At 42.8% G+C, this 72,089-nt stretch overlaps 2 protein-coding genes across 13 annotated transcripts; both read right to left on the reverse strand.

Annotated features, from left to right (window-relative positions):
- Positions 1-11,611: 11,611 nt before the first annotated feature.
- Positions 11,612-49,333, reverse strand: LOC113019343 (transducin-like enhancer protein 3-B). Of its 12 annotated transcripts, none has more exons than XM_026162997.1 (22): positions 49,191-49,333; positions 47,373-47,596; positions 46,747-46,847; positions 46,504-46,567; positions 44,492-44,536; positions 28,935-28,997; positions 28,103-28,207; positions 25,448-25,486; positions 23,085-23,289; positions 22,560-22,618; positions 20,073-20,195; positions 19,566-19,616; positions 19,002-19,157; positions 17,972-18,110; positions 17,327-17,499; positions 16,658-16,734; positions 16,316-16,565; positions 15,194-15,441; positions 14,916-15,063; positions 14,583-14,733; positions 12,567-12,643; positions 11,612-12,075 (listed from the first exon to the last, which is right to left on the reverse strand). In XM_026162997.1, the coding sequence occupies exons 2-22, from the start codon at positions 47,394-47,396 to the stop codon at positions 11,968-11,970; spliced, it is 2,406 nt and encodes an 801-aa protein (XP_026018782.1). In that variant the 5' UTR covers positions 47,397-47,596; positions 49,191-49,333; the 3' UTR covers positions 11,612-11,967. The 12 variants fall into 12 exon arrangements, with proteins under 12 accessions (XP_026018782.1, XP_026018808.1, XP_026018799.1 ...); XM_026163023.1 differs by lacking the exon at positions 49,191-49,333 and adding an exon at positions 48,116-48,147 and having other exon boundaries at positions 23,085-23,286; positions 28,133-28,207; XM_026163014.1 differs by lacking the exon at positions 49,191-49,333 and adding an exon at positions 48,116-48,147 and having other exon boundaries at positions 28,133-28,207.
- LOC113019338 (uncharacterized) lies at positions 34,347-38,954 on the reverse strand. The gene is made up of 2 exons (XM_026162973.1): positions 35,319-38,954; positions 34,347-34,381 (listed from the first exon to the last, which is right to left on the reverse strand). Exons 1-2 carry the CDS (start codon positions 38,936-38,938, stop codon positions 34,372-34,374), a joined length of 3,630 nt encoding a protein of 1,209 aa, XP_026018758.1. The 5' UTR covers positions 38,939-38,954; the 3' UTR covers positions 34,347-34,371.
- Positions 49,334-72,089: the final 22,756 nt, after the last annotated feature.

Below are 72,089 nucleotides of genomic sequence, written 5' to 3' on the forward strand. Positions count from 1 at the left end.
CAATAATGACAGAAAAGTTCCTGTTTTTCAGCATCCACCCCTCGATGTAAAATGAGTAGGGCATCCCTGATTTAGACATATGCAGTCAGTTTCCAGTAATCAATGTGTCATCTTGTAGTTTGCCAAATGCGTACAGTCATGCGTGTGTGTTTGACAGAACTGTGAAGGCCTGTGAAAAACATGATTGTAGCTTGTAGAGCCACCTTCAGCAGCAGTAACTTGCACTAATTCTTTCCTGCATGATTTTATCAGTGTCTCACATCAGCGTCACACTTTTCTTTACAACATTGTTTTAGTCCATTGAGGTTTGTGGGCATCTGTTTATGCATAGTTCTCTTCAGGTCGCTCCACAGCATTTCAAACAGTCTGAGATCTACACTTTAACTGGGTCACTGGAACATCTCGATTCTTATCTTTTTCCACTTGTCATAGAAAAGTTGTTTTGCTCAGGATCATTGTCCTGTTACATAACCTAGTTTCGGGCCTACAGGACTACTACGGGCCTGATTAGCAGCACCAGGCTGCTACTTACCCCCTTAATTTCTATGGAAGTTGTTCAAAGGACTGCAGAGAGTCATGTGAAAACTTTTTTTTCCACATGACTGTACATTTAGACATATACGTAGTGACTATGAAAGACTACAATGTTGATCTTGTGGCATACAGAGGAGTTTTGTTGAGCTGAGCTCTGGCTGGGACTGTGAACTCTGCAAGCGAATTAAGTTGTCTCAGCTAATCCAGTTTATTAAATGTAATATATTAGCTACATTAAAATTTGGTGTTTTCTTTAAATACGTATGGTTGACAGAAATAAGAGTTATATACACACACAGGTAAAGCTGTTGCTTGTGTAAACTAGAGCTGAAACGATAATTAGCCGACTGGCAGAAAATTAATTGGGTGCTGTTTTAATAAATGGCTGATTTCAGTCATTTTTTTCCAGTAAGCATGCCAAATATTTACAGCTTGCACCCCATTAATGTTGATATTTTCCAGTCCAGTCAATCAACAGAGAGAAAATTGGCAGATATAATGTTTAGTTGCTGCTGTGGACATAAAGAAACATGTTTATGTGACGGATGTTGTGTTTCAGGCTCCCGATTGGTGTGAGCTCCTGTTTTGGTCTCCTCCTGCTGCTGTAATAACTACTGAATTAATATTCACCGGTGCGCATCATGAACCGGTGCTGTAGGTAAAGAGCAGCCTGTGCTTTCAGTGCTGAGGCTGAACAACACAAAAGTGAAACAAAGCTGCAATTTTGCAGGTTGTTTGCAAATGGATTTCTCTGCAGCCCTTTCACAAAACACCGAGTAATTTGATCAAGTGTTAATATGAAAAATATTGCTTGTGATAATGTGAACCTGACAGTTATTTGTAGTAAAGTGTTCTTGTTGTATTTTTTTTTTAATACGGTAATGAGGAGTCTCCCTCTGAGTTTCTCTTAAGTGGCACTTTTGTCCTGTGATCCTAATTATCTCTGAGGACCTCCTTATTAGGAGGAAAGAAGTTTATAATCATGTTCAATTAGTGCTCCTTCACATTTTATCTGAGCCCTTCCACTGTGCTAATGACTTATTTGTACCAATTATTTGCTTTGCTGAGCTTGTTAACCCCCGCATTCACCTTGGCAGTTAAAGCGATTGCTATGAGGAGTGCTTTAGCGTTTCCCTTTTACAGGCCTTATGAAATGAAAAACTGAGTCCTCCGTGGGTCTGTGAGCTGCTTTTTTCTTACCGTAGGTCACAAAATGCACGACAAACCACAAAGTACTTCAGACCTCATAACTTAACGATCTGTCACAGTTGCGTGTCAGCTGAGACGCTGGTTTGAGCTCCGATCTGGTTGAACCCAGGTTGTTTTCCCATCCTGGAAAAAATTCCCTGAAATAGTATGGATAAAAAGTTTAATGGACATTTTAATGCAGTGTAGTGAAGTTTTCAACATGTTAAATCAGTTTATTACAGCAGACGAGTGATGGTCGTCTCATATCTGAAGTATAGCCTGGTTTATATGTTATTGTTGTTGATTTTAAAGGCACGTGCCTTCGTTTTTAAGCATAATATTCAGCATATAAAAAGGGTGAGAGGATTCACGGTGGATTTCTTATTTTTTGCACTGTTGGTCAGATGTAAACTGAGAGGTTTTGAAAAAGCAGTGAGTCTATAGCCTCAGCTGAAAGATATTGAGCTATCGAGTCATTATTTCTTGCTTTTGGGTGTCAGTCATACATTATGAAATGCATCTCTCCATCTCTCTCACACCCGTGCAAGCACACATTATTTTTTTTCTCGTTCTTCACTCATATTAATAGAGATTGGTGTGCAAGAACTAATCAACACCCCCCAAAACAACGGTCTGAGCTGCCGTTATTAAGAAAAATGGTGTCCGGCAGACAGGGACAGATGACAGAAACCCAAAGTTAATGACTAATTAATTATCAGTTCAGTTCAGTTCAGTTCATTTTTATTTCAAACATTTCAAACATGTGCCTTCACAATCATTACAAAATATCATTCCATTATTTGTTTGAAAAGGAGTAGGCTGAATTATCACACAAAATGTGATTAACTATCAGTATGTCAAACTTGAACAGAAGACAGCATTCACTTCAAGATGGTTCCACAAAGTGGGTACACTTAGTAGACTCATTAAAGTCAGCATTGTATACAAAGGGTTAAGTGGTCTCAGCAGAACATGTAACAGAAACCACGTAAAACTAAGAACTAAACTCAGTGTGCTCAAGTTTAATAAGCAGGGATGGATGGATGGATTTATTTATTATATGTACTCTGTGCATGTCTGAAAATCAGAGAAGAAAGAAGAAAGGTTTTCTCAAAGTTATGGAAACCCATTGGCCAAATAAATTAACCAGCATCCTCTCTGGTTCAGAAGTCAAACAAATAAACAAAGAACAGAACATGCCCTTCATCTTTGTTTTTTCACCTCCTCGTAATAAGAGGGTGGAGTGTGGAGGGTTACTCATGTTTGAGTTAAAAGTCAAGTTTTGCTTTGTGTGCTTTATGAAGCCTTCTGTTGAACCTCCTGTTGAATCATTGTTGAAGAAATATTGTTTCTGAAATAATTACCAAAAGTGACTAAATGTGCCGCATGTTAATTTGTGGATGCTGGTGCGTCTCACTTTTTCCACTGAAGGGGAAAGAAAGATGAAGTGCCGCTTCAATGAACATGACAAAAATAGACCAGAATCTGTTAAATGAAATTGAAAAAGCAGCCTTGGATTCATCATGAATGACACATTCATACCAGATAGGTTGAGGCCCGGGTTAACAACAGCCGCCACCCTGTTGACCAGTGGAAAGTGTGTTAAATGGACTAGTTCTTTTCTGTTCTAATTGAGCACTCAAAGTGCTTCAACGTGTATCCAGGGATCAAACCACTAACCTTCCAATTAGTAGATGACCTGCTCTACCTCCTGAGCTACAGGCATATATAACTGCTATCCCCAGGCAGTTTCATATCCGAGTGCTAACAGGCCTGACCCTGCTTAGCTTCCAAAATCAGACAATAGTGGGTGTGCTCGGGTTGGTGAGGTTGATCATAAGCCAAGTTTACAGTACCTGGTATTCACAGGCGGCCTCCCATGCAAGTATTAAACCAGGCCCAACCCTGTTATGCTTCCGAGATCAGACCCCAATCAGCTGCTATTGGGCGAAGACAGAGGAGGAGGAGAGGGGAAAGGCACGTTTAAAGGCAATAAGACAGAAGTACATGTATGAGTGTGGAGGTGACTGCAGGGGCTGACTGGTAACAGGAGACCAGAGAGAAGATTCATGGAAGTATTGAAGAAGCAGAAGGTTGGCGTGACAAGGAAACAGAAAACTGAGCACGAGCATCATTGCAAAGATCTGTTGAATTTCATTACGTTGTGACATGTTTTTGGGGGGCAGGGGGGTTGCCTGCCCGTGTATAAAGTCTGGCTGCTGTTAGCTTGCTGCAGGACGGCCTCTTCAACTGTTTTGTTTTCTATTTGCCTGAAAAGCTTTCAAAGCCTCCTCCAGTCCCTCCTGGGCAAAGAAAATTTTGGAAAATCCAGTTTGAGTACTGCTCTCGCTAGTCTCTGTGATCAAAGATCAAGGGAAAGGCTTCTATAACAGTAAAAGCATTGAATTATACATAACAATATGAAAACTCAATGCACGCACACACACAAAGCCCTCCTCTAATTTGAGGCGCTGATCCTGAGTGGGCTCTTGTGTCCTGCAGAGACTGATGAAAGCTTCTCATCTTAAGGACAGGTCAGAAGATGGAGCGAGGGCTGAATGCTTTCAAAGGGACTCAAATGACCTCTGAGAGCTGAAGCACCAGCGCTCTCTGCCTCTACACAACCTCCCTTTAATCTCACTCTGCTCTCTGCCAGCACTTGGTTATCCCAGTGAGTGAAAGAGAAAAGAGAGAGCCTCTTGTTTTTATCTGTTGTCTCATACACCGAGTTTTTCTTCAGGCTACTTGGTTCAGCCCAATCGATGTGCTCATAGGAGCTGCCATCACAGGAGAGAAGACGTGAAGATAGAGAAAAGAGAGCCGTGCAGGCATGTAACTGCTGAAGAGATAGGATGGGGGGAAAGGAGGTGGTGGAAGTGGTAGATGAAAACATAAAAGGCTGTCTCAGTGAGGAAGGAGAGATGGAAAGGAGAGAAAAGGGCTCATCATTTTGCTCTCCATTTCATCTCACGGTGCTATAAAAGAGAAATGAAATCAGAAGCCTGTCAGGTAAAGAGGAGTAAAACCTTTGCCTCCCGCTGAAATGGACCGAGGAGAGAAATGGGGAGGAGAGAGGCAGAGCAACCTGCATCAGTTCTCCTTCACAGGAAAAGCTCTCGACTGTCAAGAGAACAAAACACCTTGCATCAGGCAGAGCCTTTCAGAGTGGTTAGAAGCCTTTACTGGCGCACAGTCAGCTTTTAGCACAGATTGAAGGGAAGTCTTTTTTATGAATTGAGAGAAAAAGTCTTTAATGGATTTTTTTTTTAGGTAAGATATCGAAATTTATGCCGACAACAAAATGTAAAGAAAAACAGAAATATGAAATGACATCCAGGCTCATTTCTCATACATCTCTGAAATAAAACAGCTAATGAAATCACACTAGGATGGATGTCGAGGTTAAAAAAATATCTAAGTGAAGGTTGACTGGACCTGTGTGTGGATACATTATGTGGATACTAGACCCCGATCATGAGAATTTATTTCTGTTTGATTCAGTGTGCCTCTCTTTACATTTGGTGCCGAACAGGCCGCTAATCGAAGATCGTGGGCAGGAAGGAGGGTTAGTGAGCATCCTTTTGCAAACTCATTCTCATCAAAAATCAAATCAGTAACAACAAATCTGAAACTTTAGATCAAGGCTCGGGAGTTAATTTTCTTAAGGGGTCACATGGCAAACTGGGACTGTTGTGGAGCGCCATGCCAATAAGTTTATGCGGCCCTCCTCAACAGTCCTAGTTTGCCATGTGACCCCTTGGGAAAATAAATTGCCCATCCATACTTTGGACATGGTGGATCTTATACTCTCACAGCTTGTTGCACTGCTTTTCTGTGTCAGTATAAGAGCAAGAAATCCTTTAATAATAATAATAATAGTGCCACACAGCAAGAAGGTCCTGAGTTCAATTCCATCATCAGGCCGGGGTCTTTCTGTGTGGAGTTTGCATGTCCTATGACAGCTGGGATAGGCTCCAGCGCCCCCGCGACCCTGAAAAGGATAAGCGGAAGCGAATGGATGGATAATAATAATTGCATTTATATAGCGCTTTTCGGGGCCCTCAAAGCGCTTTACAATACCACTATTCATTCACTCTCACATTCACACACTGGTGGAGGGAGCTACAGTTGTAGCCACAGCTGCCCTGGGGCAGACTGACAGAAGCGAGGCTGCCATATCGCGCCATCGGCCCCTCTGGCCATCACCAGTAGGCGGTAGGTAAAGTATCTTGCCCAAGGACACAACGCCCGAGACTGTCCGAGCCGGGGCTCGAACCAGCAACCTTCCGGTTACAGGACGAACTGCCAACTCTTTGAGCCACGATCGCCCATATTTAGAATTAAACATAGACAGTAATCACATCGTCTTAATTAAAGCTGTTCCTTTACTTTTTAATTGCGTAGTAGTGTGGTTAATTTCTCAATTGCAACAATCTGATTTTAGTTGTCAGTCAATTTCAGTTCTCTGTGGTGTACCCCAAGGCTGCATTCTAGGCCCCATTCTCTTCCCTCTAGTCATTCAATGCTGATGATATGTGGCTGTACATATGCTTAAAATATGTGATGTGCACACATTTAAATCAGCTCTGTAAATACTCATCTTGACCTTTAAGTTGTCTATCACAATTTTTTTTGTTTGTTTTGTCTTTTGTTTGTTTCATTTTTAGGGGAAATTTCACTTGCCTTAAATTATCTGCTTTTTGGGCATTTATGCTTATGTGTAGGAGTCAGAGCTCTTTCTAGAAATGAAAATTAATTTCCAAAAAGAACTTTGAATCGTGACTCGTCTGACCACAGAACAGTCTTCCATTTTGCCACACTCCGTTTTAAATGATCCCTGGCCCAGTGAAAACGCCTGAGCTTGTGGATCTTGCTTAGAAATGGCTTCTTCTTTGCACTGTTAAGTTTCAGCTGGCAACAGCGGATGGCACGGTGGATTGTGTTCACTGACAATGGTTTCTGGAAGTATTCCTGAGCCCATTCTGTGATTTCCTTTACAGTAGCATTCCTGTTTGTGGTGCAGTGTCGTTTAAGGGCCCGGAGATCACGGTCATCCAGTATGGGTTTACGCCCTTGACCCTTACGCACAGAGATTGTCCCAGATTCTCTGAATCTTTGGATGATGTTATGCACAGTTGATGATGATAACTGCAAAGTCTTTGCAATTTTTCGCTGGGTAACACCTTTCTGATATTGCTCCACTATCTTTCTGCGCAACATTGTGGGAATTGTTGATCCTCTACCCATCATGGCTTCTGAGAGACACTGCCACTCTGAGAAGCTCTTTTTATACCCAATCTTGTTGCCAATTAACCTAATTAGTGTTAATTGGTCTTCCAGCTCTTCATTATGCTCAAATTTACTTTTTCCAGCCTCTTATTGCTACTTGTCCCAACTTTTTTGGGATTTGTTGACACCGTGTAATTTTGAATCGACATATTTTTCCCTTGAAATGATACATTTTCTCGGATGAAACTTTTGATCTGTCATCTACGTTCTATTCTGAATAAAATATTGACATTTGCCATCTCCACATCATTGCATTCAGTTTTTATTCACAATTTGTTTGGTGTCCCAACTTTTTTGCAATCCGGTTTGTAAATGATGTTGCCAGTTACAGTCATGACAGTCCACAATCCTCACCAACTACCTCCCAGCATGTGTGTGTTACACCCAGCAATTAATGTAACATTTACAGATTGCACAAAATACTGCCAAAGACAGTCACTTTTCATATTATGCAGAAGGTTACGCGAGGTTAGCTTCAGGTCCTTGAGCTGGTAATTGATGTGGAAGTATCTGTACAAAATATGTCCATGGATGCATGAGCTCAGCCATATGCACAGCGCCTTCAGCCCACACGCGCAGCTAAAATCACCCCATATTGCATCCCTAAGCACCCCGTCTCCCCCTTCTCTCACATGCACAGTCAGAAATCACAGCCTTACAGCCAGCACCCCCACAAAAGTGAAAATGAATGTACTCGCCACCTGTGGTGGGAGCAGAACAAGAGAGTGGGAGAGGAAGAAAGAGAGGAGAAAAAGAAAAGACATGGCAAGTGTTCATGGCAGTGAGTCAGTACAACAGGATTCAGACGCTGACATTAATAGTATGTATCATGAATCATCTCCTGTGGCCTGTACTTGACAAAAATGCGTAATGAGAAAAAAAAAGAGAAAAGTTGCAGTTTGACAGTCTATATAGCTGTTGGTGTTTGCGTGATATTTATTTGTGAGACATTTTATCCAGAAATGCTGCCCAACAATCATTTCAGATATCAGTACAAAGCCACAAATTCCCAGAGTAGCTTGTCTTTTTCTTAGGTGTGTGTGTGTGTGGGAGTGTGTGAAATGCGAGTGCGACTGAATGTGTCTCTGCTGGCTGTGTGATTCATGTGAAGCCACCGACTAGTCACTCTCTAGCCGTGCGTGTACGTGCATGTCTGTGCATGTGTGTGGTTTGGTGAGCCACACTGATCCAAAGCTCCATGTCTCATCCCTCCCACCATTACTCCTGTCAGCAGGCCCGAAACCACAAACCATCCTGTCTGGAAACAAAGCCATTAAGTCACAACAACCGTCTCTGTCTCTCCCACGCCCTTTGCTTCAGTTCACAAGTCCTTGCTCCACCGCACTCCACCGTTTCATAGCAAAGTGTGCGCCGACAATCATATTCAAAGGAACAACCGACACTGAACTGTTTCTGTGAGCAAAAATTACACCTGCAGTAATCACTGCACATCTCTATAAACGTATGTACTTCTGATTTTTTCTTTGCACAGCGCGGAAGAAGAACAACCGAGCTGTTTCTATTAGCCGATGATTAATGAGCAACGTCAACTGTTTTTCCTGACAGCAAAGGAAAAATTGAGGTGTTTCTTTATCCTTTGCCTTAAAGTAAAAAATCATAATAATATATAACAAGTGGTATATTTTAAAATCAGGAAAGCATTGCAGAATTTCAGATGGCAACCGAATCTTTAAAAAAAACAAAAACAGATAACTGATGTGATATGAAAGCTGTCCTGTATCTGTCGTCATGGCTGCACAGCTCCATCAGTGTGTTAGAGAAGGTGCTCTGCTGCCTGTCCAGTAAGCGGTGCAGAGGATTATCTGCTTGTTTAGTGACCTCCTCTCCATCACTGCTTCAAAAGTATCCAGTGTGCAGCCAATCACAGCCTTCCCAATCAGTTTATCCCATTTGCTGGGTGTCACCAGCTCCCATGCTGCCCTCCTAGCAGACCGCAGCAAAGCACCCCCCATTATTTTGATGCACGTTGAACGGTTTCAGCATCCTTAGGAAGTATGAAATGCTCTTCTTCTAGTATACAGCCTCGTTGCTGGGCTTCCAGTTCCAGTGCTCCTAGACTTGTGCTTCTCTGCCACATCAACATCCTGACCATGTAGTTGTCCTCTTACATCTAAAGTTGATCGTCATCTAACTGGTCTCATTTACATTCAAACATAGATGATCGTTTCCAGAGCACTCCACAAAATCATCCACTGGTGCAGCGTCCTCCTCCAGCCCCACACCAATACATCCAACCACTGCAGAACCGTGTCAGTATTTCTGTAGGTGGCATGAGCTTGTGCTGTGCTGAACGTTTGTCTCATTTGTTTCAGTGCTGAATATCAAAAAAGCATTTTTGTTTGCACTGACAGAGTATTCAAAGAAGAAACATATAGCATAGGATGTAGTCTTTTCAAGTTTGGATTTTGCAGTAATCAGATTAAATAACATTTTTTGTTATACTTTAGATTATGTTGCTAGCTGCTATATCATTTGCATTCAGTAAGTCAATATGCCCCTTTATTATTATTATTTATACTTCTAACCACCTTAGTCTGAATGTTAAAAAAAAGAGGGCAGTAACAGCAGTTTCAGCTGAATCAAATGAAAACTGGGTTTGAAACATTAACCCTCTCCAGGCAGACGTTGCAGATTTGCAACAGTTAAGAACTAACAACCTGATTAGCCCACATACATATTTTATGAGTTTTTTTTTTATTCAGAAGTACCACTGCAGGACTTGGTTGTGCATTAGCAACAAAAAACTTAATTTGGGCCTGAGAGGGTTAAACATATTTTGTGATTTTTCATCTATTCACGTCAGGTTTGATGCCTAAGAAGTAGATTTTTGAACATGAAAAAGGGAAGCAGTATTCTCATTATCCACTTCCATGATTTGAACTTATGGTTGGACTGTATCATTAGAATTACTATTAGACACGCGTTAACTTTCTAATGCCTGAGCTTAAAGATGCTAGAATATTATAATAATTATAATGATGGCTCAGTAGTCCTTTTCCATTAAGTTAGAAATACAGAGCGGATGCTACATACTGACAGGGAAAAAAGGTCTAGAAAAAAAAAGATCCCAAAAGTAGCCAACGATTATTTTACCAAATCTAAAATTTTAGAAATCTGTTTAAAATGGTTTTTCTTTTCTTAAATGTAAAAATAACATGCTAGTGTTTTCTGGAAGGATCATTTTCGGCTGAACACAACTTTAAAAACTAATAAGACTCCACAAAGTCCCAGTGAGAAAAGTAACCTTCAGCCCACAGACCTCCATGAAAACCACAATCCACGCGAGTTGTTCTTAAACTTGGCCTTTTGTACAGGTAAAGCAAACAAAGCGTACAGTTACCTTTGATCAGAGCTACGCCGTTTCCCTGTTTACACTCAGTTTGCTAAGCTAACAGTCTGTGGGTTGCAACATCATATTTATGTAAGAGTGCTATCAGGAAGCAGAATTCCCCAAAATGTCAAAGCATTCCTATAAAGTTCCATCCCCGCGATGCTGGCTTGCGTGTCGGAGCAGTCCTTCACAATGCACGGGTGCTTGTCGGGAACACCTGATGAACACCGTTGGGTCAAACAATATGAAATGGGCCAGTCTAGAAAAACAGTTTTATTGATTTTATTAACAACTGTACATTTCTTTTCAGTGCCGACAGCATTTGCTACATACTTTGGTGTTACTCAGAGGGGACTGGTGCATTTCACCCCATTCATAATTTCTTGTGGGAAATGCTGACAAGAACCAAGAGCACAGTTTGAATTTTACACCACCTTGATTCACTAACTTGAGTTTTTCTGTTTATATTTAAGTGCCATTACCACCTCCTCGTTCTTCTTTTTATTATTAACAAGCATCTACAGGCATCGAGCACGTCTGTAGAGACGGACCAATCCGCGCAGTCAGTCGGGTCAAATGTCTGCCTGTCTCCCCGTCACGGCCAAACAAACACGTTCCAGGAATATTGATAAGATACAAAGGGCAGAGTAATTCCAATAGCACAGATTGGACTGTTTGAGTTTGGTCTGTAGCCAGGAAATCAATGGAGCAATTCAACATCCACATTACGTCAAGTTAGCAAAAAGCACATTGTCATTCAGTTTGTGCCCGTCGCTGTGCTTCTGCTGCCAACTGAGGTCCAAGGGTTAGGCTGAGCTTAAATGTTTCCCCATCTCCCTTAAACTAACAAGGTAAAACAAACAGGGGAGAGATAGCACAGACAGAGCAGTACACTTAGTACACTTTAAAAAGAATTTCTATATATATGAATGAAATTTACATCCATGTCTTTTCACGAATCATAGTGCACCGTTCGATCCCACAGTAGTCCAAAGCAGCCGAAGCTCCATCTCACACAGAAACCGTGATTTTTGTCCGTAAGAGCACTGTGACAAAAAGGCCATTTAAAAAAAAAAAAAAAAAATCTACAAGTTTGGTGCTCCTCTGATTTCCAAAAAAAGATCAGCCTGCAGAATGTGCTTTAAGAAAAACAAAGCGCAAAACTGTTAAAAAGTTCTCATGTCCCACTCAAATATCAAACAGAGTGGGAAGGGGAGAAAAAAAAAATCACCACAAGTACACCCAGGACATGAAAATATATATATTTTTATAATATATATAAAATGTCTTATTTATTCCAATATGTACACTTTGCACAAGATGTCTGGGGAAGGAGTTTCTCACAATGAAGCGCTGCTTCACCAGGTTACATCCAAATATTCTTGAGGAAAGAAAAAAATCAAAAAAGTGCAACCCAAAAATAAACCCAAAGACAAAAGGACGAAAAAAAGTTCATTTCTTTCCAGTACAAGCATCCTCAGGCCGACAGCGCCTCTGATTTCCACGAGTACACTTTGAGAAATCTGCAGCCCGCAGACGGTTGGTCAGGGAGAAAACTTTAATCTCAGTAGAAGTGCTGAAGCAGAGCGGGAGCCTCTTTCTCTCTAGTAGATGACCTCGTAGACGGTGGCCTTCTTGTCACCGGATCCTGTCACGATGTATTTGTCATCTGCTGAGATGTCGCAGCTCAGGACGGAGGACGACTCCTTCGACTGTGGAAAGAAAAGAAAACAGGATTACCACTGAATATTCCAAGTCATCATTTCTTTAGTGTCGGTTTTCAGGTTCTCAGTCTTGGACTCAATATTTTAACCACAAGGAGAGAAAACTATGTGATTTGTTCAGCACCATGTGGGTACACAGCTGTTTAATTCAGTCAGATTACTCATGAATTAGCTGCCCAACTGTCCTTCAGGAAGAATCGGCTGATGTCACATTAGCTCAAGGACAAAATATAAACCAGAAATCTGAACTGGAAAAGCCTCGGCTTGCATTTTAAAATTAAGAAACAAAACTAATGAGTTGTATACAAGTGCAGTGTGAGATTAAAACAATCTGAATTTAGCCATTTTTCCAGCCAAAATTATTCTAGGACCCATCGGCCTCTCTTTGCACTGCAGCTCCAGTTAAAAAGTTTGGACACACTCGCTCCTTCATGTCCAAACCTTCGACTGGAGCTGTGTGTTCGTAGTTATCCAGTTACCTGGAATATGCTGGCACCATAAGGAGTCCTCCATGCATTCAGCAGGTTGTCCTTCCCTGTGCTCACAAACCATTTACCTGCAAACACAGAACACACCTCTTTAGAGTACAATCCAATGTGTGTGTGCTGAGAGAGACACACAAACATGGTCACTGCTGTCCTTCAGTCCTGCAATAGAGCTGTGCAGAACACAGCCAACACGTGACTGTAATAACATCATCAATGGCCATAAAAACCTGAAGGGAAAAAATTGCCACTACACCAGCAATCATAAAATGCCCATAATGAAGGAGACTCGCACCACTTCCTCTTAGATAATTATTTTAATCACCCTCTGATTAATTACCCAATTGACTATTTGGCTAATGATTTAATTAGTGACAGCGCGAGCTCTGAAGCAGTGAGCTTTATTTGAATGAACTAGTTCTGTGGCGGCAGAGATATGAGACGGTGCTGTGGGGGGTCTTCGGAGACTAAATGAATATGGACATTTCTAGGAGAAGTGCAGCAGTAAAACCTCATTTGTCTCAGCCTCAAACTGGAAACCAGCTGGTCTGCCTAACAGGCACAGTGATCCTCGCTAAAAAGCATTAACAAATTTCCCTAATGATCCTGTTTGTAAAGTAACTTCTCCCATGTTCACGCGTACAGTCCTCACCCCCTGAAATTCAGACTCAGTCATGTGAGCTGCATAAGTGTCACATTTCACTTTTTACAAATAAGCTGCACTCATTAAGAGTTCATAAAAATATTCTGAAAAGCAAACAAACAGCACTTTAATCACATTCAGTCATTTCTGGATTTACACAAATGGTGGTCCTGTTTGTTTTTATAGTACAGAGAGTAGTAACCAGCTGCACAGAGACTGCAAAATCCTGGCCAGGCAGTGTGTAAAGATGTGGTTTCGAGCCCAAGCGGCTGTCAAGACAAGTTAAAGATCCGGAAAAATCCATGTTCACCACATTTAACAGGCGGCCAGGTCAGGGATGTTAGGTCAGGAGTCCAAATTCTCTCACCAGTACCCCCCAAAAAAAACCTATAGAGTAGCAGACTAACCACCAAGCGTCTCTAAATATTTCACATTTTATGCATTTGTTTAACTTTTCAGTTATGTTTTCTTAACATTGCTAATACATGTTAAAGCAAGCATTCCCAAGCTGACTTTTTTTTTTTATATACAATTCTGGTTGTTGGTACCAAAACCCCGTTATCAGCAATGGTTGCTCATTGTGAATGCAGAATCAATCTAGACCACATCTTCTCATCGACAGGTATGTGATACCTGCCACACACACAAGAAGATTACAATAGCTTAACATATTTTTGTACAAAAAACAAGCCAGTTCCTTTTTTTTTTTTATATAAATAAACTGGCTCTGTTTGGGTCCCATGATGGTTCAGTGGTGAAAACTGTCCACTTGAAGAAAGGAAGTTTGCGGTTTGAATCCAACAGTTGCCTTTTCTTTGTGGTGCTTGCGTGCTGTCCAAAGTCCTGCACGCTAGGTCATTTCTAAAGTGGATCTATGATAGCTGAGACAGGCTCCATGCCAACGTGACCCTTAACTGGATAAACCATTAAGAGAAAGGATGGAGAGCGCAGCTCACTGGTATTACTCATCCTCTCTGCTGCTATGACTACACTTGCTGCTCTACAGGTACTTATGTTAGAGTACACGTCCACTATAAGCAAAGACAAGTATAGTCACCGCATGATTAGCTTTTGTTTGTAGCACAATCATAACATTTCGCTATCATCATGTCTGTTTGCTTCATGTCTGTCCCTGCTTGCAGGTTCTGTTACACGTAGGGAAGCATTGTTGTCATCAGCTCGAGTAGCACACAATTTCATGTACATCCCTCATTTGGTCGTGCCGTCCTTCGTGTGGGAGTATAGGATTCATGCCAAAATCTGGCGCCACTCAAACATTAAACACTATAATTGCCAGATAAAAGTGAAATGAAACTTTCTTGCTCACAGGTCTGTAATATATAAACAGCTCTTCCTCTAGTACTTACCACAGTAGGCGAACTTGAGTGAAAGAACGCAGCTTTCGTGCAGGTGCAGCTGGTACTTGTCAGGCTTGGTGTGGTGGAGCACCTCCACATTGCTGCTCTCCATACCCACGGCCAGCCATTCCCCAGTGGGACAGTAGCCCAATGAGAAGATCTGCAACAAGCACAGAGCAGGATCAGCAACAACATCAAAGCAGCCAAGAATCCCCTAACCAGAATCATTAAAACAACCCTTAACTGCTACTTCTAAACTGAATGCCTAAGACATGTCAGAAAGGTTACTCAGTACTATAACTGGATGTACAGAAAAGTTTTTTTCCCCCCACTTTTTGTTACCTGTGAGGTAAAGTCATGCTGCTGGAGCTGTCGCCCTTCCCTCAAATCCCAGGAGCGGACCGTGTTATCGAGTCCTCCGGTCCACAGTTTGGTCCCGTCGTGGGAGATGTCAATACAGCTGGCTCCATCCGTGTGGCCCTGGAACTGCCTGGAACAACAAGATGCCAAAAATTAGACCAGGAACAAAGAAAGTTCTCCATGCAGGTGTCTTATGTTGACGTTTGGCCGTTTTGTTAAATGCAGTGTTTAAAACAAATCCCCTGCTCCAAAGTACTGACCTGACCAGGGTCTGGTTATGGAGGTCCCACACAGCGATGTTTCCATCGGAGCAGCAGGAAAAGCAGACCTTGGCGTCAGGGCTGATAGCCAGTGCGTAGCAAGCTGGGGCAGAGGAAGTGAGCTCAGCCTTTATGCGGGGCGTCTGTGAGGCCAGGTCCCAGATGGTCAGTGTGCTGGCCTCGCCACCCACTATTAGGGTGCGGCCATCAGGCAACAGCTTGCAGGAGCGGATGTAATTGTCTCTGTTCTGGAGCATAAACAAAGACAGGGTATCGCCCCAATCTTAATGACTGGATATAATCTGTGTGTTGTGTTTTTTTTTTTTACATGTGAAATATCTGCATAATTAGTGATTTGAAGAAGACGGTTATATTTCTGCTGAAAAGCAAAGACATCAGCGACGCACATCAGTGTATTAATTTAAGGCTTCCTTTTTTTAAACTCAAAAGCAGATTTTCTTTGACAAGTTTTCACACTGTAGCCAACTCTTGTTTCTGATACAGCGAATATGTGGATGTCAGCGTTAACAAGAGATGCAGAAAGAACGTGTGGGGCTGCAGCTGTTGGCCAGGCTCCGAGAAAGCAAGAAGACAGATCAATAGGACCGTGGGAGCTCTTGGTGGAATTAAAACAGCACCCTGATGACTTTATAAGACCCGATTGCACTCTGGACGAACCTTAAGGGTGTTGGAGGCCAGACGAGTATAACTGCATGAAGCTACAGTATCAAAATGAGAAACGGGAGGCAGTTGGGAGGAAGTAATGAGCTGGGTAATGGCAGACAGGGTTGGCCAATCAGAACATCATTACTCAGCAGGCTTTTTTTCCCCCTCCCCTTACCAAGGATTATTTCAGCACAGCAGTGAGACACTATGCTGAATTATTCACATCTGTGTCTGCTGGGATCAGGAGGAAAGCTACTGGGGGATGTGGGGTCAGGCTACATTTGATGCTTAAGAAAACTCTTAATGAAGTGACCAATCACACAGACTTCATGAAACATGAATGCATTATGTCTGTGCTCTGGTTGGAAGCCTTACAACAGCTAGTCTAATGACACGCATCTAAATCACATTTCACACTTTCTCCTCCTGAGACTTCTAACGAAATAACAAAGTTACCAGGCAGTCGAGTTGGGACACTGGGCTCTTGCTGCCTGGCTGGCTGATGTCCCAGATCTTGACACAACCCTTGCCACCGGTGTAGACGTGACGTGTGGGATTGCTGATGGTGACGGCGCACACCACTTCCCCGTGGCTGAGTGTGTTGATCTGGCGAGCGTGCCGTGGGATGCCTGGCCCTATCAGTGCATCTGGAGGGAAGGGCACGGGCTGCATCTGACCATCTGCACTTACGTGAAAAGAATAGGCTCTGCAGAACAGAGAGGAATGGAAAAGCTCATTAGAAGTTCAAGCAATCCATTAAATGCAAATCTAGTTTAAACACAAAACCTAAATACTCACGGTTTTCCTCCAGAAATGGAAGTGAGGCTGGCTGGCAGCCCAGAGGCTCTCATGTGAGGATGTGGGTCGAAGCCCGCCTGCATGAACAAAACGGCGGAACAGTTAGCAAACAACCTGCAAAGATAAATCAGGCTAAGCTAACATTCGGATTGCAGCCTTGCTTTAGGTGCTTACGCCTCGGGGAACCCTTGTACCATTGTTTCCAGGCAAATCCCTTGAAAGGCACAGACTGAGCTTCACTGCATACAGCGGAGCTTTGCACAAGGCTATAACATCCCACATGCTAATGCTAATGAAGGGCTCAGAGATTTTCAAACATGGAGATGAATTTGAGGCCAAGATTTATGTATTTTTCTCTAGTCTTTAGAATGCTAACTAGCCAACATCAAAGTAAAGGAGCTGGGCCGTCTTTCTACTTTCTCATTATGTACACACAACAAGCTGCAGCCAGCCAAGCAGAAATATTCACAATGAGTTATGGAAATGCAGAAGGAATGCTCAAGTTTCTCAAAGTCATTTTGCAAACACAACCTACTGTAGCGGCGGATAATAAATACAGCTGTTCGCGAGGGCTGCCGTTATCCAACGGGCAAATCATTATTTATTCAGATGTGTGTGATAAATCCTCATTTTCACTAATAAATGCTTTATAGAAGCTGGAATAGTTACAATTGGCGAGCGTCCGTAGGCGGCGGCGGCTGCAGCGCTCATCTGTGGGGAAATGAGACCCGGATACACGCCAGGACTCGTCAGGGATCCGTTCATCTCGTGATGACCCATCATGGCAAAGGGAGTGGCATAAGAACCGGCGATGGACAGGGGGGTACGCAGGGCTGGCGCGGCTGACGGAGAGAAAAAACAAAACAAAAACAAACAAACAAAAAAACCCAGATAAAGATAAATATAAAAACCTCATAGAAGAAAGAATCATTCATTCTGTTAGGCATCAAACAATGATTTGTTACAGTGAGCGCAGGGTTGCATTGAAAATTGCATTACATTACATGGTTAGGGGGTTAGGAATTGGGAGCAGCTTTGGGTGAGGTGTTTTTGTCAAATTTTAAAATGAACTTTAAATGTGAAGGAGATTTTTTTTCCCCTTGGTCCAATAAGACCCCAGTCAAATTCAGTTGAAATTCAAATTATTAGTTGTTATGGTGGTTGGTGCTGGGAACTATACATTTTTCCTAACAACCAGTCGGTGCTGGCTTGCCTGTGGGCCTGTATGACTGGATGTGACATTTGGATGATTTGATTACAACCCCCCCCAAAAAAACAAAAACAAACAAACAACAGTATCTTGCAGATACTCACCCAATGCCTCCATCATGCCGGACGGTTTGCCCATAGTTAGAGGCCGTAGTCCTGGAGTGGTGCTTGTTCCAGGTGTCGGCGCCTCGTTCCTCGGTGTAGGCGTGTTTGACTTCAAGCTTGGCGTAGATGACTTGTCATTCTAAAAAACAGAGATAGTCTTCAACTTTTAACCTCAGTGTGATTTGGATCCTATTACTGAAAGTTGTAAGTTCACATGTGCGTGCACATACACATGGGCACACAAACAGCATCCATACCAGAGTTCAAAATCCCCCACAGAGTCAAAAATACCCTCACTGGCAGGAAAATCCAGAGTGACAATCTGAGTGGACGGCTTGAGGTAATCCAATCTAACACTGACACTTCCATTACAGCCATGGTGTGTGTTTGTGTGTTTGGGGGTACGGATATAAACCTTTGCTTAGAAGTCAAGCTTATTAGGAGTGGCTAGACATTCAAGATGATGTCCCAAACACCTCTTATAATTAATCCAAATCCTTCAATGTTTGGCAAATGGGAGGCTGAAGAAGTGGGGGTTTAGCCTAGTGACATTATAGGTGGAGAGAGATGATGTGGATTAAAAAGCTATCCTAATCCTTAGCTTTACAAAAAACATTTCACTAACATAGCCGTGTCAGTGAACACTTCAGTATTAGAGAAAGTGGGAGTTGGAAGGAGAGAAGATGAGTTGCAGCATAAAAAGACAGAGACAGCAGTTCCCCCGCTGCTGTGTCTCTGGGTTATTTACAGCCTGAGGCCGAGGGAGAAATGACCATTTATTGGGTAAGCCATAAAGGAGATTGAGAGGGCTGAGCCATAGGGTTTGATTTCCTGAGAGTGCATCTACCCTCTGCCCTCGCAAGCCCCGCATAAGAGCTAACTGCTAAGCCTGCGTATTAGTCTTTCACACAGACATCCACTTCACTTGACAAATGCTCTTTAGTGTGTCAGTTCAGCCTCCCCTGCCCTTCCGCTGTAACCTCCTTATTTCAGCTTCTCTCTAGTCTTGCAGCATGTCACTGACACTCACATGGGCGTGGTCCTTAGCTTTAGAGGACGGCGTGCTGCCCGAAGAGGCGACAGAGGCGGGGCTGTTGGGGGCAGCATCTTTCTTCAGGACTCGTGATTTATCCAGCCCGTTTTCAGGAGGGGAGTGAGCGGGGCTAACTCGAGGGGTGGCCGGATCCTACAGAGTTAAATGAGACAGACAGAGAGCGAGACTGAGCAAACAGACTGGAGGAAAGCCACTGGCATGTACATGTAGGTCAAACAAACCGGGGCCTCATGTGCAAACACAGATAAATATACTCATGCACGTTCACATTCTCCTTCTCACACACACATGCACGCACTTCTCATTCACCTGTCACCCCCTTTTTCTTTGTATTCTTTGTCGCACTTTCTGCATGAGTGGCAAAAGAAATACAGCAAGTAAACACACACTCATCGCACACAACCAATATTTTGATAGACTTTTTGGCAATGTGGAAAGGTGTTGAGGCTTCGGCAGACAAAAGAGAGCTGTGTTTAGTTTTGTGTTCAGCCTTCACACTGAAAAATGTGACTGAGCAGCTCAGTTTAATTGCAGTCTTACCTCATTGGAGACATCCACCACCAAGTCATCACTTTTGTCTCCATCACTGTCCTGAAATGACGGAGTAACGGGTTAGCTCACTGGGACGGCAAAAATTACAGCATAAACCAAAGTGGTCCACATTCTTGACAGACCAGATGTGAAGACTGAGAATGAATGAGCTACAGGGTTATTTGCTGCACACAGAGAAAAGTTCAAAATGCTAAATGTAACACTTTGCCACAGTTTCTAATATTTACATCTTCAATGAAGTGTCTTTGGGAGAACTTTGCAACCTGGCATTAATTTTAACTAATATGAAGACAAGTCTGTGGATAGAAACAGTATGCACATAATAAACTTTGCATTTAGCGTTAAGTAAGTTTCATTACTAAGCTAACTGAATAAACTCAGGTATACCCTTCCAGGAAAACCGCAATTAGCAATTGAAAGGTAAATTTTGAAACGAAACAGGCTACAAACATCATCATTTTTTATTATTTGGACGAAAAGTAAACAAACACTCACATATCTGCTCATGCTGTCTTTGTCGTCCACTTTGCGTTTCTTGGACTCGAGACCATAGTCTGATGAGCTGCGGTGCTTCTCGCTTGCTGCCCGCAGGCTGTCTGATGGCGAAACTGAGTTATTCTGCCAACAAGAACATGCAGACAGACCACATCAGTCTCCAGTTCCCTTTTAGTCTCTTTAAAACAATAAATATCCTGAACTATATGTGCTTAGAGAGCTATGAGGACATTACGGTGTGTTGCATTATGTAGAATTGCATTTTAATAAATCTCTGAAACAATCTTTCAGCACTTTAAGCTGCTGTCTTGGCAACCCAATATTGCAAATGAATGGAGTTATCGGTTGAGTGGAGCCTGTGATGTAGAGCAAACTCTTTTCTGCCAGATTGTGCCCTTCAGCAAAGTCACTGTTTTGTAGTTTAAATGCAGCAGGTGACAAACCTTGATGAGAGGCGCATGCTACCGAGCAGTGCGTTTTCACCCAGAGAGGACTCTAGTGCCCTTTCCTTTGTCAGACTAGTAACACTATTGGGTGCAAAGCTAACTGGACAACAGTCCTAGACTGAGGAAACAGCTAGCGCATAAACACAGAGAACACCAATGGGAGAGTGGTACACAAGGTGATGAAAGAGCAGAGGCAAAGAGGAAAAAAAATTGAAGCATGCACACACACAAGAAAGCCAGAAACACGCTACCAACTCAAACTCAACAAGCCACATTCATAACAGTACTGCATAACAGTAAGTACATGCAAATAAAAACAAAACTGACCACAAAAACCAAGTCTAAGGCTGCTGCTCCTGTATGTGTGCTTATCTCTGTAATGTGACAGGTCACAGTGAAAAAACACTGACTGTAGAGTTCATGAAAATGAACTAATGTTTTTAAAAAAGAGGAAGCAAAGAAAGAGGCCACTAAGGGAACCTGGACCAGAGAGCAAAGTGAAAGAGGGTGCTGCCAGCAGAGAAAAGAGCCATGAAAGAGAGAGTGAGAAAATGAAGGGGAAAGGAAGAAAAAAAAAAAAAAAAAAAAACCAGAAAAGAAAATGAAGGCAGACAAGAGAGCAAAACAGGAAAGGAACTTGGCAAGCAATGAGAGCATAGCAGTGTGGCAATGAGTCCTCCCCACTAGTGGGAATGCTCGGACAGGCTGGCACTCTCTCAGAAGCTGCAAACAGGGTTTTTGTAGTCTGGGCGCTGGTGTGGTGGGGTGGCACTGCCAAACAGGCCAAAAGGCAGGGGGAGAAGGAGGGAGGAAGTGTAGGCGAGAACACCCTGAGGATAGCCCACACTGTTAGGTAGCTCAACAAATCCCTGCCTTCATCAGAGACAGAAAGGCCTGGTGAAAGAGGCAGTAGGGAGGTTTCTGACATATTGGCTGACTCAAAAAGAAAGAACAGCATAGAAAGGTAACAGCTTGAAAACCTAGTGAGATTAAAAACCTCCTAAATTGAGGAGAGTGTGAGGAAAAAAAGTGTGCTGGAGGAGTTAACAACATACACTTCCACTACAGTTGCCCAACCATTTACGCTAACCAAGCAGCTTTTGGCCTCCTCCTCAGGTTCAGCTGCTGCTGTGGAAGAGTTTTAATCTGGTTTGGTGCAAAGATAGACCGATAAAAATCTACTGCAGCCTGTCTGTGTATCTGAGTCTGAAGCCTTTCAAGGATTGCTTAGACTCAATAACCCTGCACTTGCCTCCAACTCCAGTATCAGATGACCTGACACAAAAGGACAGGAAGACTGTGTGCGCAAACTGGAAAAGAGAGGGAGAAGACTGTGGCGGGGAGATCAGGTAAGGTGGCGTTGGCAGCCGCTCGTCACCACATGAGAAGAGGGACGAGTTTGGGTTCCCTTCAGACATGAGTGGGTCCATTCAGGATGGTCAGTCAATGGGAACTCAATCTGGCCAAGCAGATCCAACAGAGCGTTGCACTCTGGCTAACTGAGAGCTTTAAGCTAGCCCAATAAACAAGGACCTTAACATGAGAAGGAAGAGACTGTGACGGCGAGAGACTGGAGGGTGAATCAAAAAAGCGCTGGAAAGGAATGAATGACTAAGATAAGAATACAGAGCAGAAAAATAATAGAATTAGCAAAAGAAAAGGAGACAGGTAGATAAGAGGGGATGTAAAGAGCCAGGTAGGGGACACATGCAACCAGTAAATCCTTTAAGGTGGTTAGGGATGAAGAGAAGGAGAGTCAAAGTCGCTTTTAATTGTGCTGAAATTAAAGGAGGTTGCTGACTACTAATCCTTGCTCAGTGATTGGAGTCATTTTCCACCTGGATTAGATGGCACTGGCTTATTTGGCCAGACGTAATTATTTGATTCAGTCAGCTTATACCCCTGTGACTACAGCAGTGTGTGTGTGTGTGTCCGCACATGAGTTTCTATTGAACAAAGGGCTGTCGTCTATGTAAAGACACCTAATCACCAAACACAGTAAGCAAGAGAGCGACACACAGGAGACGGAGAGTCAACGTACCGTGCTCGACTCGCGTTCTTTCAGAGGAATGGCCAGGGGCGAGTGAAAAGATGAGGGGCCAGGAGAGAGAAAAGCAAAACACAAATTAGTATGGGTGTCACCAGGATTACTCATATCAGCAACTCAGCAGTATTGATTTTGATACCACTTGGAAGACATGTTTAATTTTCATATTTAAGATCAACAATTATTAACCTGATACCTCAATTGCTGATATGTTAATGGCTTTTAAAGCCTTAATACTAATGGTAAAGGAATGATTACAACTTATGTTGTCTTGTGTCAGAATAAACTATTTTCATGCTGACACAATCAAGGGATTGACAAGAAAAACATCTAAAATCTAATATAAAATTTTTTTTGTCACACAAGCATTTGGTACAAAAACATTTAAAAACCTATATTGATGTGTTTCACTGATTAATATATTTGGCTGGAGAAAGCAGTGCTTGGCAGCTACAGTTAGCCATCATCCCTAAAATGCCATAGGCAGCGTGTTTGTGTGTGGCAGGCTTTGCTCCTCACCTCGGTGCTCCAGGTCGTGGTGGTTCTTCTCATCCTTCACAGGCAGGTGGGCTTGGCTGCCAAGAGCGCCTAGAGCCAGCAGGCCGGAGCCAGCGCCCGTCACGGGGGGGATGCCGGGCGGCTGCAGGCCTGAAGGGTGAGGGGGCAGTTGGACCGGGGGACCGTGGGCAGCGTGAGAGAGGTGCTGAGCCTGAAGCTGCTGCTGCTGCAAACAAACGCAGAGAGACGAGAGACACGACAGAGGACAAGTGGGTCGGCTGGGAAGTGGATCCATGAATGAGCACACTCTGCTGCATTAGAGCTGGCTTTGACGACATTCAGTTGAAAGCCAAACAGTTTATGCGTAATAGCTGCCTGCAAGTCTCCGCCAACATGTGGATCCAGCTCCACCAGGAAATAGTGTGAAATACCAATCACTACTTCCCAGAAAAACTGACAGGTGTTTGAGTATAAAGATATTCAATTTAAATTCCTATTAAAGAAAGCAAATCAGAACAAGGAGGAGCTGCAGCCACATGATATTTACCATTTGAGGCTTGAGCAACACTTGAATTACAAACTGCCCCAAAAAGGCTGTTTCACCAGCGATGTAAAAGTTAGCAAACCCGTGCAGAGTTTGCACACAGATGACTCATAATGTTCCTCCTCTGAAAGGACCCCGACCTCACGTTTGTTCTACACGTCTGGTTCTCTTTAAAAATCACGCTCTGCACTCATTACCACACTGATACGCTTATCACTGCAAGCTTTACAAATTGCTCATTGTTTTGGTACGTGACCTTTATCTGACAACTGTGTTTGACTCAATAACACGTCACCTGTGGTCGCCAAAAACGATACAACGCTTTTGTTCACTCCCAAACCGCTGTGCTTCAATCATAGCTGGGACAGTTTATATATAAAAAAAAAAAAAAAAAAAAATCAATAGGTCTACACTTGAAAACCTCAAAACCTTTCAACACTCTGGAAAACCAAGCAAGCATGCACTCCTTCAGCAAAATGCTGTTAAGCAGAGACGGCAGAGAACACACACGGCTCCCATGACGCCCTGAATGTGTCTGTGAGAGAAGCAACCAGAGAGGAGAGAGAGTAGATAGACAGGAGTTAAATAGCCACTCAGGCAAGAGGGAAGCAAGTGCTTTAAAACAAGGTTAAATAACACTTAGCACATCCATCAACTGCCTCTCCAAAAAGGGAGAAAAAAAAAAAAAAAAAAAAAAAACATGATTGCTATTCTGCTTGCTAGACAGAACTTCAATAAGCTCATCCATACATTCATTACATAAAATGGAGAAACTAGACAAGGGTATATCTAGTGACTTCCCACATTTAAAGGCTTATTTAGCAGTTGGCCATTATTCAGTCAGCTCATTATGCCGAGCTGGACCTGAAATCGCACAATGGATATAAGCAACTGAGGGGTGGCATTGTTAATCGATATTGTACTGCTTTGCCGAGCAGCCTATTTGTTGTGAAAAAAGGGAAAAAGTGAGAAGGGGGAAAAGAAAAAACGAGAGAGAGAGGAAGGGGCAGCCAGAACAAGAAAAGGAGGGAGAGGCAGAATCAGAAAATAACAAGAGAATGAAAGAGAGTGAGCGAGGGATTGAGGCAGGGACGTCCCTATTGAGTGTGCCTAATGAGGAAAAGCGTGCAGGGATCATTATCAAGAAGCCTCATTAGCGAGCTATGGCTGAGGAGGAGGAGGAGAGACGAGGGAAGGGAGTCGTGAGGTGCAGAGAGCGAGAGAGAAGAGAGAAAAAAAAAAAGAGGGGGAAAAAAAAATTTCAGAAAATAAATTGCCTCCAATTCAATATTCATGGATAAAGAGCTGGCTTCCTTTCACACTTATCTTTTTTCATTATGTGTAAATGCCGCAGCAGCTCAGGCAACTTCCACAGGAAACAGGCAATTAAAGTTAACTAGGCGAAGCTGGCTCCCTGCAGAACAGTACTGTCAGGTGGAACAAGCATCAACAGCACCAGCACAAACCAGCTGGCACCCTGGCTTAATAAGTCTGGCAATGATCGCCACATTACCCACTTATTCTGTGCTTTACAACAGTTTCGAGCTCATCGTATCTTCTTCGGTCGTCACAACAAAGACTCTAAGATTTGGATTACAACCTATGTTTGAAGCAGAATACAGCAGTGGAAGAACGGGGGTAACATTTCTGAGGTTAGTCGTCAAATAAAGAGATAACGTTCTGTCAAATGCACAACACCAGAGTCGGGCAGAGTAGAGGCCAAAAATAACCTGACACGCCCCAAGCTGTCCTTTGTCTCCAAAAGGCATCATTCCCCTTCACAAAAAAACAGACATTTCATTGCAAGCTAATCATTCAAAACCCTCCTCTCAACACTGACCGTGAAGGCTGGGTAGACGCCACGAGGCGGGTGCAGGTGCTGGGTCAGAGGAGAGAGCAGAGATTCAGAGGTAGGGCTGCACCTGATGGCTATTTTTAATACAATCATTTATTTTTCCTCATTAAATCGACAAAAAGCCCCAAGTGATGAATTCAAATCGGATGAAGACATCACCGGCTTTTGTGAGATGTTAAGTCAAAGCATGTGTAAATTTGGACACTGTAGTCACACTATGTAAATGTAGACACTCTTACTCTGTAATAAAAGACATACGCATAGCCAAATAAAACATGCAAAGGAGAGGAGATCGCTGTTACTGGAGTGACAACAGCAAAACTTGACGCTATGAAGGTTTATGTCGTGTTCTGCGGATTAGCATTTACATGATACGTGATAAGGAGCACACCGGCTGTAACTGACTTGTTAACCATTATCCCAACTACAATCTCGCCCTGTGTCAAATTCATGGAAATGAGGGTAGGAACATGGAAATGAGTCTGCACCTCTGACACTTGTCAAATCAGACTCAATCATACGCTGCTTCTGGCCAAAAACTCATGCAAAATAGGGGAGAGACCAGTAGAGACCAGCCTTATGATGCTGTAAAAATTATGCTAATCTAATTATTTTTAGCCCTTTTATTTAGGAACGACTTTTAATAAACTACACTACCAAACCAGCTAGAAAATTGACCGATCAGCTTTCCTACGGCATAACAGATTTGTTTTTATGAGTGAGGCCCACATTGAAAGAAAAACTGTTTTTGGCCTCAGTCACTAACAGCTATTAAGAGGAGGGTGGGGTGGTTCTGTTACGTACTCCATACAGTATGTGTGTATGGATTCTTTACAGTCAGGTTGTCTTTACATGACAACCTGACAGTACAGCAGGTGGTGCCTGCAGGGCAAATCTCTAACTTATGCATGTCTCAAATGCACTTTCTGATCCAACTGAGGTGAACACTCCCTGAGTTTGATGCTCCGAGTGTTTCTGAGGCTCTAATGTTGAGACGCTAGAGCATCACTGCCTCACCCACCCTGTGGGGGCATGGAGATTGATCACCTACCATCTTTTCAACCCTATAATTAAGCCTGTTTTCCTGAGTGTATTATTGTGTGTGTGTGTGTGTGTGTGTTTCAGGCTAGCCCTGCCTATCTTTAATGAAGGCAGGGTCAACTCCTGTTGTGGAAAGGACTTCGTTGGGAAAACCCCCCCAAAAAAAACATAGAAGCGCCAATAGTGGATAATTACCCTCGGCTCCTGGCTCATTAAACTAAACCGAATTTTAAAATCCGCTGCTCAGTCGACAGCCTCCGATCACCATGTAACCTGACTATCAAAACCAAATACGCATGTATGTTTTTAAGAAAAGCAAATGCAAGATCCGGGCAGTGCACAGGCTATATTTCAGAGTGGATTTTTTGGGGAAAGAGTTTCCCTGTACTGTCTGCTAGATTTAAACATCTGGGATTTTTATTTGATTTTTTTAAAGAAATAAGCTCCAACTGTTAAGTTAACCAATGTGATTTATTCGCCTACTGTTCATATTAACAGCTTTACAAATAAACAATTTAGTTCTGCTTACTTTTTTAAAGAATTAAAAGCAAAACATTGTTGCAGCTTGTCCCAATCATTTGCTCCATTAAATATTGGATTGTAACAAATAACGCCTGAAATGAAAACTTTATTTATTGTCATCATAATTCAAACAAACAAACAAACTTGTTGCACTTTTTACCCATAGCAACAACATAAATAGCTAAATTAAGCTTGTTAAATGACATGACTTAATTATAGAAGCTGTGGCAACCATCAGGGAACAATGTAGTAAACAGTAGGGAGGAAAAAAAGATGTTCCTGTTCTCCCTATTCTTCCACAACTGCCGAAATCTTTTATCCACTACACCTTTCAAATGCTTAGTACCTGCTAAGTTCATGCTGCTGTAATCTCTGTTGTAATCACAATGGCTTGTCCTGACCTGACCACTCTTAATTCCTCGAGCTATTGGGTCAGAGGTAGGGGTAAGCCTGTTGGCTGGGTCCTTTTATCTAATTAAAGTGCAGCCAAAGTGAAATCTGAGAAACACCATGATCTGATCTCCCAGTCTGGACTGTGTTACTATATATCAGATGTTCTTTGACTCTGGCTGAGAGGAGGAAAATCAGAGCGGAGCTGCAACCTGGGTGCTGACGGGTCATGGTTAACCAACAATCAGAAATTACAGCAAAAAAAACAAAAACGCCATACTGACAGCACATTGCAAACATTGTCAACTCAAATAAAAACATAATAAACCACTTGAGACCAGGGCAAGTCTGTACAAGTGAAGAGGACATGATGTTACTAGTTTGCATTCAGTCTATAAACTCAAATGCCACAGACGGGTGAAAGAAAATTGCTGCAGATTAATATGCTAAGCTACTTTTATCCCCTTTTCACCCCCATTTCCCCTGTGAATCTATTGCCCTTTTCCCCGGTTATTCTTGACATGCGACACTTCGGCCAAAGCTTAGAAAGGTCAAATACACCCGTGAGCAAAATGTAGCACGCTTCAATAATCTACATATCTCTATCTGAATGCTGGTCCTCCTTCACGTATGCAGTTTTGCCTCTGGTCTCGGGTCAAATGAAGGAAGAAGAGGGGATATACACACAGTCAGAGGCAGATTGGGAAGTCCACGTACCCCGATGATAGCATTCAGCTCAGTCATTGTCACCTGCTTGGCCCGTTCAACAGCCTGAGCCACCTGCTGTTGATGCTGCAGGACACATAAACAAAGATTAGATCACTGATGGAGAAGAATAGTTCCCGCCTGATGGTTCATCTAGACAAGTAGACACTTAAGCTTGGGGGGGGCCTCCATAATGCACGATAGTCATTTAATGGCACTTATCGTCAATAAAACAACACATCAATGTACTACATAGCACTCAACATAATAGGAGAATCTTCTACTAGGTAAAACAAGACATAAAAAAATACTCTGTATTGTATGTGTTATATGTATTATAGAAATGCAGGTCAGAGTGAATCAAAGGAACACTGAAACTGAAATCTATTGTCTGGAGGTTTGCCGCTTGAGGCGTTTGAAGGTTTGCTTTCATTTCATTTCCTTGCGCATTAATTCTCATCTCAGTTTTCCAGGAAAGCCAGTTCCTTCAGAAGAACTGATTTATGTGTTTATGTTTGACTATTTGCTCAATGTTGACAGGATGAGCTCGAAAAGGGGCGATATTTTTAGAAGTGGTCAGTAGTTGTTTGACGTTTGAGTCAAATACATTATTTAGTGGGCTAAAACTGTCAATTTAAAAAAAGAAGGGGGGGGAAAAAAAGGGTTTCCTCATTGTTATGTGCAGTGAATCATCTGTTGTTCCCCAGAGATTATCTGCACAATAGTCATCGTCACAACTACAGTAACAGCAGAATGTGAAACAAATGAGTCTCAGTCTCATCCCTGAAATGCTGCTGGCTGGGTTGACACTCACCTCTTGTGACAAGAATGGCATGATCTGAGCCAGAATTGCATTGAGGCGCTTGGCAATCTCAGTCTGTAGGAGAAGAGACAGAAATGATTAGAATGACATCCTTCCAGCATACTGCATGCCTCAGACAACAGAATAGCCAATAATAGCACTAAATGTTGCAGTGTCCATCCGGACACACCATGTATTTCTTAACTAAACTGGGACCGCCTTAGAACAAATTTGCTTCCCCCTTTCTCCTGCCTCCATTAAGCTCAGGCCTTATTTCATTAAGGCCTGAAATATGCTAATACCATCTGGCTGGAGAAACCCTAATGAGGTCCATACTTCATAATTACGGCCCATACAGAGGGGGGTAGGGCGTGCTGAAGCAGACAGGTTAACTCTGGCCCTATCTATCAGAGGCATCTTTGGTATCGACCACAGAATATTAGCTGGCAGAGTAAGCTGATACTGGAGGGCTCACCATACATGGAGCACTTTACAGTGCTGCATTTGGTCAAATGGATATGCTGTGCTGCCCGCCTACCGCACTTGAAGGTCCCTAGACATTTTGCCCAAGCCCATTTCCTTTTTTTTTTTGAATCTGCACTTTCCATAGAAAGAGATGAGGAAGATGCATAGGAGAGGAACACAAAAGTAGAAAGCAGAATAAAAGAGAAGTGGTGGGGTATGTGTGGGGGTGATGAATGGTGAAGTGAAACCCTCTGATGTGACACTAAGGTAATGTGGTTTGACTGGACCGGGGGAGGTGAACTAATTGATTCTGAGAGATTAGGGGTGGAGGCCCAGCAGGTGTGTGTGGGCTGAAGAGGTCCTTCCCGCCGTTTTATACGATGCTGCACTTCACTCATTTTCTCCCTTAACCTTGTTTGACTGTGAAAGGGGGGGGAGGGAGGAGGTGCCAGTAGCTTTCTGCACAGCCTCTGAGGAGGGGGGAGAAACGAGAAAAGAGGGAGAGAAGAGGAGGAGAGAGACCTTTGCTGGCCTGTCAGGAATTATCTCACAACCCCCGTCTGACCTCAGACGCACTGTGCTTTCTCCCCTCCTTCCTCCTCCAAACGCTTCTTCGCACCCCTTCACGCTAATCTCCACTACTCTCTCTGCCCTCCCTCCTTCCTCTTCCTCTCATCTCCCCCCTCTTCTGTTGCTGGGGCAACACTATCTGGCACGGCTGATCGTTATGTAAATTGGGCTGGGGCTCTGACCAGAACAGCCTGTAAAATCATATTAGGCGCAGCACAGAGGCAGGTCATTAAATTGAATTTTCGGCCTGTCGATCGGATCAGCACGGGAAATTAATGAGGGATAACTGGGAGACTGGAAATGGGGGTGGTGATGGTGGTGGGGTTCTTCGGAGACTCATAAACCATCATCATTAGCGGAGGCTGGATACAATGACACATGGGTAGGGTGAGAGTGTTTCAGTATCACACCACTTCTCTGGAAATGGCTGCAAAGGGAGCAACATGGGGCCTGTAGAAACGGCGTTGTGCTGATACACTCGGCTATTAGAGCAACCACCATACAAACCCTCCCTCACGCAGAAAGGCATCCATTTGTTCGGTGCAAATCACCACTTCAGAGCCACCACTTTTAAGCCAAAAAAATAAATAAATAAAATTCACTGAATTCAGGTGCACCTTTGCTTTTTTTGAGTTGTTTAGTACTGTGCTAAAAAACACAGATTTCTCTCAACAATTCATTCTGAAACATGAGCTGAAGCACCAGGTGCTTGGAGAGCTGAGCTACTTAAATATTCCCAAAACCCATGGCTTCCTCTGAAATACCCCCCACCCCACCCCTCCTCGACTTTAAATATTACTTTGGAGCCAGGAAATAAAACAATGGAGCAGACTTCCTTTGCATCCATTTCTGTTGTACTTTCTGGGCCCAATTTATTGCAGTGTCACACAGGACCGTCGATTTAAGAGATCATGAGGGCAAACACGGCTCGCATGTCAACCTGTGACTGTAAACCCCTCAACCGAATCGCTGATGCTGCCAGCTACATCTCATCCTTCCGTGTCGTATTTAGTCACTCAGCTCTGTTCAGACAGAGTTCATGCGTTAAGGAGAGCAAAACAGGCAGATGGCATATCTGCACGTCTTTTTGACAGCCAGCCATTCTGAAGGGTTAAAATAAAAAAACAACAACAACAACAACAAAAAAAACAAAAAAAAACCTGCACACATTGATAACAAATCCAATGACTTGCAGCGCTCGTAACGACTCCCACTTTACTTTGCAGGCACTATTTTCCACAGTGCTTTTAGTGGCAGAGATGGGCACTGGAAAGAGTTTACTGTCACTTAAAGCCACTGAAAACAGAAGCCTTTGAGCCGGCAGAAGCTTTTCACTGCAGCTCCACAATTACAGGTACTCAGGGTTGTCTAGTAGCACCAGAGTTTGGAGAGGCTCTCACTCTCTCTCTCTCTCTCTCTCTCCATTGCCTGCCCCCCCCCCGGTCAATGGTGCGTTGAAAGCCATTTGGCTGTTTGTCGCTCCAGGCATTAGCCCCCGAGTGGAGAGCTGAGTCTCTGACGAGGATTCAATTGGTGAGGAAAACAAGTGGCATATGATGGTGGGGGGTGGGGGGCGCAGAGATGGCTGTTTGGGAATTATCTTCTCAGCCAGAGCAGAGAAAGAAAGAGGCACTTAGAGGTATCTTGTTCATTACAAATGCATGAAGAATATTTTGCATGTGCATGTCATTCTATTTTGAGCTCACACACACACACACACACACACACTTTTCTGCAGGGGGAGCATATGGAAACAGGTTGTTTTCCAACAGATTACATCTGATTTTGTTAACGCTCAAATCATCAAATACACAACATTTTTTTATGCTTCTTATTTCTGAATTATGTAGTTTACATGTACACACATATTCATGACAGGCCTGTCATCAGCTGGTTTTAGCGAGCGCGCACACACTCATTGTGTAATACTGTTCTTCCAGTCCTTCTAGCCTGGCTATCAAAATAAAGCAGGTCTCTCAGCCTCCGGTAACCTCGTCAAGCTCCCTTGAGACACACACAAACACACACACAGTGTGTGTGTGTTCTCATAGTCAGTTTGTTTTGGCTTTGAGAAAGATCGGCCATCATCACCTTGGCAAACAATTCCAGGAATCCTGTATAAATTATTCATTTGCATAAGCTCTCCCGTCTCCCTCCCTCTGCTCCTCCTTTCACCCTCTTCCTCCAGGAAACGGACTTCACTCTCCTTGACAAAGCACTTTCTCTGTTTCCCTCATTCATTCAACAAGTGAGGAAATGGATATGTGGAGCAAATTCACAAAATGGCTACCCAAGGTGCAACTAAGTTAAGCAGCACAGTAGAAAAATAGAGGAATTTATTCATCAGGCTTTCTAATCATGTGGCACTCACTTTGCCAAAGAGAGAACATTTGAGAGAGAGAAAAAAAAAAAAGAATAAAAAAAATCAAAATGTAGGCAAGCGTACGAGAGATAAACAGGGACCACAACAGAGAACAGAGGGAGCGAAAAAAAAACAGAAAAAAAAAAAAAAAAACACAAAGCATCCCCCACCACAAAGTCAGCAGGGCACGATGCTGAGGCAGCCTAATGAGCTGCGCTAATTAAAATCACTTATTGACAGCAAGCGAGGGTGATTACCTCCACCCTGCACTCTTTGCCATCATAAGAGACACTGTCAAAACAAATTACCCCCTGGCAGACGCACAGATCCCTTTCATAGCAACTATTCAGCTCGGCGGCAGCAGTAGGGGAAACTGTATCTGCGGGAACTTGAATTGCAGTGTTTGTGTGTAAAGACACAACTGGTGCTACCATGTAAGGGATGGGGAGTAGATATTTATGTGCGCCCCGTGTTTATACCTATTCCCCCTCTCTTTTCAATCGCGCTCTTAGTTTATCATTTCTTTGCCACACTGCAATAAATCTTCAGCACAAGCGAAGTAATATGCCTGCCTGCATCCAATAATCCAGCCTCCCTCCGGTCGCACCAATAACAGGGACAGCTGAGGGGCATCTGTTTACCACTCGCTGATGTCACCACAGACACTCGTTCACCAGGGATGGGAGATCGTGTGTGTGTGTGTGTGTGTGTGTGTGTGTGTGTGTGTGTGTGTGTGAGAGAGAGAGAGAGTGTGTGTGTTGGGGGGGGGGGGGGGGGGGGGGGGGCATGCATTATTCAGAGATCTCAGTCGTCTCCACCGGGCTTATTGATAAACAAAGGAGATGCACAGGAGAGGACAAGTCGATTAACCCATTTACCCTGAAGGCCCTCACTTCTTTCCTGTCTCCACCCCTTACCCCACCACCACACCCCTTTTTTTACCCACTTGTTTTGTCCACCGCCACCATCATCTAACCACAACAACCAGCTCCACCCCCACCCTGCATCACTACAATCTCCTTGTTGCTTTACAGAGAAACGCTCAGCAACGTGAAGGAAGGGGGGTGGGCAGCTCCACGATAAACTGTAAACACACCTAGTAAGCGCGCATGCACACACAGAGACACACACACACCACGTGCCTACAGAAAATGTCTACGCTTGATGAATTGCGCAGTGTGCTGCTGTTCCAACTGGGCTATGTTAAGATTCAAGAATTGAGAAAGGGTACAAGAGGTGATCGAAAAATAACCACACTGGTCCGGCCGGGTGAAGTCAAACGAAGATTTTAATTCACATGTGGGAAGATCACTGAACACAGCAATTGATCTTCAACTTACTAAAGCACAAACAATTATTTTATAACATCAGGGTTTATTTACCGACGCCCCTTCATACGTCACAGATACATTTTATACATAGATCAGATCAACATCATCATGACTTTTCACCTAGAAAATCATCTATTTTCATGGCTTGGTACTTTCCGTTCTTATCTTAAAATGAATTGTTCCTCTTTCTTGCCGAGACACCAAGAAACGGTTCCTCTTTTACCAAGACAATTTTGCAGTTACAGCCAAACATAACTAACCTCTTCCTCTAAATAAATCTAATTTAAAGTGTGTGTGTGTGTGTGTGTGTTGACCTCACATGCTCTTTGTGTCACCTCTTCACCTACTGTCTGTGTCTCGTCCTCAAATGCTCTTTCTCAATTCACCTGTTGCACTTCTGACCTTTTACCAGACCAGAAGCTCACTGAGACTATGTGTATGTCTTCTACTAAATAAATGTTTTAATCAAGAACCTCTACTAAAACCTTAATACAAGAATATGAACATATAAAAGATAATAAAATAAACTGATATAAGTGTTTTGTAAGCATGTATTGCAATTCCTTCTATGTTCTAGTTTTCCCTCAGCATGTATCACCTGAACAGTCACGTCAGTGAGGCTTACGACCTTTAAAGAACCTGAACATCAACTCAAATAAGCACAGATATGCAATATGTATAAAATGGTTATAACTGCACCTGAAATACAAAGTTAACATCATCATAAACATCTTAAGGCCATCTTAAAGCTATCTGTTATATTGTTAAAGCAATGCTCATACTGCAGATTATATTATACTGGTAAAATACTTTTTGTTTATCCCCACAATCCCCCTTTCGACCTCTGACACCCCAGAGGTCGATACATAGGTTGTTGTTCACTCCTCAGTCCACTCGGCTACCTCCAGATCCATCATCGGCATCATGGACATAGGGGCCACCGCCCCAGGGTCCACTGCCTTTACAATCACTTTCTCTACCAACCTTCGTGCACAAGGAATGAGACAACAACCACAGGTCACCAAAATACCCACCAATACAGATAGAGACGACATAACTGACAGAGCAAGCCCCTTCCACTTTCCCCTTTTTTTTTTTTTTTATTTAAACCACCCCTTTTCAAACTCTCAATTTGTTACCACTCCTTTTTGTAGGCGCGGCGATCTCCTCCTAGGCTGCTCTTCTTTCTTCGGCCTTCCAGGTAGACTACTGGTCGGCCCGTTGCACAGGTGAAGAGGTTTATTCTGCCTCTGTTTCTTGACACCTGCGTTCTTTGAAGACGAATTTTCCTCCACCAAGCTCTCGTGTGCGGGTGCACACTGCGACCAATGGTACCAGGTGTCGCCTTTCCCTTTCAGCTGGACTGCTGTAGCCGTCCGGGCGGTCACCTCATACGGACCAGTCCAGCGGGGCTCCTTCCACTTTCGCTTAATGACCTTCAGCCACACTGCCTTTGCGTCCGGGACCTCTCCGTTCCCCGTGGGTCTCTCACAAGTGACCTGTTTTGTAAAGCTGGACACAAGAGCTTTCAACTCATTAAAATATTCTGCATGCGACCTGTTGCTTGTCCTGGGCTGTTCCACCGGGACCACTGTCCAGGGTGCTGGAAACTGTCTCCCAGTCAGCAGCTCATAAGGGGTGAAACCTGTGGATTGGTTAACAGAACATCTTATGGTCATCAAAGCAATGGGCAGGGCTGCGACCCAATTTAGCCCTGTCTGCGCACAAATTTTAGCCAACTTGTTTTTCAAATTTAGGTTCATCCTCTCTACCTTTCCTTGAGATTGAGGATGATAGACCGTCCCGAACTTATGTTGCACTCCCAACATCCTCTCTACCTCTTGCAAATCTTTGTTCTTGAAGTGAGTACCATTGTCTGACCTAATTCTCTTGGGAAACCCATGCCTTGGAATGTAATGATTGATTAAGCACTTAATCACACTTTTCGCATCTTCACATTTGGTCGCCCATGCTTCGGGCCATCCAGTCAGAACATCCACACACACCAACAAATACCTCACCCCACCTGGGCCTGTATCAATCATGTCGGTATAATCAATCACGACCTCTTCTCCTGGCCTTTCTGGCATGAGAAACTTACCAGCTTCAGGTTTTACTGCTGGCTTTGGGTTGTGTGCCCCACAAATTAGGCACGTTCTGGCCTTTTCCAGTATCATCCTTCTCAAATCAGGATGCCACCATCGGCACAAATTTCTCTCCATCTGTTTCACTCCCACGTGACCAAGCCCGTGAGCCTCATTCACCTTCTGTTCCGCCATTTTGACCGTTAAAGCGGGACGCCCATCTGGCCCCCTCCACAAACCGCCATCTTGCCAGGCTCCTTTGTTTTCCCACACCCCCTTTTCCTCTGGGGATGTCTCCTCCTGAGCCTTTCTAACTTCTTCCATGCTGTTAGTGCTAACCTCCTCTTCTGGGGTTACCTGCACCAGTTGTCTCTGTCCTTTGTAGCCCGCTGCTTCCTTTGCGGCTTCGTCAGCTTTCTGATTTCCTCTTGCCACCATACTGTCTGCTTGTGAGTGGCCTTTGCATTTTATAATACTTACCTCGTCTGGGTCCTCCAGGGCCTTTTCCAGTTCCTCCATTTCCTTTTTGTGACAGATGGGTGCATTAGTGGCCGTCCTGAACCCGGCTCTCTTCCACTGAGCCAGTTCCACATGAGCTGCTCCAAACGCATACGCTGAGTCAGTGTAGATGTTCACTCTCATGTTTTTAGCCAACCTCAGGGCTCGAATTAGGGCTATCACTTCAGCTCTCTGGGCCGACTGTTGTCCCTCAATTTTTCCTGCTTCTTTCACCTGAAACTCAGTTCCTACTCTACAGACTACTGCATAGCCCGCTTTCAATCCTTCTTCATCTCTGTGGCAGCATCCATCTGTGAACCAATCCTCAGCTCCGTATATGGGCTCTGCCTTCAGGTCTTCCCTGATTTTTCCTTCAACCTGGGCTTTCTTAATACAGTCATGTGGTTCTCCTGACCCCATTAGGTCTGCCATATTTATTCCTTCATGTGTGAATATCAAATTTGGCGCCTCTAAAATTTTGCTCAACCTTTGTTGCGTCAGTGGAGTCATTGTGAATGCCTGTGAGTTCACATAGGCCACTACACTGTGTGTAGTAAGCACTTTCAGTGGGTGTTCCCTCACTATATGTGCTGTTTTCTGAATTATCTTTGCTACTCCTGCTGCGTGTTGTGTGCATGTGGGATGCCTTGCTTCTGTTGAATTTAATCTTATGCTGACATACATAAGTACATCCCTACCTCCCCCTTTTTTCTGAAACAACACACCATTCACAACTCCCTTTGTTTCTGAAACATCAAGGTAAAATGCCTCATCATAGTTAGGTGTGGCCAGATCTGTGGCTCTTGACAAATCCTGTTTTAGTGAAATGAACGCTGTCTCTGTGTCCGGCGTCCAAGGCAATTCAGCCTTCAGATTTCGAACACCAACTTTCTTGATCATGTCCCTTAAAGGGGCCGTTTTACCCGCATAGTTCGGAATGAACTGCCTGCTGTAACCTGTCAAGCCAAGAAAGGAAAGCAACTCCTTCACAGTTCTTGGTTTTGGATGTGTCAGAATTTGGTCTCTGTGTGTGTTCATTAGCCCCACTGATCTGTGTGCTATCACCCGGCCCAGGAATGTTACCTCTGGCCGGACCAACTGCAGTTTTTCTTTGCTCACTTTGAAGCCACACTCCGCCAATCTGTTCAACACCACGAGCGATGCTGCCGTACAGGCCGCTGCTGACGGGGCTGCAATAAGAAGATCATCAACATACTGTATTAATGTACAGCCCCCTGGCAGTTGACATGGGGACAATGCCTCTTTCAACACCTGATTAAAAATTCCTGGTGAGAGTGCAAAGCCTTGTGGTAGGCGTGTGTACCTAAATTTGCGGCCTCTGTATGTGAATGAGAAAATGTCTCTGAGTGACTCGTGCAGTGGGAGACAAAAGAATGCATTCGCCAGGTCAATACATGTGAACCACTTTTGGTCCCCAGTAATTTCGGTCAGAGCCGTGTAGGGATTTGGTACAGGCACAGTGTCAGTCCTCAGCATGGCATTTATTGCTCTCAAATCATGTGCCATACGGTACTTCCCTGTCCCATGTTTTTCCACTGGCAAAATAGGTGTGTTCCAAAATGACCATGAGGGCTCAAGCACTCCTGCCTTCCACAGTCCTTCAATGGTTTCAGCTATACCTTCTTCTGCTTCAGTTTTGTGCTTATATTGTGGTCTGTTAATTGGTATGTCAGACTTCAGCTGGAACAGGACAGGCGAACAGTTAGCTAGACCTACATCTGTGGGCCCTGCGGACCACAAAGTACCAGGCAATTTTGAGAGCTCAGCTACTGCATCAGGATGATCCATTCTTTCCCTGCCATGTATTCTGGAGATTTCTTTATGTTCTAAGATCACTGCATCGTTGGACAAACAAGTTATGCGATATATTTCACATTTTGGTGCATACCAGACATTTGGAATTTGGGTGCTTTGCCAGCATGCGTTGTCCAGCGCCCGCTTGACCATTGGTCCCAGATCTCTTGGCCCATGACCCTCGTGGACCGCCAATGTAATGTGAGGGGCTGAATCCTCTCCCACATTGTACCAAGGCAGTTGTTCATCAGTAAATTTCACAGCCGCGGCCACACCTTCTGGTCCAACATAAATGTTATGTGTTTGCACATTCCACGTCTGTCCCTCAAGATCAGACTGGAACTGTTCCCGATAGATATCGTTATCTTCCCTATCATAAAAAAGTGTAACGTGGAAAGGATCTCGCGGGGGGGAATAGACGGCCAGGCTCATTATCCAGGGTCTCCACAGCTGATAATGTCTCAGAATGCCTTCTTCCACTAGCCTCCCCCAGTAGATTTCGGCAGTGGGTTGTTCAGAGTTCTGGACTAAATATTGAGTCTTTGAAGGTGTACCCAGACACGGGAATTCTTTTCCTCCAGGCAGAGTAACAATCAGTCCATCTGGTGAGCACATGATTGTGGCTCCCAGTTTCACAAGCAGGTCCCTGCCCATGAGATTTGCAGGCACCTGTGAGGACACCACATATTGGTGTTTCAAAGTCTGTTTTCCCAGCTGTGTCAATGCTGGATCTGTCAATGGCAGTGTCATCGGAATCCCGGAAAAGCCTACCACATTAACTGTGTGACAGGAGAGTGTTGCACTGTCTAGTGTGTCTTTCAATGTTGAGTATGTTGCTCCAGTATCCACCAGGAAGGGCAATTCAGTGCCTTCCACGGTCATCGACAGCATGGGTTCTGCCGCCCCCACGCTGTTCAGTTTCTCCGGGCTCCGTCAGTATTGCTCCCTCTCCCAGCCCCAGTCAGCTACTGGGTACTGGGGGGCTGGTGCTGCATTCGGGTTTGGAGCTTGATGTGCTCCCCTGTAAGCAGCTCTTTGTCTTGGGCCTCCTCGTGCCTGGGATTGATAGCCTCGCCTCTGATAATTTCGCTGCGATTCAGGGCATTCTCGGGACCAGTGTCCCTCTGCTCCACAGCTGTAACAGGCAGTCCAAGACACATTGTTAGGATTCCCTGGATTCCGAGCCCTTTGTCCTCCCCTCGCGGATCCACCACGCCCTCTCTGCGGTCCACCGGTCCCCCAATTCCCTACTGGTTGACGCTGCCTTGGTGCATTGGCGGGCCAACGGTCATCAGGGTAGAGACCCGGATCCTGATCTGGCCAGTCAGGCACAGGATCGGGCTGAGACCTTGCCACCATTATTTTCCTTGCGCTCTCTTTATCCTCTTTCTTTCTGTCACCTGCCTTGTTTCTCGCCTCTGTCAGCTGTATCTTTACCAGCTGCGCCTGTGCCTCCTCCAACTCTTTCTTTTGTTTGTTTGCCAAATCCTGTTCCTGCTGAAGTCTGTGGGTCACATGTCTCTCCCACTGCACCGAGTCTGCAACGGCAAAATCTGGGTTCTTTTCCAAATCAACTGCAACCTGATTGGGCAGCCCTGCCAGCACCGCCGAACGAAACCACGCTCTACTTTCACCCTCCTTCCCCGGATGTATTCCTGTTTCTAACAACCATTGTTCCTTTGCTTTAGCTAAAAACTCTCTGGGTGTGTTTTTGGGATCCCAAATAATTTTTGGAATGGCTCCAGAGTTAGGAGTTGGGTACTTCTCCCGGACTGCATCTGCTAAGTCATTCTGCACCTCATGGTATTGTAGGTCATTTGCATATCTGGTTGTTTGAGCTATCTGCTCTACATCTGCTAACCCACCACCCAGCATACAACGTCCGGCCAAAGCGCGAAAATCGCCCAGCGCTAATTCTTCTCCTTCGGTCAGCGCGCCCAGCTTTCTCAACCAGCTAGCTCCTCCCTCAGTTATTGGTGGAAGTTGTTTAACCAATGCTTCCAAATCTCTCACCTTATAGGCGCGATAAACTGGTTCGTTCTTTGGACCTGCTATTAGAGGCAGATTTAAACCAGGGTCAGGAGCACCTTGTTCAAAACTCACTTTTCTACTCTTCCTCGACTTTCCTTTTCCCTTTGAGCTCCTAAATATGGGCTGTCTCTGTGCTTGGTCTCTCTTCACACTTCTTTTCCTCAAAATTAGGCTTGTACTTGGTTGGGGCTCAGGTCCTCCATCTTCGTCCTCCTTATCGTCCTCTTCTTCTGATGACGTCGCACGGTCTTCATTCTCCTCTTCTGGCCCTCCCTGCATTACTCTCTGCTTTATAACCTCCAATGCTGTTAATGCCTCTATTAACGCACGTGGGGGCTCATGCATTTGTCCATACACTTCTCCTTCCCAATGTTCTCCCTTGGTTATCACTCCTTGTGGTATTTTGTCCTTCATTCTAGGGGTCCTTTTGGCCTCCCCGTCCTGCTTTGGCTGTTCCACTGTAGACACCTCGGCCCGTATGATGTTTCCACTATCCACCGAACTGGGAGGCAAGGTCGAGCCTTCATCTGCAGCTGAGGCTGTCACTCTCCCTCCCATATCTTGGGACTGACATTCCACTGCCCTTATCCCTTCTTCGGGGATATTCAGGGGAGTAGTAGTATATTCAACATCTGCTATTCCGCCAAGGACAACTCCAGTCTGTCCATCAGGACCACGAACTTGTCCCCCTCCAAGGGTCATTACAGGCATGACATATGGTGGTGGTGGTGCACAACGTGCCAATTCAGCCCAAGGATATAATTTCGGTGTGTAATACCTATTAGCCTCTTCTACCTTCGGAGTCAAGTCCTTCACTTGGTCCTCTAGCTTTTTATTTTCCTCCTTCAGATGTTTCAAAGACTCCATTATACTCACCATGTCTCCTGATTTTCCTGTGTCATCCTCCTCCTCAGTCATCCAGGAAGAGGCTGCCCTCCACAGGAGCAGCCACTTACAGCACCTGGCATGAGTTTCTTTTAGATCCTTAATTTCTCCTCTGGCTTTCCTGTTCACTGAATGTCCCTTGGACTCCTCTTCAAATTGTTTCAATTTCTGTTCACATCTCTCTCCCTCAGTTTTTAACACCAGGCTCAGAGCTATTTTATCACCCAGCCCTTTCTGTTGAGATGTAATAAGTTTGCTTACCTCAACCTCCATCGCTTGGCACTCTTTCTCTGCTGCTTTTACTGCTCCAGGTGAAGCCAAACGAATAGCTTTCTTAAGCTGTTCAAGCTGATCCTTCAGAGGTTTGCATCCCCTTTTCCCACTAGGTGTCGCACCCGAGCTGTCAGCCATTCTCTGAAACACAGACTTACCTCTTCCAATGGCGTTGGTCGACTCCACCTTCTTGGTCTAGGTCACCCAGACACGCTTAACTTTCGGTTTCAGTCTTCGTCTCGCTGTTCTCGCAACCACTGGCTCCTCTTCCCCTGCTCGGTGATACACAAAGTTTAACCCAGCACTTTAGACGCTGTCCTCGCGTTCTCAAGCGTTGACACTCAATCAAAATTATTCGCCCTCAAAGTGTTAATATATGACACCAGCAACCCTTATGCGCAACGCGCTCACCTCCGTATACTTACCTCTCCAATAGTTCCTCGGATTAGTGTTTTTTCATTTATTTTAAACCCATTAACGGCGCTGCGCGTCCCTTATATACTTTACAGCAACACACCCTCAAGGGTCCCTCAACTTGTCCCGTACTAATAAGTCTAAAACCAAGAAATCACCTCCAAATGATCCCCTACAATTGAAATTTCAGTGTGGAATGACGCAGAGATTAACATTTCCTTATTTATTCACTATATGTAACCTGACGAGCCCCCAGATGTTAAGATTCAAGAATTGAGAAAGGGTACAAGAGGTGATCGAAAAATAACCACACTGGTCCGGCCGGGTGAAGTCAAACGAAGATTTTAATTCACATGTGGGAAGATCACTGAACACAGCAATTGATCTTCAACTTACTAAAGCACAAACAATTATTTTATAACATCAGGGTTTATTTACCGACGCCCCTTCATACGTCACAGATACATTTTATACATAGATCAGATCAACATCATCATGACTTTTCACCTAGAAAATCATCTATTTTCATGGCTTGGTACTTTCCGTTCTTATCTTAAAATGAATTGTTCCTCTTTCTTGCCGAGACACCAAGAAACGGTTCCTCTTTTACCAAGACAATTTTGCAGTTACAGCCAAACATAACTAACCTCTTCCTCTAAATAAATCTAATTTAAAGTGTGTGTGTGTGTGTGTGTGTTGACCTCACATGCTCTTTGTGTCACCTCTTCACCTACTGTCTGTGTCTCGTCCTCAAATGCTCTTTCTCAATTCACCTGTTGCACTTCTGACCTTTTACCAGACCAGAAGCTCACTGAGACTATGTGTATGTCTTCTACTAAATAAATGTTTTAATCAAGAACCTCTACTAAAACCTTAATACAAGAATATGAACATATAAAAGATAATAAAATAAACTGATATAAGTGTTTTGTAAGCATGTATTGCAATTCCTTCTATGTTCTAGTTTTCCCTCAGCATGTATCACCTGAACAGTCACGTCAGTGAGGCTTACGACCTTTAAAGAACCTGAACATCAACTCAAATAAGCACAGATATGCAATATGTATAAAATGGTTATAACTGCACCTGAAATACAAAGTTAACATCATCATAAACATCTTAAGGCCATCTTAAAGCTATCTGTTATATTGTTAAAGCAATGCTCATACTGCAGATTATATTATACTGGTAAAATACTTTTTGTTTATCCCCACAGCTACCCTCCCACTGATGCCATTAACCTTCTGGATCTGAGGGCCATGAAGCCTCCACCCCACCCCTCTCCATCTCTCTCTCTCCCCCTCTGACAGACTCCCACTCTCATACATCATATCACACAGCTAATGACACAGGACCATCATTCACATCACATCGTTGGGGCGGCGGGGGCAGAAAAGGGAGGAGGGCGCAATGAAAAGACATAAGGGCGCCAAGAGGAGGTGGAGAAGGAGAATTAGGGAGGCAAAAGCGACTGAAGGAAACAGAAAGCAAGTGTGAATCAGAGCAAATGGAAATGTAAGTGCAGGAAGATAAAAAGGGGGCAGTCTGGAGATTATGTTCATCTTTTGTTCTTCTCCTTTTAAAGTAAACAGAATAAAAACATTATGCTGATGTGATTTCACACAGCTGACTACAGCCTCGGGTCACATCGTTAGCTAAACGGAGCAATTTTGCTGTGCTGTCTTCAGGTGCAATCTGACTTTTACAGAGGGTTGATTCTTTATTTGGGCCTCTGGTGACTACAGTATGTGTGTGATTACAATATCTTACTCCAACTATTCCAAAAATTCTCTGGCATACAGTCCAGATCAACCTGTGCGTGCATCAAAACTCATCAGGTGAGATTTCTCAGAAAAAGTACAGACATCTTACAGGTAGAAGCCACAACTTACAGCTATTTTTATTCTCTGGATTCATGTTAAAAAAACAAAAAAAAAAACAAAAACAAACCTAGAGCCCAAACGAACATTCTGAGGGAATAAATTGTGTCCAATAGCCAGTCCAAAACACCCCAACCCCACTGAAAACATTATTCATGTTAATTCTCTAGATTTGCAACTCTATAGTATTATAGATTTAAAAAACAAAAAAAAACCAAAAAAAAAAACCACACACACACACACACACACACACACACACACACACAGGCCATCAAAGCACTGCTGGAGTTACTCAACTTTTTGTTTCTTGCTAGAGGACTGTTCAGTAAGTCAATTCACTATTGACTACTTCACTACTATCCCATTATCGGGACGGTTTCCACAAAACAAAACAGAAAAGCAAAAAAAAAAAAAAAAAAGAAACCACCAACCTGCTTCAAACAGTCTGGACATGACAGACCAAAGATCAACTGGAAGTACACCAACAAATGTGGCCAGCGCTTCTAAACCTAACTCAACGGTAACGTGACATGGAGTGAACTGTGGACATTTTTGATACAGCATGATGCGCAGTACTGGGTGGCAGCTGAACTAATGAGCTTTTAGCTCAAATGGCACTTGGGAGGCTTGGAGAATAAAGCAGGCAACGTATGTGCTCACTCACACACTCAGAAAGGCAAACCGCACACACGCACCATCTTCTCAGAATTTGCGCCAAATACTTCACTTTAATCTTATCAAACCATCCACATCAGGCAGCGTGCCCTTCGTGTTGTTTAGCCTGTCAGCGTTTTCACTACAGGAAGCCAGTATGTGTACGCTCCCAGAAGCATTTAGGGATGAGGGTAGAAACTAAGATCAGGTATGCATGTGTATGTGTTTATATTCTTAATCACTAGGAAGGGATGGGGGAGGGGGGTGTTTTGGCTGTACACAAAGCATCTCTGATATGGCTACATACCTGTTTGTGCATCTCAATGTTAAGCCCGTAGGACATCTCATAGTACTGTAAAAGAACAGAGAGAGAGCAGAAAAAGACATTATAAACTTAAATGAATTCATATGTTGAATTAATTAGAGACAGATGTTTATACATAATGACACCATTCTTAATTGAGCAAAACGCAAGACAGTCCAAACTGCTCTAGACTTTTCTCTGAACGCACAGAGAACTCGTGCAACAAGACAAACAGTGGTTAACTGGTGTGACATCTTATCGGTCCCCTCAAGCACCCAAACAAGAATAAAAGAAAGTCAATCACATGTAGAATAACAACTGAAGCGCGGGCGAACTGACATTAGCCGACGAGGCTGACATCTCAACGTGCATTTTTCAGCCGCGGCAGACGCTCGCCTGGCTGCAGCGCCTGTTTACTTCTACTTGGCACGGCCTCGTCTTTGAGCGCAAACCCCGTCCAGACAGCAAGGAGAAAGCCAATACTATTATTGAAAACAACATTATCTGCTGCTGATTGCCAAAAAAGCTTGCAAGCCCACCAACAGATACAAACTAAAGCCTAGTAGTTTGTCTGCCTTGTTTATCAAACACACAGCAAACAGCTTCCATTTATTGTAGCTACTCCCACCACCTTCTGGTTCCTCACAGGGAAAATAATATTTAACAAACGTACTGCTGCGTTTGGTTAAAGTCATTCCTTTCATGTACAAACAAGATAAGCACGCACATACACAAGTGTGAGGTCTAAGTTACACAACTTGTCAGATAAAGATTGTTCTTTTTTTTTCTCTTTTTTCTTGCCATGCACACAATGAAGCCTTTCCTGTATTAGCAAGAAGCTTTGAGCTGGCTTGTCTTTACAGAGGCACAGATTTCTTTGTCTCCCATTTGATCATCAGAGAGCTCTGAATTGACTATAATAAGATTTAACTGCACTCTTGGAACTGTTTTACATTTAACCCTTTGCAGCACTTTGATAAGCATCAAGTATTATCTCACTTCTCAAGTGTGGTTTCCATTAAAAGGTGAAAGCTCTGACACATGCAGTGCACAAAGCAAGCAAAATGACATGCAGCAAGTACGCAGGGTCAGATTTTTAACTTCCTGCTCTCTGACTTCGAACGTGATTTAAGCTGCGACTAAAAGCTACTCATCTAGTAAATGCCCCTGGGTGTTTTTGGCGATGTGAAACCCTTACAGACACATTTTGAACTTGCATGCTTTTGAGTTTATAATCAGAAACAATACAGAAACATGAGAACATTTCTCATCTGACAAACTGTGATCAGCACATCTTTAACATTTGGGGGGGGGGGGGGGGAGACCTAAATCCATTTCTTACTTTGATTATCAAATGTAAGTTTTTTCCATTTTCCATCCATTTTTTTTTACTAATAGAGAGATAGATTTTACTGATATTTCAATAACAAGTAATTATCCAACAAGTAGTTCATTATCGTTGCAGCTGGAAGGAAAAACACACAAAGTCTCCCAATATGTGAGAGATCTCTGGGTGTGACCACATGGCTCACTCTGGGAGAGTTAAGATTTAAAACTTTCACACACACACAGGAAGCTGTCTGATTCTCTCACACACACACACACACACACACACACACACACACACACACACACACACACACACACACACACACACACACACACACACACACACACACAGCCGGCAGACCAGTCATTAACCCCCAGTGGGCCATGCTGGGTGTGTTAGGGAGGGGTGGTGGAGGGTCATAAAGAGGACCCCAGAGCCACTGAGAGGAGGGGTAGGGGGGGTGGTCACACCCCACAATCAATAGTTGGACGTTTGACCTCGGCTAGAGTTTCACACCCCCTCCCTTCTTATCCCATGAAAACTCAGACGTGAGTCAACAGTCTTAACACAGGCTCTACAAAAACAACCAGGTTCTTTTCAGCACCTGTGACTGTTCACCACCTGAGGCGAAAGGGAGGAAACGCCATTCAAATCCTGTTCTCGGCTTAATAGCTGTAGTACTCACCATGACGTAGTGACGCTGCATCTCCGTCTTTTCGTTGGCCAGTTTGTCGTATTCTACTTTAAGGCTGGGTGGAGAAGAAAAAGCATTGCGTTTGTAAAAAGGATCGGTACACCGCTGCAAAACGTTTGGTTTTTGTGCGCCACGTTATGATTGCACAAAGCTACAGTAAGGGAACAAAACATCAACGGCTTCTGCTTCATGTTTCCAGGAAGCCGTTGGTTTTTACAGTAGTCTAGTCATTACCTGTGGTACTGGGCCTGCAGGAACTGAAATTCATCTTTGATCCTATCGCAGGACTCTGCTACTGTGAACTTGAAGCCAGGCTGCCCTGGCTGGTGAGGAGCCTGAAAAGTGTGAGATTGGAGATACCACAGGTGTAAATAACATCATCACATAGCTGAGCTCTCTCTCTTGGCACCTCCTCCTCTCCTTTATTTTATTCTTTTTTTTTTAGTCCTTTTTTAATGGTTTGTCTTCTCATTTCCCTTGAGTCTTGGACTGGCAGAGGGAGCTGCTTTCACTCAACTTGTGCAGTGACAGAGATGTGACTTTATCCGTTTGCCATGTAGAGTCTCTAAATCACACAGTGCTGTTTTTTTTTACTGCACAATTAACTTTCAGGACTGTAAAAAGAAAAAAAAAACTGATGATCTACTTTACGAGTTCAACACAATCTCAGATCTTGTTTCCAATAAACACCACCTCTCCGTGCCTCTCCTTGCCACAGTGAAGCCCTCAGCAGCACTGATGCAGACCATAAATAGTAAGGTGTGGATCAGCAGCTTCACTCTGACGAGCTAATTAGGCCATTTTGAAGGGCAGCGCTTCTGCATCAATTTACAAGCAGCGACTAAAGACGGGGGACTTACCGGATGCCGGCCTTGTGGATACATGTCTAGTCTTTTTTTCCACACGGGAGTCTGTGTGTTGTTTTTCTCGTGCTTTCTTTCCGTAATCCCAGTGAAGGTGCGGTAAATCCCCGCCACCCCCTCCCCGATATGCGCAGGATGGCGGCGGACAAAGCCTCGTTCTCGGCTGCGAGGCGCACACTCAGAGCCAGCCCAGCGGATGGATCAGCTCCTTTCTTTTGTACCTAAACAAACAGAAAACAGCTGGATCACGTTCACAGCGCCTGAAAGCAACACGAACGTAGAGCTTTATGAACTCTCCGATACACCTTGTGCAAAATGCAGAATAAAGTAGTTTTCTTTTTTTTTTTTGCCCACTAATTCTCTGAACGTGTGTACCACAAAACAAATCTGTCGTCTAGATTTGCAAAAGAAAAGAAAGGGAAAAAGAAAACCAAGAGTGGCAGCAAAATGCGTTTGATGCCACGGATCAAATAAATCCCAAAGTTTAGACTTTTGATCACACCCGCAACGACACGATGCGCTTTTTTTTTGGCTTTTTCCTCGTAAATCTAACGAGTCGTCTTCCACTAGAGGGTAAAGAAAACACGCAACTGTTGTTTTTGGTGGTCCTGGAAGATCAGAAAACAAGGAGCTGCTGCTTTCAAAGTCGGCTGCCATAAAGCCACCGCCACCACTACTACCACCCGTCTTGTTAGCGGCTCTCTTCATGTAACCCCCCTCTTTTTTTCTTTTTTTTTTACCTTTGTCTCGACTGATTCCTCTCCTCCTCTCCTCTGCACAGGTAAGAATAATGTATATGAAAAAAATATTATCCACACGAAGCTTAATATCCGGTAATCTGTAACGTTCACCGCAGACAATTGTCCGTCGTCGTTTCTGTTTTTCATACACTTCTTTGCTCTTCTTTGCCCCCTTGAGAGTCCTTTAAAAGCCCCGGTGATTCCCGAGACTGAGAGCGCCGCTCAGTCCGCTCGGACGCTGGAAACCCCTCGACTGGGACGAGTTTTTGACCGCAGACAACTTCAAAGAAAGCCTCTGTTAGATCCAGTAGCAGCTCGAAACTCTTCCAGTAAGTCCAGGGATTATTATTTTGCGACTCAAGCGGTTCTTTTTTTTTTTTTCTTGTTTAAAATGTCGGCCGTTGTGAAACGCACCGCCAGCCTGCAGTTGGGTACCCAGTTCCTCTGCCGCGCGCTGTACCACACACAGACTGTGCACTGACACGAGGACCCGACTGCCGAGAGAGGGGCCTCGCGCTAACCAATTGGGTTCTCCGGAGGAGTTTAGCGCCGAAGACCAATCACAGCGCGTCAGTCCCACGTGGGGTACACAGCACTGTCGCGTCCTGATTGGGCCACGATATGTGACCTCGCATGTTCGCCATTTTGGATTTGAAGTGACATTCGGTGCGTTCAACAACTTGTTCAAAACAAAGGTAATAATTTATATGTCCGTGCACTGCAGCGGGTGCCCGAGTGTTTCACAATACTACACGGTATGTACCAACGAGCTGTACAATTTAAAACAAGTCTCGTTCTCAAATAGAGAAAATAACCCACCCCGAAAATAGAAGGGATCATTTTAATAAAAGCTTTTCGCCTTCAAAATCTGCTCACTATATGAGCAATTATAACTGAAGCTGGCGTGACCCTGAAAAAGAAGGTTATAGTTTGAAGCTTGACTATTTCACTGCGCTCTCGGTTGAAAAAGAGAGCTAGAGATGCCAAGAAAAAGAACTACGTCCTATTTCTGTGCCAAGAATAATACGCGCTCATAGAATTTCATTCAAGACTCGAAGTGCGCAGATGTGAATACCCCTTCATCTGCAGCAGAGTGTCCTTTGAGTGACTTGAATTGATCGACCTATTTCTAACGAGACCTCAAGCATCTACAAGCTTTCCTATCAGCAGCACTAGGTAGGCTACAACACGTCTGCGCCTCAGCCTATCACGTGTTTCTCACTATGCCCTGCCCCACGTGGGTTCCCTCTTTCCCTCCACCCCCTCTCCCCCCCACTTCACCGCCTTTCATCCAATGATCTCGCAGCTGTCTTCCTGCGCGGCTCACCATTGGCTAGGGGCTGGAAAAGCTGTCAGTCAGGAGTCCTAGTTGTCAATTAAACCCACGTTGGGTACGGCGCTGACAAATGCCTGTGCTACTCTCCCTCCTGCCTGCGAACAGTGCCTGGAATGGCTGCTTAATTAGCTTCGAATGGCTTTTCCTTTCAGCTCAAACAATCTGTCACTACCATGTGGTAAAAAGAGCCCTGCATAAAACAAAAGCAGGAGAAAAAAAAAGCCAGTAGGGGCTAAATATCAGTTTGATTCCCCCCCTCCCTCTCCTCTTCAACCCCTCCATGAAAACATTTGCTGCAAAACAAAGCTTTTACCTCGCTCAAACACTGGATTCTCTCACTCATCTGCTTCTGCTCTCATTTTCTTCTAAAACTAGATTCATTTGTTTACCTGGGTGTCCATTTAGCCCCTGCATGTTTAAATTTAGGGACCAGATTTTTCTTTTTGCTTGTGGCCTGGCTTTACCTGACCCACATGACATTTATGCTTTGACTGATATATTAGCATGCTGTGAAATGTCTTCCCCACTGTTTCATTTCACCTAGATTTAGTAGTAATATATATATATATATATATATATATATATATATATATATATATATATATATATGTATGTATGTATGTATGTATGTATGTATGTATGTATGTATGTATGTGTGTGTGTGTGTGTGTGTGTGTGTGTGTGTGTGTGTATGTAGGCTATATATTACACTTTAAATTAATGCATCCTAGCATTAATAATGGTGATAGCATGTATGACACTTAACCACATGTCGAGAGCAAATTTAAGAGGAAACTGCTGTGACAACAAATGAGAAAGGGGGGAAAATGTGAACTGTTTCAGAATAATACTTTGCGGTGACCATAGTGAGAAATACTCTATGTTATTTGTAGCATAACTAAGTGCCAAAAGTCAAGAAGTATATCAAATTTGAACTGCAGCTAGCATGCTGAGAGCTTTAGCTGTTGCTAAGCAACAAATGTATCCCTCCTGCAGATGTGGTGACATCAGTTGGGATAATAACTCATGCACTGAGGGCATGTCAGTGAGCAACACACTGGCAGACTTTAAAGAAGGCCCTTTTTTTCCCCCCTGCACAGAACTTCTCCTAATGATGAATTATCTGTAGTCCTCGCTGTAATCATGGCACTCTGAGTGGGAACGCACTTAAACTACATGCAAACTCTTTGCACTTCTCCAAATCTGAGCTTCCTGAGGGAACTGTTAGTTCTCAGCCAGGAACAACCGCTGTCTGGCTTTGTGTTTCTGACAGACACTTTGACTCGTAACCCATTAACAGGTAATACCAACGGCCTCCCATTATTCTATTTAAAAAGAAAGAAAAAGTCACTCTTGGAAAAAACCATTTCTGTCATGTTTTCCAATCTGATTTAATAATTGTGCCAATTTCCTTGCAAGTTTTCAGGCCCTTTTATTTTGTTATGTTCCATAGAATTTGACAACCACACAAATACAGAATATCAATCAAATGTGTAAAGAAAATAAAAAAATAAAAAAAATTCTGAATTGAGCTGTCATGCATCCTGTTTCTGTCAGTGGTCCTTAAGGCTGCCTCCAAAAATTCACCCGAGTCCACAGCTATCCGAGGGTCATCAATTTTCTAGCTACTCTGGTCTGAATTAGCCGACGAGCTTGTAAACTTGTAGCTTTTTCCTGTTGGTTTGGTTTCTTTTTGCACAGAGAACGCTCTAAGTGACCTCGAGGTGATCCAAAAGTCGTCACTACAAACCGCATAAGGACGTTCAGTCCTCTTACTGGATGGATGTGTCTCGGTAACAAAAAGTAAAAACAGGAAGAAGGTGCTGTGTTCTGGACTAATAGATATTCTGTCGGCTGCTCCCTTTAGGGAATCATCTGTCTCCATCTCACCCTACCCTTTTCTGTCATGCCAACCCCGCTGGATGTCTTCCTTCACTACATCCACAAACCTCTTCTGTGCTCAGCTTCTTTTCCTCATGCCTGTTACCTCTATCTTCAAGATCCTTTGTCCAATATATCCACTTATTCCTCCTCTGCACATGTCCGAACCACCTCAGCCTTGCTTCTCTAACTTTCTCTCCAAACTGCTCAACCTGTGCTGTCCCTCTGATGTACTCATTTCCTGTCCATCCTGATCACTCACTCAAAACCTGAGCATCTTCAGCTCGGCCTGCTATCATCTATTTATTTATCTACACATTTGTGGTACATCCCAGAATGCAAAGCATAGCCGGTTACAGTTAGGTGTTTAGCTGAGACACCTGTACACTTGGAAATTGGGTCATATCAAGGCTGGGAAAAAAATAAGCTATAAGCTCCACAGACCTGCGAGAAAGCATTGTGTCAGTGCACAGACCTATGGGGGAACCATTTCTGCAGCGCTGAAAAGTACCAGCCTCATTAACTCCGTCCCTACAGTCAAACATGGTGGTGGCAGCATCAGACTGTGCACCATGCCTTTCAGCGACAGTCCCTAAAACAAGGGACCAATCAGGGCAGAGGGAAAGATGCATCCAGAGAAATATGAATCCATTCTGACTGAAAACCTTTTCCAGGAAGCTCAGGACCTCAGGCTTGGGTGAAGGTTTACATTTCAACAAGACAAAAACCCAAAGCACAACATCAAGAAACCTCATCTGTCAACATCTGGAGCCAACAGAGAATCATTTCTGGAAGGACCTGGAAATGGCTGCAACCTGCTTGTGCTTAAATGTACCCAACCTTTAAGGCCATTCACAAAAAGACTGCACACAAAGGTACTTCAATTAAGTAGTTGTGAGGGGTGTCCTTCATAAAAGAGATATTTCATATTAAAACATATAAAAAAAATGTTTTTAGCATGGTCATCATGTACTGAGTGTAGGCTGATGAGGAAAAACAAGTCTGAAACATACAATGTCTTACATTTTAAAAACTGCTGCACATAATCACAAGAAAGCTTCCTAAAGTTTTGTTGAAACAGCTTAAGTGACGTGATGGGTTCTAATCTTTAATCTGCTGGATATGATTTAATAATAAGCATTAAAAGTTCATTATTGAGTTATGGAAAAATTCTAATTATCAACTAATCTTTCTACAAAAGAACAGAAAAAAACCCACTGGAGCAATTTCCTCTCTGCCTCTCCTCTCTTTTGACCTTTGACCTTAATCACACAAACTTGCGGGCTGTACCAGTGCATTCTGCATGTTTCAGAACAAACGCATCCAGACAAGAGCAGATACACAAGTTCAGGTTTCATTTAGCCTCCAACTCTGAGTAAGCCCTGTTATTTAGTTTAAAAGCGTGCCGGCACGAGTGGCTTCACCTCACAGGCTCTGTGTGTATTTGCACTGCTTACTGCAGTTTCTAAGTACATCCTAGAAACAAGCCAACCAGGTGTATTAGAGACTTACGCCCCCCTCCCCATAGGTAAGGCTGTTAAGGTAAATCTTAACGTGCTCTGCAAGAAAATACAAATTACTGTGACTCTTAAATTGATTAAATTACCCACTGTTATTATGTAGGATGTTAAAGCACAGTTTTCTCAAAAGTCTAAGTAAAGTGCTCAAGAAAATAAGTATTACTCTAATCCACTTCAGAAATAAGAACAGCCAATTGATGTGTAAGTTGCCTCCCAAAGGCACCGTTTGCGCATCATCATTTTCATCAAGTCTACATTAAAAACAGGAGCGTGACAGTTTGGGTAAGTTTGTTTCACGTTCAGAAACTACTTCTCTGTGTAGCCTTTGCTATCAGATAAAGGGCTCACTGTGTTTCAGGTTTTACTCAAGACATTCCTTGTAGAAAAACTGTTTTATTACGTTTTATCTACATGGTCTTATGTACTATAATGCTTTTACAGTAGGTCTAAATAATAATAAAAAACCTATAAAAATTTGATAATTTAGCAACAAAAAACCCAAGAAGAGTCAAATCCACAACAAACAGAACCTAAGAGATGGTGTATGAACACCAACACAGGAAGCAGTTTCAGTTGCATTATTTTACATCAAAACTAATTTCTCTCCTGTAACTCTTACATACCAAATCACCGGGCAGTGTACTCCAACATGCTTTTGTATTTAACCCAGAATCCCCAAAAGCATTAACTACTGTCCAATCGAATGCTAATTACATTTAATTTAATGTAGATGCTTCCCAGGTTTGATCCTGGGTCTGATCTAAGTATGAAGGAACTGAGTGGACCAAGTGTACGAGCTTTGCAGCAACAGCCAGAATTTTAAACAGTCCAAAACCAACTGCTAGCATATCTGCATCATCCCCTATTCATCATAGCTGTACTCAAGTGGGCATGTACTGTTGATTTAAGCAGAGCTGCTGGTCAGGCATGCTGATATTTGTCAGTTTGCTCTGCGCTGAGCATCCTGGGATCGGTATGTGTAGGCCCGGTGTAAGGATGTGGGTTATCTGGGAACTGGCAAACACAGTGGTGGTCTCCACAGGCCCGGGACTCTGATTCAAGAACCACATACAAACAGACATTATCGTACAGCTTCATCTGACACATCAAGGACCCCGGACGTGTCTCTCTCACACACTCACAGTGACACACAAACACTCACACAAAGATTCACTTTTCATCCCGCTCAAGAGAGAGTGGCCTAGATTAAGCAGCAACAAAGGAGCAGGCTTCACCTCTGGGATAAGGGGGGGGGGGAGTCCACCCTTGTAGACCTCCGCACTGTTTATTTGCACTGGAAACCCAGACGCTGTGAAACTCCCACTCTGAGGCGCTGCACAAATATTGAGGCTATTTGCAGAGGTGGTTTTAATTCTTTACAGAGCAATGATTGGCTCTTTCCACTACCATCTCTGCAAGAGCTTCGCCAATGGATTCCTTAAGCCTTTACTGCAAACCCCCCCACCGGCCAACTCACACCAGCTCTAGAATAAATATCACAGATGTATATTTTTAATGGCTTTAGTGACCACTAAAGACTCAAATCCCAATTATTCTGCTTATGATATCAGATTCTCTGCTCAAACAAATACTCAGTACCAAAACCACAGTTTCTACAGAAAACCAATGCTTGGTTTCTGCTTCTGCCGTACACCAACACCCCGATACTTCCTGAGAGGACTAACTACGTTCAACTTAGCGTTCGGGGGTCTGTCGGGTGAAAACAAGGATGCTATTCTCAAGATACTTGGTGTGGTTGCGTGACATTAGAAATGAATAAAGACTGCACACACGTTCCCCGCAAGAGTGGCCTCACCTTTGTGAAGCTGTGAATTTATCAGCATCCATCAGATTAATGACTTCATCCATTCAACTGCTCCCTCTTTGAACCACCCGGGTCTCTTTCCACTGGTAGAATGCAGAATTGCGGTCCATTTCTGCAGTGGGGTGGTTGGTGGGGTGGTCACGGCACTATTGTGAAGCACCCACTGACTCTGGATTATTGACATGCTTTCACAGGCGAGTTCAGGCCTTGAAAGGAGACATTCCTCAGAATAAAGGATCCAGTGTGTGTCGCAGGGGCTCTAAACATGAATAGGCCCCTAAGTGTATCGCTGTGACTCGTCAGCTTGTAATCAACGCATATAAGATGAGAGGACACTAGAAAGAGAGGCAAACACAGACTTGAACAGTCCTACAAAAAAACAGCAAAGGCTTTTTTTCCCCACCTTTAGCTTGTTTGTCAATCTGATACAGACTGTGTTGAAAACATAGATGTAGGCACCGTAACGACATCCACAGGGTCAGGGTCCTCTTTCTATTTTGAAACTGCATGTACTGAGCACATGACATCACATGTGAGGCCCGTTCTAAATAATACCCCCCTTTGTGGTCCATTTTTAACTCTAACAGATCAAAAAGTTATAAAATGAACATCATTGTATTAAATAATACATAAAAATAAGAATTCATCAGAATTCACAGGTCAAGGGAGTTTCTTGTAGACTTCTATAAAAATCGCAACCACAGGAGTCGCCCCCTGCTGACCTCTAAAATTATTGCAGGTTTCAGGTATTTCAGCAGTGGCTTCTTGCATATGTCTACACACAAAAAAATGCCGAAAACAGTCAAAACATTTGCATTATACTTGCAGAAAACAGGTGTAAAATACTCTCCATAGTCTCTTCTATTCGTTGACAGAATAGAAACTTAGTTAAACAAAAGCGAACTTCAAATACATAAAGCGGATCTTGAGGAATTCTTTTTTGTTTGTAAAATCCGATGTGGTGATTTGCTGCAACTGGCCCTTGAAAGCAGGCACAGAAAACTTGCAAAGGCTCCTGAAAACACAGCTGTCTATCAGAGCAATTTGTTGAGGTACTCAAGGTAAACATGGGTGAAGAAGTGAGGAAAGACGGGAGGCTCGTCGTAGTGCCTTGACCAATTTCCTTTTGTTCTCGTCTTTCCAGGGAGCTTGGAGTTATTAAACACTCCGAGCTCCGAGACTGCTTGGGAAAAGTATTTTTCTAGTGAGGAGTTCATGAATAATTGCTTTAAAAGCGCTGAAGTAATACTGTATATTAATCACAGCTTAACAGTGGTTTGCTTTAATAACTGAATTTGACTCATTAATTGTCGAGTTTTGCAAATGCAAGTTAGCTGTAGTGCTGCTCTGTGGACCTACTGCCCTGGAATGTGATGTTAAGCGCTCGTGCAGTTGGAGTGTTTGCCGTACGCATGCAGTTTCAATTTGAAATGGGTCCACGGTTGTTGATAGTGGAAACATGATTGAGCCTTTTTTTCACACTCCTTTGCTGAGCATTAATGAATTCACAATGGCTCTGCCTCTGGTGCTGTCTGTGATTAATAAGCTCATTTAGACAGCACTCATTGTGACCTGGTCTACAGGCCAGCACCGTGTATGGCTCTTTAGTGGGTTGGTGTTATTTTTTGTGATTATCATCCAAGTGGCTGCTGTAAAAAGCAGGTCAACAAAGTGACCTTATCCTGTCCTTCAGCTGGAGAGTGAAAGAGAACCTAGTGATGACAGCGAGGCCTACTTTGCCTTTAGCAAGTGAATGAGCATGATTACGTGGAAATGAATAACATGGTTTTCATCGCGCTTTTAAGTATGCCATTTTTGTGTTGGTTTTGGCCATCATATGGCAATTTTAGTGACCTGGGTAAGCCCCTATCTCACTGTTGAGAAACTCAAATGTGGGAATTGGTGGGCATTCATCCGTATGGTTGGAATAAAATAACACAGCAAATATTCATGTCTTTTACCACTGTATGTTTTTAAAAGTCTTATGTCACCTAATAATATATGAAACAAGTTTCACAGGGGGATACTTCTAAGGCAGCGTTCCCCAACCTCCGGGCCACGGACCAGTACCGGTCTGTGAATCGTTTGGTACCGGGCTCGGGTGTGAAATGTATGGTTTTCAGGGTTTTTAGCATTATTTTGTTATCGTTTTTATCATTAACTCGGTTTTCCTGGGTCTTTTCACGTGTGTTATGAATAAATCTTCTTTTTTTTCGGTACCGGTACTAGTTTTATTTTGTTGTATTTATCTGCGACACCTTAAAGGCCGGTCCGTGAAAATATTGTCGGGCATAAACCGGTCTGTGGCGCAAAAAAGGTTGGGGACCGCTGTTCTAAGGCACTGCCAACTTGTGCTGAAATTATGGTTCAGCAGTGGTAGCAAGCTGTCAATGGAGGCAGTGTACAAAGTATTTATTGCAATCAGTCTACGGGCTACTCTACTCCTGGTTGTGCTGTTATTGGACCACCAGACAGCTGTGGAGAAGAGTGAAGTTATAACATGGACGTTAAGTTACAACAATGAAAAGTCTCCACTTTAGCCACTGGCTCTGCTTTCCATCCAGTGTGTTTTCTTCTTCTTTTTTTAATCTCTGATGCTGTTGGACCCTCCCTGTTTCAGCCCACTTGTTAACCAGTCAGCATTTGCCCGGTGCACAGTGCAGTTGGGATTTTGCAGGACTGCACAGGAGCATTACTGTGGTGATTGGAAACCACCTCTGTAGACTTCACAAGTTTTCATAAATTACGCATTAAGGAAATGGCATATGGTAGAGGGTCACACATGGATATATGTGTACATCAGAAAAATAATTCCAAAAACCAGAAGGTGTCCTTTGGAGACACGGGTCTACTTCAACATCTGAAGTGCCCATTTATACACATTTTAATTGAAACCAGGATGTTTTTATAAGCAAACCTGATAGATTTGGATGATAATACTGCAGGATTTGATGGCTTGGGATGAAAAAGCATTGTTCAGGCATCCATTGCTTACCATTCATTTCCTTATTAGTAGGAGAATGAATTAGCAGACTCTTGATTTAGCTGCAAGATCCTTTACATAGAACATCTTGTTTTTATACAATATGTCTCCACTGTTCACTATTATACTGTATCTTATAAAATGTTTATACTTGGTTATGAAAAAAATCAAGGTTATGATTAACAATGCAAATTAGACGTTGTTAATCATAAGCAGAGGTTTACAGTGAGCTACGCTCCTTGTTAAACTTTACAGAGGAAGGAAAAAAGGGCTGAATAAAGTATGTGAAAGCAGTCTGACATCTTGGTGGCATTTCAAATGTCTCCCTCATGTTGTGATGTTTTTTTATCAGTCGCTCAGCAGGTTACAAAGGCACTGAGTTCATTATGACCTGAGCAGAATGTGTTTTTCCAGGGAACAAGCCCCTACAGGCAGCGCCTTAGGACTACAGGCAAGATTTGGTGTTTGGCACTCTTGTATACCTCAGGGGGGACTGTGTAGCATTTATGGATGTTTATGGGGAGCATGCAATCCAGTGCAAAGGCTCCTGTTCTGTTTTCATGCGTGTGAACCCAGTCAGCCCTGTGAGATAAATGGAATGAGCTAAATCACCAGGGAGATTGCAGCCAGGCCATTGATTTTATGGGTCATCAGATAACACTGGGGCTTGCTGAGCACATGCCCTTCAGCACGAGGCGAAAGCTATCATTTAGCCAAATCAATAGCTCTAATTACCCCGCTCCACCCACCGTAATGAATTCAGAAACTATTCTACTATCTTCATAGGACTGGAGTGAGGAAATACAGTATCGCTGATTGCACGGCACTAAATTAACAGTCTCAGGCGGAAATATACTTTTACAGATGCTTGGTCATTTCAGTCTACTACCTTAATGTCAGGCACTTTGTGACTCAAATCTATATCGGTGTCAACCAGTTTCTACTAGCTGATCCAGCCAGACTCTGACTTAGCACAGTTAGCACAATATAACATTTCTGCAAACATGAGAAAGTTCCAGTAAATGGAAGTTGGATGGAAACTGAAAACACACTGACACACATCTTTCTGGCTAAATAACACACAATATGTGTGTATGTTTGCCAACATGAGGGTTAGCTACCAGCTAAACACACCAATGACAGAAGGATCACAGGATATTTCTAAATTCTTACCGATCAAAGCTACTTTTAAAGCAGGTTATGACACAGAACAGAAAGTTGCTGTAAAATAAATACAGTACTCCAACTGCAGATGTGGTTTTTTGTTTTCTCAGACGCGTCACCGGATTTGAAACAAAAAAACTCTCACAATGCACAAAAAAGGAAGCCTGGGACTTTGTTATGGAGTTTCACCTTCACTCACTGCTCTATTTAGATTTCCTCTCAGCAGCACTTTGGCTTGATGTGACATTAACACACTCCACTCGGTCCAACAGCATCTCGTGTTAATATCTTCAAGCCGTCCACTTAAGAGCCAGTGCTGTTGTAGTGTTATACGCTCCCTTCCTTTGTCCCTGACCTCCAACATGCTGAGTGCTGCCATCCTGCTATCAGGTTTCTCCATGCCTATAACGCTGCAGTGGTCCACTTATCACCAAGGCTGGCACACTGCCCACCGCCCATCACTTTCTGTCTTTCAGTCTCTTATTCAGACCATAAAAACAAGTGTTACTAACTTTAATGTTATGTTCAAATTATACAGCAATGCAATACTGATCGTAATATTAATATTAATATTAATATTAATATTAATATTAATATTAATATTAAACAAAGATGAGAGAGCTCCCCAAACTTTGAACATCTAAAACCTTTATTTTTATTTTTCTGAAAAAACATATTTTTTGTGATAACCATGTGAAACACTGTCAGAATATGAAAGAGGAATTATCACCTGAATCTGCAGCTTGAGTTTCAGCTCATTTTCAGCTGTCTGGCCAACAGAGACAGATACAGTAAGCAACTAGCTGTTGAACACAGTGAAGCATTTAGCAGCTAAACAGCTGCAAATTTGGCAGAGACACTAAACTGTGAATGTACCAATGAATTCATCACTCAGAAACTGTAGTTTGTGAACTACAGTTTGGAGGGTTTTTTTGTTTTATTTGGCTGGCATGCTAAGATATAAACTACCTCTAGCTAGCTGTATTAGCAATATCCTGCTGGGCGCATGACACAAGTAATCAAATACTACTAGAATTTAACTCACTGCAAAAACTGGAGTACAGACTAATTGAACAAATTGTTATTATCAGAGATGCTCTAAAAACAGAGGGAGATGGGGCAAATTTAGCTAACAGAGGTGAAGCAATTTGTTTTTTTGGCCCCTTATCTGTGGTCGTGGTTTTCAGGGGAATAAAAACTGAGCTGAAAAAAGGAGTGAACAGTGCACTTATATTTCTCATTAAATGATCACACAAATTTTCTAACATGTTGATCATATTTACCTGTGGGTAAATAAATACGTTATTGCTAACATTGCTAACTATTTGCTAACAAGTTCACCACTCCCAGTGGTTAGTAAAGCCCTATTAAGAAGTTCAAAGCTGATTCTTTAAAATGTATGCTCACTACTGCCATAATTTACAAAATGGACTTGACGTTTTATCCAAGCTGATGTTTAAAAAAGTAGCACCTGAGCCGATAAAGTCATCCGAAAAAGGCACTTCTCAGACTTTGACCCTTGTCCGTTCATGTTTCTGCCACACACATATATCCCAAAAATATAATTGCAGGTTTAAAAGTCAACAGTTTAGAATGAGAGCGTTGTTATATGTGCTGAAAACTATTTAAAAAAAAATATTAGTGTTAGTCAAACTCAGTTTACATTATGGGCCACATGCAGTCCACTTTGATTTGAAGTTGGCCCGACCAGTGAAACTGCTGATGATAAATGTGTAAAATTACATAAAAACCTCCTCGACCAGACTGTCCTGTAATTCTAAGATACAACGTTTTTTGTTAATCCTTAGAAAATGTGTTTATTTAAACCATGGATGCACTGCAAAAAACAAACAGACAAACCCTTCTATAGTATATATCACTAAATTATTTTGTTGTAGTATGAAATGCAATGTGTGTGTGTGTGCTTTTTTATGTCCACCTTCATATTTTCCAAAGCCATCCACTGGGCCAGATTGTACACTCTGCCAGGCCACTTGTGGTCCCCAACCCTAATGTTTGACATCCCTGGTCTAAATCATGACAAATCTTCTATCAGTTACAATCCCGGCTTTTTCACCCCCTTTTTCATCACCTGTTTCGCCATCATAAAGGAACCTGATGTAAAATGTGGAAGAAAACAGCTTGTTAAATTTAATCGTCTTTTGATAATATTTCTATCCGACATTTAACACAAACTCAGCAAATATTTATAGTGAGTTTATATTTTCACCTAGCCATGCAGTTATCCAGGTCTGAGGATATTAGAAGCCATCTACCGCAGTGTGATGTTACTTGTCATTAAAAAGCAAAACTGAAAACTCCATAATTAATGACAGTCTCTTTCTCCATGTCACTATGTGTATACGTGTGTCTGTCAAACAGTGCTGCCCTCAAGCTGGCAGGCTGCTGCAATGCAGGCGTGCATCCAAACACATCCAAACATGCCCAGCAGCTGGCCTCGGGGCCACTGTAGCTGTTTAACCCGTAACAGTGACTGATTAGAATACCAGTGACAGGAACTGAACCCAAAGCAGTTGTTGACAGGGGATATTAAGCAAAGTGGGGAGTCCAGCCACAGGGATTTGATGATGCCACCGGGGAAACATGTGCTGGCCTACTCAGCGGTTCTCTTTAACACCACAGCATCCAAACAGTTGATAACTATATCCAAGAGATGAGAAGTGGCTCGTACCATTTTACCCCACAGCCACGCCAGAGGCAAGTGAGAAGCAAACGATTTAACTCCACGACAATTATGGAGACAGTCGATGTTTGTCAGCTCTCTTCCACTGTACTGTTCTTTGGTTTTGTTTTTTTCTTCATGGTCTGTTCATTTGCTTTCCTCTATCAATCACAACTAGCAAAACTGCAAACAGTCCTGCTGCTTAAATACAATTTGATCCTCACGTCCTTGGGTTAAAGAAACCACAATTATTCATTTACATATTATGTAAAATCTTAGGTCAAATGACTAACTCATCTTATAAACTTTGTCCCCATTTTCCAGTCTTTGAACTCAGTTATGCTTATCACCTCATGACTTTAGCTCTAAGGCCTTGTGTCTTGTGCATAACTTGGAAACACCTTTAATGGCTGTACATAACTTAAGCATCTCTGACCTGCTGTTCCACAATTAAGAACAACACGATTAGTCTTTATGGTTATGTTTTGGCAACATAAAACACCTTTACCATAATCCAACAATAACCTGTTGAGTTGTTACTGTATTTCCTGTACACATTAAACACTGCTTCTTACTTATTTTGTTTTAAAAAAATACATTCCTCACCTATTTATTCCCTTTAAAAAGTAATTTGTTACACTACTCTTTCCACTACTCCACAAAATGGCCTAAGATGTGTCATATAATTGCTGCTTGATAATATAACGCTAAACCACCCATGTGGCTATACCTATCATTTTCCTAATAAGGAGGGCATGTTGTTACATTCTTATCTTTATAAATGAACGTCTAAATCTTCGCCCCTGTAAAACATTCTGCCATTTCTGTCCTGAGTCCGAAGATGGGACAAAAGTAGTTACTTTCTTTATGTCGCCCATCATCCAGATAATTGGAGGACTTAGCATAAGTGATGCAATTATTTGATTAGTAGCTACTGTATAACGGCCATCCATCCATTTTCTTTATCACATACCCAATTCAGTGTTGTGGGTAGGCTGGAACACATCATAGCAATAACTATTATGTGATTAATGCATTTAGGAAAAGTAATGCCTTCAGCTTTGAAGCCCTTCTTTTGTGGAAACTGCTCTTAGTTTAGATTCAGGAGACAGACACCCTCTCTAGTTTTAAGATTAGGCTTAAAACTTTCCTTTTTGATAAAGCATATAATCAGGGCTGGATCATGTGACCCTGAATCCTCCCTTAGTTAGGCTGCAATTGGCCTAGGCTGCTGGGGGGGCTTTCCCATGATGTACTGAGTCTTCATCACCTTTTTTCACTCTGTGTTTATTCACCATCCCGCATATGTTCAGTTATTATTAATCTCTGGCTCTTTTCCACAGTGTGTCTGTTCTCCTGTCCCTCACCCCCAACCAGTCACAGCAGATGGCTGCCCTTCTCTGAGCCTGGTTCTGCTGAAGGTTTCTTCCTATTAAAACTGAGTTTTTCCTTCCCACTGTCACCAAGTGCTTGCTTATAGAGGGTCGTCTGATTGCTGGGGTTTTCTCTGTATTATTATTGGGTCTTTACTTTACAATTTAAAGCGCCCTGACACAACCGGTTTTGTGATTTGAAGCTATATGAATAAAAAAGAAGAAAAATAGAAGATTAATGTGTTACAGGCAAATGTAATAAGTTTTCATTAATGTCTTGCTTTGTTATGTAATTTAATGTAATTTAATACCTTCACATTTGGGATGCAGGACTCAAACCTTGACCCCCTGTGAAGAAGTCCTGTGTTTTGTCATGTTTCTAAACTTAAAAAAGAAAGAAAAGAACTTCTCAAGTAAAAAGCACAGTCCAGACAGTTACTGTCAGGATTGAGTGGGTGGTACATAAGAACTAATATTACATAAAAACACAAACCTGCTCTTGCTTCCATCACAGGGTTTTCCCAAACTTATGAAACCACACACCTATCGGAGTAGAACTACCACAGAAAATACGCCTAAAACTTGAAACACTAAAGTATTAATGGCTTTTTGGTCTTAAGGGAAATTTAATGTGATTCATGTTGTCACTGACAAAGAGCCATTAGCACCCTCCAACACTCCCCCAGAGATCCACCCTTCATGTCTGATTGTGTTTCACTGCTCGACAAAGTGCCACCTCAGTGTAATGAGTTGTTCATAATTTGTCACCATTCTGCCTCTTTCGACAAAATAACCTTTTGTTCTGCTTTGCTGTCCACTTCACTGCACTCTCCCAAGAAAGGCTTTTAGAGGCGTCTACTTCAGAGACAAAAAGCCGGACTGTGTGTGCAAAAGACGTGTGGAAGACAGCATGTTTCTTTTACTTATATTATTCACAAAGAAGCATGCATTTAGGTCCGGTCTGCTCAAAGCTAATATTACATTAATAAGGACTACAGTGCTCTTTATTAAGTGCCCACAAATATTAAAAAATTGGTAATGCATCATGCATCCTTTCCCCATGGATTGATGGGTTGATCTGAAATAAGGGATGTTCCTCAGTGCTCTCATGTAAACCATCATGCATAAGGACAATATATGTGACAATAAAGCCGCAGTAGCAACAATATGAAACTTTTTTTAATAGATCTGTGCATAAAACTTTGAGTTTTGGGACTCTAAACCTAAACAGGCAGTTATTTGTGATGATTACCATAGTTAATCTACAGACCTCAAAGTCAGTTTTTTATGAGTTCAGTAATAAAAACAATGCCGGATTTAATTTAATACATGTCCCTGATCATTTGGTTGCTTTTATCTGCTATGTGAGTCAAAGAAAGCGAGTTTGCCTGATTCAAAAGTAGTATCCCACATTTACGTACCCACTGCAACCATTTATGCACATCAAATACCCAGCAGCTGTGCATTTATCACAGCTCCATCCACCGAGAAGTCTCCGCATTTACAGCACTAAAGTTAAATATCCAGAAAATGTAGTTACATTGCAAAAGGCTTACAATGAAACTACAATTTCTTTGAGGCCATTCTCTCAAAATATCTCATAACCGTACTGCAATGACTGTACTCTATATGCACGTGCTTAGATACACTTAGACATGTAGGAAGCATAAATACACATTCACTTCTCCTATATTAAAAGCAAAAAACTTGGGGGACAGCTTTTGGTTTCCGGCCTAACATCAGCAGATCAGTCTGAGACACAAGACCCATTTTATTCCATGAACACAACGATTTAATTGTAATTTCTCCACACATATCAAGAGAAATGCTGGTCTTGTCGAGCTCATCAACACACTCATAGTCAAAGTTTTAAACAATCAGCCGTGTGATTAATGGTCGTCTGGCTTTACCACTTTGGCTTACTGCCAAATGTTACTGATTATTTCAGCTGATTAAACTGATATTTTAACTTGTCACATCGTATTTTAATATGATAAGATTGAGATAGAATATGCAGTAGAGATGCAGTATGTCAGATAGGAGGGCAGATAATGACTTTACTTAGTGGATCATTTATTGGCCATCATAGGATACCACAATCATTTACAAAGTCACAGTTTTTATCACCGTAGCAATCCATGGCCTAGTGTTAACTCGACATAAAGATGATTTTGTATATGCAATAGTCAATGATGCTCTTTGTAATGGAATAAAGAGCACCGGTATTAAATGAGCATTCAGTGTCAGCAGATCGCATGCAGATACAAATTTTACACTAGCATACAATTAGTATCTGTATGAAAGCAGTACAACTGATGATTAATTGATTCACTCTCATTGTAGATCTGCTTTGACAAGGTGAACTGAATCTTGCTCAAGATAAAAAAAAAAACATCTCTAATGTTCATATATATATAATTATTTTTTTGCTATTATCGTCAATATTTCTATTAACCTTGCATACCATTAAGTGCAAAGCTATTGCAAGAAGAGTAAGGCCCAGCAGTCAAGCGAATCTTTTCTCACAGCCCCCACATCCATGGACAGAGGTGTTAATCCCTTCTTCCATTGCTACTTTTAAAGCTGAATACATCATCTTGCACCTATAGTACCATACTATTATAACATGTTGTCAATACACTCATATTCTGAAGTTAAGAAATTACAACTGTGCGATTGTGATACTGTTCAAGACACAATTTTAATAGTGTCCACATTAGCTTGTTCAAACTAACACAGCCACCTCACTGTGATAGCAGTGTACATGTTATTGAAACTTGAGGAATATCTGTGCTATGCGCACTAACTGCCAAATATCTGGTGTGTTACTCTGACTTGTTACTGAGACATACAGAGTCAGGCAGATTATGAGGAGTCTATACATATACAAGGACTAATCAGCTTGGACAAAAATACAACTAAGTTAAGCATGTTTGTGATTTCTCTGCACTATGCAAGCATGCTGAGTAGATGAAACCTATTGCCTTCAAATAACCTGCCCATGTCCTCTCATCAGACATATGTTCCACCGTTACACTGTTTTCAGTTGAAGCTAAATTAGTATGCAAAAAAGGGGCTTTCAGTTAAATCAAGAGCACAGAACTGTCAAGTGTAGAAGATTGTTGCCAGAGGGGCCTTGCCAAAATCACAATTAAGCTGTCACAGCTACCGTCAAGAACACCCTCTTCAAGCTTTTCTCTCATTAATTGGGATTTGGGGAGTACCTGGGTCTCCTTGGTAGCGAGGTTCAAGTGGTTGTTAGTGAATGACAGAGCAACCACTTGAGCCTTTCCATCCTCTAGGCCTGAGAAGATGAGATTGTTACAAAACGTGATCAACAGCCTCTCAGGGGTCACAATGCGGGGCTTTAGCACCTCCAAGAGTATGTACGTTACTCCGTGCTCTTTGTAGCATCACCCACAAATATGTTTTAGAAACTGAAGTGCCTCTCCAACAACAGACATTTCTGTCATTCAAAGAGCCACACACACAGAGCACTGTATTATCCAGGGTCAGCCTGTTTTTAAGTGGCTTTAGCAGTTGACATCTTTACAATGTGCAGAAGATGTGCGCCTGAGATTTGCAGGTGAGTACTGTGGATGTACACAGTACACTTCATAAATACTAAGTGTAACATAAGAATTGCAAAATGGGAATTCCACAAGGTTCAATATTGGGACCACTACTATATATTAGTGAGACACCAGATAGCTGTAAAGAAGCAGCGTGCCACATGTATGCTGATGATGCAGAAAGGTGCCAACAAAGAGTCCACAATAGCCTGAACAGTTGGTTAAGAGTCCCACATTCATTTCATTGGTTGCACTCAGGAGGTATAATTACGACCATGTTCACAATAGTAGTTTAGTATAGGATGCTAATAATTGCTCTAAATTGAATTTATCATTATTTGCATGTCTCAGTTTTGACTGAGACCATGAAGATCAGCCCTACAGTCACATTTCGAGTTTGGCTAAAGAGGGTCAAACAGATCCACATAAACCTCATTTATATTCATACAGTGACACATACCAAAGGCCTCAGTTGAAGACTGAATAAAGAGACAGCAGCAAGAGAAGGAAGATTTGGCCCTACTGCCAAGCTCTTAGCTAAGACAGCAGTTACAATAGCTGGGGGGGTGAGAGAGGTTACAACTATTCAATCTCTATTAAACCGCATCATCTGCCTTAAAGTCATTTAGATGTGCTCCCAGCGATAGCGGTTAATGAGATTAAAGAACTGCGATCAAGCTGTGAGTAGCCAGCTGAAGTAGGCGGATAGAGCTGAAGACACGCTGCACCAGCTCTGACTGAAAACAGAATTAGTGTTGGGTGATGCTTTTGTGTCAGTGATTTCGGTGTACGTGAAAACACACATGTCAGAATTAGTCATATACTAAAATGAATAGAGCATTCATTGGCTTCCTTATATCAGGTTGCGTGGTTAAAAAAAGCTGAAGATGACTGTGTTTTTCTTTTAAATGGTTTAGATTTATATGCTCGGAGGTAAGACGACACGGTCAAAATGACACAGTCCTCTCAAGAAAAACAACATTGTTAATCACTAAAGCTCCTCATTTTGTTTACTAACCTACACACTTTCTTTAAAATGCTATTTTAGTTTTCCTCTTAACCTCAGTGAAATACACAAAATCATTAAAGATTCAGCCACTCATTTCAGTTTTATTATGAAAAACAACTTCCAACATCAAAACATCTTCCAGAAGGACCTTACAGTAGCTAATAAGCTAGGTGGTTAATTGAAATGGTGGTGGAGTAGCAACAATTGTGTTTCTTTTCTTTGTTTCATATGAAAATAAACAGAATGTCAGGGTATTGAATAGTTGTTAAGAATATACCATCAGTGATTCAGAATAAATCATCATTCATTCATATATATTCATATTTAATAAATGCAAAAGGTAATTGGAAAATGAATTGATACTGAAAATGACTGTAGATGCCACCCCCGTTATTTATGCAAACAAAGCGATCCTCAATATTTGAATGCAGATGTTTCAATATGATAAAATGACGCAGCTAAAGATACATTTGTGGGACCATATGTTTCTCATGAAACCATTAGCAAAATAGAAAGCGCAAGCATTCTGAAGCCATTAATGTGATCTGATTTAGTCAGGTAAGTAGAGAGTTTTGAAAATGTCGAATCAGTGTCTACATAATAGGGAGAATATTAACATTCATCAAAAAACAGCAAATATAAAATTGATTCAATACTCACTCATGAGCACTTTATTGGGAACACCTGTTCTGCTCCTCTTTCGTGCAACTATCTAATCAGCCCATCACATGGCAGCAACTCAAAGCAATGAAGCTTAAAGTGGGACTCAGAATGGGGAGGAAAGGTGATTTAACTGACTTTGAACGTAGCATTGTTGTTGTTGTTGCCAAAAAACAAGCAAAAAACATCCAATATCCAGTTCTCTTGGTGAAAATCCCTCTTTGATGGCAGATGCCACAGGAGAAGGGCCAGAGTGCTTCGGGCTAATAGAAAACCAGGAGTAACTCAAATAAGCGCTTGTTATGACCAAGATATGCAGAAGAGGATCTCTGCACAGCACATCAAACCTTGACGCAGCAGAAGACCACACCAGGTGCCACTTCTATCAGCTAGGAACAGGAAATTGATGCTACAGTTCCCCAAAAGTGGACAACAGAAGACTGGAAAAATGTTGCATGATCTGATTAATCTTGGTTTGTGAAATTTGGACCGTAGGGTCAGAATTTAATCTGAACTGACAGTAGTTCAGGCTGGTTGCAGTGGTGTAATGGTATAGGGGTATTTTTCTTTATGGCACATTCTCAGCCCCTTAGTAGGAATTGAGAATTGTTTGCTGACCGTGTCCATCCCTTTATGATCATGGGATGATCTGCCATGTGACACAGAATGCCACACTGGGGAAATTTACTTACTTGAGCGACACAGAACTCAACAAAACTTAAATCATCTCAAACTGGTTTCTTGTTGGTTTCCACAGTTTCAATCCAATAGATTTGAGATCTGGGATGTCACAACTGTGCGATGCTATGATGTCATTATAGGCCAAAATCACTGAGCAATGTTTCCAGCAGCTTCTTTAATCTACGCCACAAAGAATTAAAGCAGCTCTGAAGGAAAAACTGGGTCCAACGCAGTATTAGCAAGGTGTACTTAATAAAGTGTTTGGTGGGTGTATATCTCATATGAACACGGGCATGCTACTGGACAGAAAAAAACTTTAAAACACACTAAGAGATGGAGAAGGAGCGAGTGTGAACATGCTGCAGGGATTCCAGATGTTTAATATGCTGAGCTGTTGTCAAGGTTGGTGGGGGGAACATTTCTTGTGGCAACAGTAGCAGTAAACCCACACGTCGAACCATCCCACATCTGCCTATAGAGCAAAGAAAAAGAAGAAGAAGAAAAAGCCAGGTGTCTCTGGAGGCACCCCTGTGATACATTTCTAAGTGTCAACTCTAGAACCGTGCTAGAAAAAAAGTCATCTCCCTTTGACTACTCCACTATTTCTCTACTTGTTTTTGCCACACAGAGATACAACCAAAGCCCCTCCAGGCACAAGACTTCACACAAGCCCCTCAGTGCTTGGCAACTGACACAGAGCTTCTAGTTAAAAATACCCTCACTTCTTTAGCAGCATGTAGTGTAAGAACAGCATCTTGTTCCAGCTGCCGCACTGACAAATACAAGTGGAAGGAGACAGCTGATGGGAGGAGAGAAAGAGTAAATACATTAAAACTCAAAGAGTGGCAAATTTAATCAGGACCAAATGGAAATCTGTCTGGTGAGGACGACGAAGAGGAAGAGGCTGCTTTCCTCACGTCTCTGCTCGCAACCACATGAAAGAAGGGCAGCCGACGCTCTTCTCCTTGGATCAATTCTCGATGCATTCCGATTCCTGATTGATAAAATGTTGATTGCAGTGCTTCATTGTTTCCAATTAAACCTCATTACACATTCAGCACTCCAGTTTAATTATCTGACATCAGTATTATAACACCTCGCCTTGCCGAGTGCCAGGGCTGTAAACATCAGTGTGATATGGGCTTGACACACTCTGAAAGTGATTAAGCAAATCAACATAAATTAATGAAACTAATAAATCACGGCGTGCGATTGCAATTTTCCTGCTTGTCTACGCTGATGAAGATCTCAAATACGTTTTCCCTACAGTGCTTGAATTATGCGCCTGCGCCGCTAGATTTCTGTTAAACAGCTTCACCGCGACGCTTTCACACACCAAACAAACAAAAGCAATTATGATGAAAGGAAGGCTGGAAAGACCACTTAAATATAGTCCTCTGGCTGATGGGAATAATTTATGGCGTATTAAGATTTCATGCTGAGTTCCTCTCATTCTCTTTTATTTCTCTTGCACTTCTGGATGATACTAGCATTAAAAAAAAGGAGGGGGGGGGGGGGGCCTTTTCACGCGTGGTTCCAGGATTGACCATCTGTGCTCCACATTTTGAGCAAAGGTTGAAAAAGCCAAGGGTATCAAGGAGATTTTGCTTGTGGGCCGTAAGCAGCTAAACACATGAAAGGATTGGATGAAGAAGTGCAGGCGCAATCTGGATGCTATTCAGAAGATATTCGATTAAAAGCAGCAGCTCACCAGGCGAACAAGCCAAGTCTCCCCACTGTCTCCGTTAACTGCAGTCCTGCTCTTCTGAACGACACTGACAGGCTGGGTTTGAATATAATTGGACAACGAACTGATTACATTTACAGCTGAGTGACAACACACCAGGAGAGGAAATGAAGTCATGAAAGTTTAGACCGTGCAATTTCGTAAATCATTACTCTGAAACACAAGCAAGATCACATTTTCTGGCACAGCGCTGAGCAGGCCGGGCCAAACACCACGTTTGGGAAACATAAACCTCAATCTCCGATACAAGGAATTCATATTAGTGAGCGTGGCTGGATTTCGTCAAATGATTGTGGAGTTTGTGGACAATTTATGAGACTGACTTTCCCGAGCGGTGACGAAAAAAATAAACAATCCCAGCATGGCAGAAATTCTTCAGCATCGGGATACTGGGAGCTTAAACGGCGCAAGTTGCTAACTTCCCTTCAGAAGTCCTCACCGATACTTTAATTTGGTTTCCTCTGAGAGCTACGGTGCTTAGCCCTGTTGCCAAGGCTGAGCGAGCAGGGTCCCCGTTGAAATCTGCACAGGTGTCGCCATAGTTTCACAGCTGTCTGGAGGCTTTGACACAAAAACACAATGCACAAAGGAGGAAAACAATATCAGCGCAGATAGTTCACTCAACAGTGAACAGATCAGGAAATAGTACAGGCTTAGGGAATACCTCCTCCTGTACAACCCTGTGACTGATCTGAACAGACAGACCACCTCTGAGAATCAGCAGAGCTCGGTGCATACAGCCATGCCAAGGATCAATGTCACCGTGCTAGCATGCTGGTGTTTAGCAAGTGTTATACTTGGTGTGATTGCAATACGAGTCATATGATAAAAGGTCAGGGAAGTTATTACAACCCATCACTGGAATAGAGCGATGTTGCCAAGATAATTCACAAGTAAGTAAGCAAATTTTACAGATTTAAAACCAAAGGGATTTAATTTCAATATCTTTCTGTTAAGTGTCCGTCTGTCCTCGCTGAACAACAGTTCAAACAGTCAAAATTTCATGACAATCATATAATTATACAGATGTCCCAGTGGATCCCATATTGGCCCTGCTAGCAATGCACCCAAAGCTCATTAAAACAGAAGGACAAACAGTTTCAAAAACTACATCTCTTCCTCAAAGTTTACAGGCTGTAATGAAGACTCTAACAAGCACTTCAGAGTACTTGAATAACAACTACGGCACACTGGCAGTCTAATTTTACATTTATTTATCTCCTTTAAAAAGAAAATGATCTATAACTCTTGAATAGTCGAGAATGGTACTCTGAGACTAATACCATACTAATCCAAAAGACAAACCATTCAGTCTTTGTAAACAGCTGAAGCTTATCGCTACATGTAGCAGCAAAACGGCATCAGTTGGAGAATTATAAACTACGCTGGGTATTCAGCACAAAGCCAGCCTGCACACTGTGCGTTTTTCAACAAAGTTAATTGTTAATTAATTCTTTAAGAGAAAACTAATTGGATATTCTTCTGGCGTGCTGGCATATGTCTGCTGTTAAATCCCAAGATAAGTCGTTGATATTTGTTT

This window comes from Astatotilapia calliptera, chromosome 1 (genome assembly GCF_900246225.1).
Source record: "Astatotilapia calliptera chromosome 1, fAstCal1.2, whole genome shotgun sequence".
Lineage (NCBI taxonomy): Eukaryota > Metazoa > Chordata > Actinopteri > Cichliformes > Cichlidae > Astatotilapia > Astatotilapia calliptera.

Coding starts and splice junctions, on each gene's coding strand:
- LOC113019338 (XM_026162973.1), bottom strand. CDS start 38,938: ATGCTGTCGATGACCGTGGAAGGCACTGAATTGCCCTTCCTGGTGGAT.
- LOC113019343 (XM_026162997.1), bottom strand. CDS start 47,396: ATGTATCCACAAGGCCGGCATCCG. Junction 19,617..20,072: donor AAGACAGCATGAGCAGATAT/GTGAGTGTTTGT, acceptor CCGTCATTTCAG/GACAGTGATGGAGACAAAAG. Junction 12,076..12,566: donor ATGGTGCCAGCATATTCCAG/GTAACTGGATAA, acceptor TTCTTTCCACAG/TCGAAGGAGTCGTCCTCCGT.